Source organism: Emydura macquarii, unplaced genomic scaffold, assembly GCF_026122565.2.
Source record: "Emydura macquarii macquarii isolate MOO-44397 ecotype Brisbane River unplaced genomic scaffold, CSIRO-AGI_Emac_v2 contig_2661, whole genome shotgun sequence".
NCBI classification, from domain to species: Eukaryota; Metazoa; Chordata; order Testudines; family Chelidae; genus Emydura; species Emydura macquarii.
The window spans coordinates 62156-123103 of record NW_027132798.1 but is presented as its reverse complement, the minus strand read 5'-3'; the positions used below and the strand labels follow the sequence as shown (position 1 = coordinate 123103).

Genomic DNA, 60948 nt, shown 5'->3' with positions numbered 1-60948 from the left:
AGCCAGAGGTCCCGGGACCAGGGACGTTCGGTGCAGCTTCGGGGCGCGGATGACACCTTTGCTCTGCTTGATGGGACGAGCGAACCCTGCGTGGAGGGCTGGCCACGGCCCACGTGCTGGTCCCCATGGAGGCCTCCTGCCAGGCCTGGCCTTGGCCACTAAATCACCATTTCCTCACGTGGGCCTGACCCGGTCACACCGGCTGGGGCCTGACGCCTGCCTGCCCGCCCAGCGCAGCGGCAGCCCGGCTCCCTGCAGAGACGCTCCGGGGAAGGGGCCGTTGGGCCAGTCCCAGCCTGCCACACACCATCACGCAGGTGATTGCTCAGCGCAGGAATTCCCGTGCGCCCTGCACCTCGGCCCGGCAGAACCGCGGCGTTTCTGTCCCGATGGCTGCACATCTGGCCTTCGAAGCAGGAGCCGCATGTCACCGAAACTGGAGCAACAGCTGGGCCCGCCCCACCATGTCCCGCCTCCTGACTCTGCTCCGCAGGGTCCAGCCCCCCCACTCTGCCCAAACTCCCCCTGCGGGACCCCCATGGATGGGTCCCGGGCAGTCCCCCCAGAGCCGGGCACCCGCCTGCAGCCAGGCGCGATTCCCAGCGCGGAGCCGGGGTTATTAGCTCCCAGCTCACACGGGGCAGGACTTTGCCAGCAGCGTAACTAGGAGTTACAGCAGCGACCCCGCAGAGCCCCGTTCTCAGGGGAACTCCCGCCGGGCCCCACCGGGACTGGCCCCTTCCCCCAGCCACCCCCAGCCCCGTCCCCCAGCCCCTCCCCGTCCTTCCTCTCCTTCTGACGAAGTGGGTTGCAGCCCAGGGAAGCTTACGCCAGCAGAAATGTGTTCGTCTTTAAGGTGCTACAGGACTCGGTTTTTTCCCGGGCCAGGTGTCCTCTCCTCCTGGTCACAACTGGTCCTGGCCAGGTCTGCGGACGTGTGGCTGGGGGGGCCCGTCCGCCCTCCAGTGGCCACTGCGATGATCACACCCCCGGGTCCCATCGCCACCACATACGAGTAACATATGGGGAAACTGAGGCACACCCAGCACTCAGAGAAAAGCCCGAGAATCTCTCCACTTCCTCACAGCCCGTCTGGGCGGGAACATGCCCCGCGTCTCCTTCACCAGCCCCCGTCACCCCCAACGCGTCCCTGGTGCCCTCGGGCCTCAGCCTGTGGGACCGTTGCCGCGCCTTGGCCTGGCTGGGCCGGGGTGAGCTGAGCGGCTGGGGACAGGCCAGGCCAGCCACCTGCTCGCTCGCCGGGGCATTGCTGGGCGCGATCCCTGGGGCTCAGGGGCCCCGCAAACTGCTGCTGCAGGAAGCGCCTGTGACTTCTGGGGCCGTTCGTTCCATCCCCCCCGGGGAACCGGAGCCACCGGGACAGGTCACGCGACGGTACCTGCTCCGTTCACTCCCGTGGGAGCAGCCGGCCCTGGCCCCTGTCGGCAGAGAGGACACGGGGCTGGATGGAGCCTGGCTCTGGCCCAGTCCGGCCGTTCGTATGAGCCACAGGGCAACACCCACTTCGGGCTCCGGCCCCCCCCGCCTCTCTCCAGGAGCCCCCACAGCGCATCCGAGGGGGGCCGAGCCCTGCCGAGATCCCTGCCCCCAGGGGACACGCCGCAGCCGCGGGAATCCAGCCCAGTTGGTCGTAGGGCAGCCAGGCCCGGGCCAGGGGCACACCCGACTCGCCAGCGAGCTGGCATCACCCTGGCTCTGTCCCTCTGTCTCCGCCATGGTTCCTAAGCCCCAAATGTCTCCTGCAGGCAGCGCCCCTAGACCAGCCCGTCGCCTGCTGCCTGCGTCCCGCTGCGGCCGTGCTGGGCCGCCGGCCTCCAGCCCCGGCCTGGTCCTGACGTCTCTGCTGGTCTGTGCTGATGCCTCCCTCCTGTATTCACTGCAATGGCATGAATGGGCAAAGGGGCAGCGCGCCCGTCTCTGTGCAGCGCTGTCCAGTGTTAACCGCTGCCAGGGAGCCCAGCCGTCCCGTCCCGTCCCGTCCCGGGCGCAGGCGCCCCACGCCCAGCGGGAGCCTGGCAGTGAGACGGGACCAGCCGCCTGCCCGTGCGGAACGGGACGGCTTTGTGCGACCAGCCTCCCTCGGTCCCTGGCGCTGGGCGGCCGCGTCTCGGGAGGGAAAGCCCTGGTGCGGCGGGCGCCGTCCCGCTGGGCTGGGCGTCCCTCAGGGCTAGGGCAGCCGGGGTGAGGCTCCGAGGAATCAGTGGGTGAAGCTCGCTGCGGGCGATGATTTTCTCCCTGCAGGGCAGAGGTGGGCGGGCAGCCCAGCCCCGCGTTGCTTTGGCCACAGCTCAGGCCTAGTTGCCATCACACCAGTTCCGGCCCATTGAGTGCCAGTCCCGTGCGTCGCTCGGTCACCAGGCAGGATCTTCAGCCCTCCCCGCCCTGGAGTGCCACGGCGGCCTTCTATGGGCTGGCCGAGGCTGCCTGCCTGTTTCACGTGTGCGCGTCTCAGGGCACCGTGAGCCGCTATCGCTCCACGGGACGCTTTTCCCAGCGGGGCGCCCGGCTCTCACAACAAACCCGCCTTTTCTGACCCGATTCCGCCGCCGTGCGGCCCTGATTGGTCACATCTCCGTGACAAAGCCCCAGACCACATCGCATGTGAAGCCTGCAGAAGGCAGGGAAAGAAAAAGGTGCTGGGTTATACTGGGGAGCTCACAAATCCCCTTGGGTCCAACACTGCACCAGCTCAAGGGAAACCGTCCAAGGTTAACGAAGGCTCAGGGCTGAAGGTGGCGTCGCCTGCCGTGACAAGAACGCGTCGGGCTGGGCCGTTCTGCGCGTGGATGTTTAAGAACAAAGCAGCTCTTATCACTTCTTTGGCTGCATGCCCAGGATGGGTAAAGATGGAAAAACTCCCTCCTGCGTTTTGCCGTGTACACAGGTAAAGCTGGGCGTTCACACAAGCCAGGCGCGTTGGCACAGCCCTGGCGGGGGTGCGGGGCGGGTCCTGCTGTGAGCAGGGGCTGGGCTAGACGCTGCCGGTCCCTCCAGCCCTTGTGCTCCACTTCGCTGAGATCAGGCAGCCGTGCTCACGCCACGTGCTTGGCGAAGAATCAGCAGCGCCGCTGGCAGGCTGGCCGGGGGCTCCCGCTCTGGGAACCGCGCTTGTGTCAGGTGCCAGGGGCGACAGCCAAGCGCAGGTCGAATGCTCTGCAGCCCCGGCCCACCTGTTTTACCACCAGCAGTGGGAGCACGGCACGGCACGGCCGGCCGGGCACCTTGGCTGTCCCGGGGATTGAACCTGCCAGGCTAGCTCTGTGCTGTCTGACATGCCCATGTCCGGAGCCACAGGCCCGGCTCTGGAACAGCTTCTGGGAGGCCCCCTCAGCGTGCCAGCCCCCCCGGGGTCCCGCTCGCTCCCTGGTGATCGGCCCTGTCCGGCAACGGCCGTGATTTCTTCCACTTGGACCAAAGTGCTCCCCGGTGCTCGGGCCAGTCCTGCATGCCTGTCTCTGCGGGGCGCGGAAACACAGCCTTGTGTTCGGCTGCACCTGTTCAAACCACCCTTTGGGGTATGACACAGCAGAGTTTTGTATCTGTACATACGTGTGACATTGCAGGAAACATGCTGTGACCCGTCCGTGCCCAGGGCAGCCACCTGAGAATGCCGAGGTCAGGGCAGGCTGTAAAAGGGGAGCAGATTCTCCCAGCACTGGTGGGTGGCACTGAAGTCAGACTTCCCAACCAGCCACAAACTGCACTTCTGAATCCCCACAGAAGCCAGTCCACAAATGCACACAGCCCCTTTACTGCATCTCAGCTCCTGTCTCCCAAATCAGCACCAGGTCCAGCAAAGAGACCAGTTATTTTAACTCTCTGCTCTTTGCTAAAAAGGTTCCCTCTGACCCCAAGGGGTCAGCCACAGCACCAGACCAATGTAAGTTTGGATCTTACCTAAAATACCACACTGCCAGCCAATCCTTTAGTAACTAAAACTAAAGGTTTATTATAAAAGGAAAGAAATAAACCATCAGAGAAATGTTAAAGGGTCAAAGCAAATCAGATACATGCAAATGACTGAAAGTCCATACACATCAGGTTTCTGGAAGAAATGTGGAGTTGCAGCTTGTACAGTTCCTCTGGTTCACAGTGAATAGATCCAGAGGCAGGTGTGTGTCAGTAACTGGACAGGAACAAAGACAAAATGGTTCCCCAGGTCTCTGCCCTACATACCCCTTGGCCCTGGCCATGCTGTTTGTGGAGTTTTACAGGAACAAAATGGAGTCCAGAGTCACAAGGGCGAGTTTTGGTGACTCATCAGGTGATGCTGGCTTCTTCCCTTGGGCCCTCTTGCATCCCTGAGCGTCTCAATGGGCCATCAAGCAGGCTGTTCTGCCGCCCTCTGTCTGGGGTGTGTCCCAGCCAGCACAATCTGACACACAGCTATCTCAGATACATCCATCACGTCCATTACACCCATCACACATGGACATAAACCTCATCGTCTGACTCAGCACGTTACACCTTTCTAACAGTACCTGACATGGCCTATCCCACATGGGTTGTTAGGGTTCGGACACGCTGACGTCACACAATATAACAAATGTGCCCCCCCCGCCCCAGTCCAGCCAGCGGGACCCATGCTACCACAACAGGAATGTTCAGGATGTCGTGAGCACTCCACAAACACCTGCCATGGCGACTTTGCACCCGACAACACACAGCTACACTGTCAGGGGATCACGAATGCTGCACAAATCACACGGTGCATGTGGGGTGCAGCGTGTCACACAGCAGCCCCCACGCAGCAGCCACCAGCCCCTCCTCAGCCCTTTGGTCTCCAGCTGCTCACAGCTGGCTGGCTCCCTGCCCAGGCGGGCCACGGTCGTTAGTTGCCAGGCGCCAAATGCCAAGGTAATTAGTGTGGCCCTTGTCTTCAGGACTCTCCATGGCAGGGGGGGCCCAGGCCCCAGATAACCGGGTGCCAGTCAAAGCCGTACCTCTGAGTCTCTGCACAGCGTGAACAACCCTTTCCCTCCACCAGAGCCAGTGCGGGTCACATCTCCTGCCTGGGGCTGGGCGGGGACCATCCCTCGGCCCCACTCACACCCTGGGCTCCGGTTACAGCCGGGCAGCCCACCTGAGAGTGCCCAGGGCAGGCCAGGCCGATTCTCCCAGCACCGGTGCATAACACGACAGTTCGATCCCCGCCCCGCCCTGCCCTGGCACAACTTGCTTCTGATTCCCCCGCCGGTTATCAAGAAGCTCAGAAAAGGAAATACACAGCCCCCGTTATCGCATTTCCGTCCCTGGCTCCCAGTCCAGCTGTTCTCCTGATCCCCCAAGCACCAGCCACGGTGCCAGACCAAGACTGGGTTGGATCCGACCCCAAATCCAGGCTGCCAGCCAACCCTTCCATATCGGAAGCTGACGGTTTGTCGTGAAAGGAAGGAGACGGCCAAGAAGCGAGACGTGGAATGATCAAAGCAGCAGAGACGTGCCAAGGCCTGTGAAGTGCACAGCTCGGGTTCCTGGCAGCACCGGTGAGTTTGCTGGCTGGCGACGTCCCTCGGGAGCACCTGAGGGGCTGCCACCGCTTTGTTCACAGCCTCGGGCTGAGCCGCTGAGCCGGGCTGGGAACCAGGACTGGAGACACACGCAGCTGCCTTTTATAGCCTTTGCCATGTGGCCTGTGCAGCCTTTGTCTCAAACACGCGCCCACAGCACATGGGCATGGAGCACATGGAGTCCCCTGGCCACAGCCCTCGGTGCAGCCCTGGCAGCTCTCCCCGGGCACTGTACAGCTGATTGCCTGTGACGGGCCCCAGGCGGGCTGGGCAGTGCAGTGTGGTGCGGTGCCAACCTGTCTGCGGGGCACCCAGAAACAGCTCTAGTCTGAGATACAGACCTACCACACACACTCACCTACCACACACACTCACCTATCACGAGTAGTGATCAATGGCTCCATGTCTAGCTGGCAGCCGGTCACAAGTGGAGTGCCCCAGGGGTCGGTCCTGGGGACGGTTTTGTTCAACATCTTCATCAATGATCTGGAGGATGGGGTAGATTGCACCCTCAGCAAGTTTGCGGATGACACTAAGCTGGGGGAGTGGTAGATACCCTGGAAGGTAGGGACAGGATACACAGTGACCTAAACAAACTGGAGAATTGGGCCAAAAGAAATCTGATGAGGTTCAACAAGGACAAGTGCAGAGTCCTGCACTTAGGAAGAAAGAATCCCATGCACAGCTATAGACTGGGGACCGACGAGCTGGGCAGCAGCTCTGCAGAAAAGGACCTGGGGGTAACAGTGGATAAAAAGCTGGATATGAGTCAGCAGTGTGCCCTGGTTGTCAAGAAGGCTAATGGCATATTGGGCTGCATTAGTAGGAGCATTGCCAGCAGGTCACGGGAAGTGATTATTCCCCTCTATTCGGCATTGGTGAGGCCGCATTTAGAATATTGTGTCCAGTTTTGGGCCCCCCACTACAAAAAGGATGTGGACAAGTTGGAGAGAGTCCAGCGGAGGGCAACCAAAATGATGAGGGGGCTGGAGCACAGGACTTATGAGGAGAGGCTGAGTGAACTGGGCTTGTTTAGTCTGCAAAAGAGAAGAGTGAGGGGGGATTTGATAGCGGCCTTTAACTACCTGAAAGGGGGTTCCAGGGAGGATGGGGCTAGGCTGTTCTCAGTGGTGGCAGATGACAGAACATGGAGCAACGGTCTCAAGTTGCAGGGCGGGAGGTCTAGGTTGGACATTAGGAAAAACTTGTTCACTAGGAGGGCGGTGAAGCACTGGAATGGGTTACCTAGGGAGGTGGGGGAATCTCCATCCTTAGAGGTTTTTAAGCTGAGGCTTGACAAAGCCCTGGCTGGGATGATATAGCTGAGGTTAGTCCTGCTCTGAGCAGGGTGTTGGGCTAGATACCTCCTGAGGTCCCTTTCAACTCTATGATTCTATGATCACACACACACACTCACCTATCACACTCACTCACACACACTTACCTATCACACACACACACACACACACTCACCTATCACACACACACATCACACACACACACTCACCTATCACAGACACATCACACACACTCACCTGTCAGACACACACTTATCACATTCACCTGTCACACTCACACACTCACCTATCACACACACTCACCTATCACACACATATATCACACTCCCATATCACCCACACACTCACCTATCACACGCACACACTCACATATCACACTCACCTATCACACACACACTCACCTATCACACTCACTACTTACAGTACAACGATGACACGTACCTAGAAAGAAGCGTATCATATTTGGCACATTATAACTTTCCCCCTGACACCGGCATGGCAGAGCTTCTAAGTGTAACCCTTCAGCCAGGCAGAGCCGGCAGCAGCCAGGGCCGGTGCTATATCGAGGGGTCCCTGTCAATGACACAACACCAAAGCGGCTCCAGCCCCCAGCCAGTCACTCGGAAATCACACACCATCCCCTGGGCGCCCCAAAGACAACACTTCCCCTCTCGCCAGCACAGAGTCTGAGTGCAGAAAGTAACCCTTTAATAACAGGAGGGCAGTAACACAGCCTGGCTTGGAACCCGGGCAAACAGAATTCATGACCTTGGTGAGCCAAGCCCACCCCAGAGCACAGGGCGTGTCCTGCGCCTGGCCCGCCTGGCTGCCCCTGCCCTGACCGGCGCAGCTGCAGTGTCCACCGCTCGGTCGGGCTCAGCCAGTCCCGCGCTGCAGGCTCCTGCCACGTCTGGGCCTTGCCCAGTCCCCACTCCCAGCGTCTCTCAGCACCACCCGCACCCGGCTCCCGCCGCTGGTCGTCAGTGGAGGTTTGTCAGTCCCTCTAGTGACGGGAAACCTGCTGACAGAGGCGCAGGGTCCCTGCTCACTGCGAGAGGAGCCGTTAACGCTGTGTGAGCAGCGGGAGGAGGCAGTCCCTGCATGTCTAGGGCAGTGCACGCTCAACACATCTCAGCCTCCCTGCTGCCCGTGCAGTGCCAGAACATCCGTCCGTCCGTCCGTCCGTCCGCCCGCCCGCCCGCCCCCTTGCTGGCTCTGTTTGGGTGCGAGTGAATTTTTCATGAGAACAGGCTGAGCCCAGACCTGCGGCCATCTGTTCCCACCGCCGAAGGGCACATTTCATTCCCTGCCGCTAACGCCGGCGGGACTTGTAACACAATCCCAGACACACTGACCACCTGGCGTGCTTCTGCACCATGCCGAGCCCTTACTTGTCCTCATGCAGACACGAAGCCGGTGCCACCCCCGACCGTGCTCACACACACCCATCGCCGGGTTGGCATGTTGGCATTCATAATACACTCACTCCTGTTTCATACCACGTCACACAGGTGTCTCCAGCTCAGCTCTTCCGCTGTGTTACCAGCCGGGGGAGGGGTGGGGGGGCCCACCTCGCTGCCAGCCCCCCCGGCACCTGCATTCTCAGCTCCCTCCCCGACCCCGCCCATCGGCCCCGCAGTCTCGGGCCGGAGCCGTGGGGGCACTCCAGCTAGTTACCGCGGCACCACAGAGGGGGAAACTGAGGCACACACAACATTCACCCAGAATGCTCCATCACACACAGAACGGACGACACTAAGCTGGGGGGAGTGGTAGATACCCTGCAAGGTAGGGATAGGATACAGAGTGACCTAAACAAACTGGAGGATTGGGCCAAAAGAAATCTAATGAGGTTCAACAAGGACAAGTGCAGAGTCCTCCACTTAGGAAGGAAGAATCCCATGCACAGCTATAGACTGGGGACCGACGAGCTGGGCAGCAGCTCTGCAGAAAAGGACCTGGGGGTAACGGTGGATAAAAAGCTGGATATGAGTCAGCAGTGTGCCCTGGTTGTCAAGAAGGCTAATGGAATATTGGGCTGCATTAGGAGGGGCATTGCCAGCAGGTCACGGGAAGTGATTATTCCCCTCTATTCGGCATTGGTGAGGCCGCATTTAGAATACTGTGTCCAGTTTTGGGCCCCCCACTACAAAAAAGATGTGGACAATTTGGAGAGAGTGCAGCGGAGGGCAACCAAAATGTAGGGGGCTGGAGCACAGGACTTATGAGGAGAGGCTGAGGGAACTGGGCTTGTTTAGTCTGCAAAAGAGAAGAGTGAGGGGGGATTTGATAGCGGCTTTTAACTACCTGAAAGGGGGTTCTAGGGAGGATGGGGCTAGGCTGTTCTCGGTGGTGGCAGATGACAGAACAAGGAGCAACGGTCTCAAGTTGCAGGGGGAGGTCTAGGTTGGACATTAGGAAAAAGTTTTTTACTAGGAGGGTGGTGAAGCACTGGAATGGGTTACCTAGGGAGGTGGTGGAATCTCCATCCTTACAGGTTTTTAAGCTGAGGCTTGACAAAGCCCTGGTTGGGATGATATAGCTGAGGTTAGTCCTGCTTTGAGCAGGGGGTTGGACTAGATGACCTCCTGAGGTCCCTTCCAACTCTAATATTCTATGATTCTATGATTCTATGAAAACGACAAGCACCGGCACCAAAACCAAACAGCAAAACACGGCAGCAGCACCCCGGAAAGAGGCATTTCCAGCCGCCGAGCGCGTGCGGCTGGCCCGGCCGGGGCCGGGCGTTAGTTCTCGGTTAGGGGCTGGCAGCCCTGAACTCACGCGCTGTGTGAACAGGAGGCTCCTCGGGACGTAGTTTCAGTGAGGGGGCAGGCCTGTGGGGAGGGCACCGGGCCGGCCCTTCACAACCGGCGGGGGGTGCAGGAGGCTGAGGGGCAGTTCCCCCGCGCCTCACGCTCCCCCACTGCAGGTACAGACTCCCCTCCCCAGGGCAGCTGGGGGGCAGCACCGGGACGTGGGGGGCGTGAGGCCTGGTGGAGGGGCGTAAATATAGGCTTGGTCCCCCGGGCGCCGCAGACCCTCCGTACGCCACTGGCGTCGCCACCGGCCCCGACGACCCGCGTGGGCCTGGCTGGCCGCGGTCTAGGGGGCTCGAGGAAAACGCCGTTCTCAGAAAGTCCGGACGTGCCGCGGAGGTCTGCGAAGGGCCAGGCCGGTCCATCGGGCTGGCAACAAATCAACATTGTACTTCACATCTTCTAGTTTCCCGTGTCGCTAACAACAAAAACAGCCCCCAGCCCGGCCTCCCGGACCCGGCGCCCCAGCGGCTGCCCGGCTCACCTGCCCCGAACTCCGACCCACGTCCGTTTACCGCTTTGGGTTGGCCTAGGAATAGCTTCTCCTGAAACCTATGGCCGTACCAGCAACGTGTAAGCGGGGGAATGGGCCCGCTATTGTGGGGAGCGTTCCTGGTTCACACACGGCCCCGGGGGAGTTGGCTGGCAACAGGATCTGAGTCCTCGCCCCCACACCCTTTACCCACAGGCTGGCCTGACCTCGAGGGCTCCCCACCCACTCTCCTGTGTGGTGGGGTCCCCGTAACCCCGACAAGGCTGGGCCAGGATCCCTGGGGCCGTACCCCCAATCTTGCCGTGGTCCCGTAGGGCAGGGGCGAGGGTGCCCCACGGCGGGCACTAACCCTGCACCGGGCGCGTCCCTGCCCCACTGATCAGTGCATGCAGTGCACAGCCACACAGCGTGTGACACACACACCAACCGCACAGCAGATACACACACACCAACCGCCCCTGGCCCTGCTCGGCCCCACACACGGCGCTGTGGGGTGTGAGATACACACACAGGGACGCCACGACACGGGGTGGGGCAAGCAGGGAGAGCCCCGCCAGCAGCCGCACACCCCCAGAGTCCCCTTCGCTCTGCCCCGCTGCTCACCGCGCCCGGCTCCAGACCAGCTCGCTCTGCTCCGGGCAGCTGTGCTTTGCTTTGCTCTCGGGGGTGCCCCTCTGCTCTGCTGCCGTGGGTCGGGTCGGGTCAGCTCGGCTCTGTCCAGTTTTTCTGTGCTGCTCTTCCAGCTGCTGGCTGCTTTGTCCTTAGCTCGGGTCAGTTCTGCCCCAGCCAGGCAGCTCCAGCTCACAGGGGGGCTGGGCTCCCCGCGGCTCCCTCGATGGCCTGTCGGCCCCGTCAGTCAGGCTGACCTGAGCTGGCCTCTCTCCACCGGCCCTGGGACTGTGTCTGCTCCGGAGATGGCCAGTCAAAAAGCCCCACTCAGTTTCAGTGAGGGGCTCACGGACCCTTACAAAGGCAAGCCCAGCGCTTAGACACGCACCAGAGCCGCGGGCAGACGACGGCTTTGTGACAGCTAAGCCCTGTCAAGCAGTGCATCCCTCTGCCTTTAAAAAGAAAGCCAGCAGCCGGCTGCTTTGCCGCGTAGCTCCAACACGTCCACACGTTTAACACGCGTGGAACTAACGTGTGTTTAAAAACCAACTGGGAAGCGACTGCGTGTTGGCCAAGGGGACTCTGCGCACGTGTGATCCCTTCGGGCCCCTTGTGAGGTGCCAGAAATCTGCTGTTCATTTCGGTGGGATAAAGGAGGAAGTGGTGAGGAAGTGGAGATGTTCTTGGGCTTTTCTCTGAGTGCTGGGTGTGTGCCTCAGTTTCCCCATATATTACTTGTGTGTGTCACTGATGGGACCCGGGGGTGTGGTCATTGCAGAGGCCACTAGATGGTGGATGGGCCCCCCCCAGCCACGTGTCTGCAGACCTGGCCAGGACCCCCTGCCCTGGGTCAGTGGCTGGGACAGGGGGTGGCCAAGAGGAGTGGCCACCTGGCCCAGGAAGGAGAGGAAGGACTGGCAGGGGCTGGGGGACGGGGCTGGGGGTGGCTGGGGGAAGGGGCCAGTCCCGGTGGGGCCCGGCGGGAGTTCCCCCGAGAACGGGGCTCTGCGGGGTCGCTGCTGTAACTCCTAGTTACGCTGCTGGCGAAGTCCTGCCGCGCTGTGAGCTGGGAGCTAATAACCCCGGCTCCGCGGGCTGGGAATCGCGCCTGGCTGCAGGTGCCGGCTCCAGGGGGACTGCCCGGGACCCATCCATGGGGGTCCCACAGGGGGAGCTCGGGCAGAGCGGGGGGCTGGACCCTGCGGGGCAGAGTCAGGAGGTGGCGGCACGGGTGTGGGGAGACCCGGGGGGGCAGACGCCGAGCGCTAGATCCTGCCTGGCTGCGCCCCGAGGGGTTCAAGGGCCCGGTCCTGGGGGACACGGTCACATGAGCCAAAGGTGCTAACCTGACCCAGTCAGTGCCCGCCATTAATCAGCGTCAAACAAGGGTCCGGATTTGGCGTAACGCTGAGCAAACAGACCTGTACAAACCCTTTTAACATAACAGCATAGGACCAGCCAGAGCGGGTCAGATCAAGGGTCCGTCTAGCCCAGTGTCCTGTCTGCCGATGGTGGCCAGTGCCGGGCCCTTCAGAGGGAACAAACAGAACAGGTAATCATCACGTGACCCATCCTGTCAGCCGCTCCCAGCCGCTGGCAAACAGCAATCCCTGCCTATCCTGGCTAATAGTCATTGATGGACCTGTCCTGCTGAACTGATCTGGTTCTGTTTTGAACCCCCTTATTGTCTTGGCCGTTACAACATCCTCTGGCAAGGAGTTCCTCAGGTTGACTGTGTGAAGAAATACTGTACTTCCTTTTGTTCCTTTTAAACCTGCTGCCTATTCATTTCATTGGGTGACCCCTAGTTCTTGTGTTATGAGAAGGAGTAAATAACACTGTCTTATTTACTTTCTCTACACCAGTCATGGTTTTATAGATCTCTGTCATATCCCCCTTAGTCGTCTCTTTTCCAAGCTGAAATGTCCCAGTGTTATTAATCTCTCCTCATAGGGAAGCTTTTCCAGACCCCTGATCATTTTTGTTACCCTTTTCTGTACCTTTTCCAATTCCAATATATCTTTTTTGAGATGGGGCGACCAGATCTGCATGCAGTATTCAAGTGGGCGTGCCATGGATTTATAAAGCTGCATTACGATATTTTCTGTCTTATGATGTATCCCTTTCCTAATGATTCCCAACAGTCTGTGAGCTTTTTTGACTGTCGCTGCACCTTGAGTGGATGTTTTCAGAGAACTATCCACACTGACTCCAAGATCTTTCTTGAGTGGTAACAGCTAACTCAGACCCCATCAGTTTATACGTGTAGCTGGGATTCTGTTTTCCAATGTGCATTACTTTGCATTTAGCAACATTGAAATGCATCTGCCATTTTGTTACCCAGTCACCCAGTTTTGTGAGATTCCCCCCAGTACATCTTCGCAGTCTGCTTTGGCCTTAACTATCTGGAGTAGTTTTGTATCATCTGCAAACATACCCCCCTTCCCCAGATCACTGATGAATTTATGAACCTCTGGTGAAAGGCGCCGCAAAGAAAGAAAACCACGGACAGCGTCTGAACTGCAAACGCTACCAAAGCTTTTATTGAACACAGCTCCTGCCCCTTCCCCGCTAGCTGGCGGTTTGGGAGGGACCCGCTGGGCGCGTCTGGTCGGTGGGGCACAGAGGCCAGCGCGGCCCTGAGAGAAACGCAGCGTCTGGCTCGGGGCCGAGTCTCCCTTGCTGCCTCCCTGCTGGGGGCACGGCCCAGCCCTGAGGTGCCCAGCCCCGCTGAGACCTGGCGAACTCGGCCCAGCCCCACTGAGACCTGGCGAACTCGGCACAGCCCCGCTGAGACCTGGCGAACTCGGCCCAGCCCGGGGCTGCTCAGGGCGTTGCTGTCAGCTGCCTCCTGTCCCCGGCTCCCAGCAGCACAGCAGGGTTGCCAGGTGTGGCTGGCTCAGCCTGGCTCCTGTTAGCAGGAGAGAGAAGGGGAAGGGAGGTGGGGGGCAGGGAAGCAATGCCTGACGTCTCCAGCCGGCCGGGGGGGGGGGGACGATGTCACATGGCTCCCCCCGGCCCAGGACGTCTTGGACCAGGGTGGGGACGGCCGGGGCCCCAGGGGACACGGCGGCGGGAGCCAGGGGGTGCAGCCCGTTGTTCTCCCCATGGCTCCTGACGGGCCCCAATGGCTGGCAGGCGGAGCCGCCCAGCCCCCGTCGGCTGGTCACCGGCTCGGCCGAGCTCCAGCGCCCCACGCCTGCCCCATCAGCTCTGGTCTCGGGCAGGGTCTTCCCGGCCCCGCAGAGCCAACCGCCCGGCTTCCCAGCCTCAGCCAGGCTGGCGGGGGCCAGCTGTCCATCCGTCTGTCCCGCTGCCTGTGTCTGTCCATCCGTCCGTTCACCGGCTCCCGGCTGCAGTTCTCCCCAGGACATTTGTTGTTCTCGGCGGTTGGGATGCTCACGGGCTCCCCTCACCGACCCAGCTGGGGTACGTCAGCATGTCTGGCTCTCATGACGGGCCTCTGGCCCCCCCGCCAGCCCGCCTCTGGCCCCCCAGCCAGCCCCCAGCCCTCCTCTGGCCCCCCAGTCACCCACTGTCCCTCCTCCGGTCCCCCAGCCAGCCCCCCGAACCCTCTGGCCAGCCTGTGACCCTGCCCCCCACCCCCGCCCCGGTCAGCCATGAACCCCTTAGCCCCCAGAACTGGCAGTACGAAGTCCGTGGGAGCCGGAGTCCTGCAGATGGGTCAGAACCGGATCCCCGAACCGGCCTCTTTCCCTGGGGTGGGGAGGCGTGGGAGGGAGCTGTGGGGCTGGGCTCAGCCCTAGGGGCGGGTGTCCCGGGGGGTCTGGTCCAGCTGGTGGGGGTGATCCCCGGCGGCTGCTGACTGCGACCCATTAGCCCTTCGCTGGCTCTCCGCCCCCCCAGGCCTGTTCTGCTCTGGGAGCTGCTCTGCTGGGCTGGGGGGCCAGGGCCAGGGGTCGGCAGGGGCAGCCCCGGCCCCACCCTGGCCCTCGTTGCTCAGGGGCCGGCCCAGCCCCGCGTCTGCCACTCCAGCCGCTCGATGCGCAGCGCCAGCTTGAAGGCGCTGGACTCCAGCTCGGCCAGCAGGCGGGCGACCTGGGTCTGCAGAGCGTCCAGGGCGTCCGCCGCGGCCCCCACGCGCCGCGCCAGCTCCTGCTGCTGCACCGCCTCTGCCGCCTCGGCGCTCTCGTCCAGCTTGTTCATCCGCAGCAGGATCTCGCGGCCCTTGGCCTCCAGCATGGCCTGGGCGCTGGGGAACTCGGCCAGCACCTGCTGCAGGTCCTCCTTGGACAGGCAGAACAGGTCCGAGTAGCCGATGCTTTTGATGTTGGCCGTGCGCCGGTTCCCGGACTTGTTACCTGGGGAGACGGGACGTGCTGGGACCGTGGGAGGGGGGCAGCCCGGCGAGACCCCGACACCCCACCTCGGTCTGGCCTGGTCAGCCCAGGGAGCCCCCATCAACCTGCCCGGCCCGGCCCGGCCCGGCCCGGAGAGCTGTGACCGGGGGGACTTGTCAGTAATATTTGTATGAACCCTGGGTGTGCCTCAGTTTCCCTCTCTGCTTTGCATGGCGACCCAGCGAGGGGGGGTAGGTCTGTTTGCGGGGCAGGGGGCAGCGCAGGATGGGGCGTGGGGTCCCCTCGCTGTTGGGCGCAGGGGCCGTGGCTGGATCCCGCTGAGACCCCCCCCATGTCACGGGGAGCCAGCTCTGCACGGGGGGTTGTGTCTGTGTCCCTGGCGCTGGGCAGACGCACGCCCCCGACGGTCCTGGCGCCGGCGTGGCAGGTTTGGGCCGGCTCCGCGGGCTCCCTGGCGCTGGGCTCGGACTCCAGGCGGGCCCGGAGCCCTTGGCAGGCGGTCGGTGCGATGGCAGCCCGGGCGTGCGGGAAGGGGGGGCTGCGGGAAGCAGCCCCTGTGACCGGGCCTCGTGTGATGCTAGCGACAGTGGGTGTGAAGTGGGGCTGGGGAAGAGGCGTTTACACGGTGCCGGTCTCTGTTCGGCGCGTCTCGGCCAAGGTTTGATTTCCAGCCCTAGGCTGAGCGCTGGCCAAACACTGAGCTGCGAGGCTGCCCCGGTGCCAGCGGGAGGCTGGCGAGCGAGAGGGGGCAGATGTCGCCGCGGGCTGGACTCGGCCGACTTAGATCCGGGCAGCGAAAACGCCGGCTGAGTCGAGAAACACCCTGAGCTTCGGGACCCGGGAGCGTCTGTGGGGACTGGTCCCCTGTGCCCATGCTGGGGAGTCAGTGCGAGGTCAGGCGGGGCAGAGCCGGGGCAGTGGGGCTGGGCCAATGGGGGCCGCGGGTCAGAGGCAGAGCCGGGGAGCGCAGAGCTGGGATAACAGGGGCCGTGGGTCAGTTCGGGGCAGCGGGGCTGGGCCGGTGGGGCCCGCGGGTGGGAGGTAGACCCAGGGAAATGGGGCTGAGCACCGGGGGGCCGCGGGCGGGGCGGGGCAGGGCAGGGCCGTTACCCCTGATGTTGATGATGCTGATCTCCCCGAAGTAGAGCCCCTCGCCCAGCACGGCGTACTGGGTCCGGCCGTCGTCGCCCACCACGGCCAGCTGGCCCTCGCGGATGAAGTACATCTCGCGCCCCACGTCGCCCTTCCGGCAGACGTACTCGCCCGGGCTGTAGACCTGGGGCCGCAGCTTGAGCACCAGCTCCTCCAGCAGGCTCTGCTCGCAGCTCTGGAAGAGCTGCACCTTGCGCAGGGTGGGTAGGTGCACGCTGACGGCCACCTCGGCCCGCAGCCGCTCGGGCAGGTGCTGCAGGATCTGCAGCTCGTTGGTCATCTTGCGGTTCATGCGCAGGTGCTGGTGCCAGCGGGTCACCTGGCGCTCCAGCCGCCGGCCCGCCCGCTGCAGCCGCAGGTAGGCCTTGACCCGGTCGCCGTCGGGGTAGAAGGCGGCCTCGGCCGTGCTGAGGGTGCGGATGACGGAGCTCATGCCGCCCATGATGGTGGCGAAGCCCATGACGGCCAGCAGCAGGCCGGCGGCCATGAAGAGGAACTCCTCCTGCCGCCGCGGGGCCGGCGTGTCGCCCACGGTGGTGAGGATGAGGGTGGAGAAGTAGAAGCTGTAGAGGTACTGGCGGCGCGGGTGGGCGAAGCCGGGCTGGCTGTGGTTGGGGTACACCCAGTCGTCGGCCCCGTAGCCGATGGCCCCCGAGAGCGCGAAGTAGCCGCAGCTGCTCCAGTGGATGGTGACGAAGACGTAGAGCATCAGCTTGGCGATGCGGAAGGCGTGGGGGTAGCTGGTGCGCGTCTCCCGCCGGTCGAAGGCCTCCAGCAGGCGCGGCGTGCGCAGCAGGCGGTTGGCCCGCACGGCCGGCACGTGGGGGCCCAGCCGCAGGTACAGCAGGTCGGTGGGCAGCACCGAGGCCAGGTCCCAGAGCAGGCGCGCCGAGCGCCGGCAGCACCGCGAGATGCGGGCCCGGTCCCGGATCAGGATGCCCTGCTCCAGGAACCCTGCCGGCGGGGAGGCAAGCGGGCGGGGCTGAGCAGCGGGGCCAGCGCTGGCTGGGGCCCCCCTGAGGCCAGAACTCCTGAGGGAGGAAAGGGGGCGCCCTGGGGCTGGGGCTCCTGGGGTCAGTATTCACCACTGGGGCCCCCCCACCGCTGGGCTGCACGCTGGGGAGCTGCTCCTGGGACACCCCAGCCCCCAGGAGCTGCCAGCCCCACCCAGCAGCAGGATGGGGGGAGGGGGGTGTCCTGTCTCTGCTGGGGCTGCCTGCCGTGGGACGTGATCCATACACCGGGCGCTGCCCGCGGGGCGCTGGGAGCTGGGCCGTGGTGCCCAGGAGAGCGGCCTGCCCTGGGGCCGAGCTGTGTGGGGGGAGCTGCTGGGCTGCCAGCCCCCGGCTGCCCCAACTGCCCCGCCGGTGGAGCTGGGTCGCCCCAGAGCCTGGCTCCTCTCTGCAGACTGGTCTCTGCCCCGACACTTCCCTTGCTGGTGGGGCCAGGGGGAGGGGGAAGCAGGGGATGGTTGGGGGGCCGGTCGGCGGGCGGGAAGCAGGAGCTGGCGGGGGGCCTGGCGGTGAGCAGGTCAGCGGGCAGGGGGTGCCGGGGGCGTGGTGGGGGGCGGCCCGGGGCGGCGGGGGGCGGTTTGGTGGGGGGGGGTGGTGGGGGGCCCCGGGGCGGGTCGGCGGGCGGGGGGCCGGCGGGGGGCGTGCTGGGGGGCAGGGGTGCCCGGGGGGGTCGGCGGGCAGGGGTGCCGGGGCCGGCACTCACCGGTGTGGAAGCGCACCACGATGTCCAGGAGGTAGAGCAGGTCACTCAGGTAATCCAGGGCCAGCCAGACGGGCAGGTTCTGCTGCTGCACGTCGGGGAAGCAGGACCTGAGGGGGCCGGGCCCAGCGCGTCACCTGCTGCCCGGGCTGCCCCGCACGGTTCCCCCCTCCAGGCCGCGGCCCCCAGCCGGGCCGGTCCCCGCCAGAGCCGGTTCCAGGGACGTCCTGCGACCGCGCTGGGCACAGGTGTCTCCTTCGCTTCCTGGCCTGCCCGGCCCCGCCCTGCCCGGGGGGCTGCATCCGGGGCAGGCCCCAGAGAGGATGGCCGGCCGGGGACTAGGGCTCAGCAGAGCGGGCGTCGGCGCCCACTGGATCCCCGATGCCTTGAGCCCGGGGGCCTGGCCCGTCCCACCAGCCCACCGCAGCCCTGCCCTGCTCTAGGGGTCAAAGGGGGGGAGGCTCAGACCCACGGTGCCGGGGCCAGAGACGGATAAAGGCCCCTGACCCGGGAGTGGCAGGGAACTGGCCCCCCCAAGCTGCTCGTGCACCCCTTAGTCAGCCAAACCCCTGAACTCAGCCGAGCCGGTGCCGCTCACCCCGCGTTTCCCAGCCACGGCTGCGGACAGGCCTTGGCGCCCGGCCTGGAGATGCAGCCACCTCTGGGCTGGAGCGCAGCAGCGGTTAGCTGTGCACGGCGGCTTGGGCCAGGCTGGGAAGCAGAGCCAGGACTCCTGGGTCCAGCCGCATCCCTCTGGGCGGGTCCTTGTCTGCCTCGTCCACAGCGGGTGACGCTGAGCCCCCTCCCCGGGGCACCCGGGGCTGGAGAGGGACAGCGGGGCTGGGGGGCCCGTCAGAGCCTGATCCCCTGGGTCCCAGGGCTGCCCCCCTGGCCCGTCCCCCCCGTCTCCCCCGCCACACCCACCTGAGGATGAGGATGATCCAGTTGTACATGATGGGAACCACCATGACGTTGAGCCAGTAGTAGAACTGATCCCCCGCGGGGTCCAGGACCCAGGTCCTTGGGGTGCTGCCGGGGGGAGGGCAGTGAGCGCGCGGGCGTTAGCTGGGGGGTGACCCACAGAGAGGGGCTGGGGGGCAGGGCAGCTGAGTCTGGGGCTGGGCTCCGTACCGTGCCCGGTGGGTCCACCTGCCTGCAGGCAGGCGGTCAATGCAGAGGCGGAGGCAGGGATGGCTCTCTGTGGACATGCCCTCCCAGCCCCGGGCACGGACCCCCCCTGGCCTGCCCCCCGGCGCTGCCCCGGCTCCGATCCAGGCCTGGCTGCCTCGGTCTCCCGTGCCCGCCCCACCCCGCCCCCCGCGATGCAGGGCCGGCAGCCAGGCGCCCATAAACAGGCCGGCAAAGGCCCCGGCCCCACGCACGGCCATGGGGCTGGGTTCCCGCTGCCCCGAGGGCCAATTCCCTGCGACTCGGCCTGACTCCCCGGCCCTGCACCCTTCGGCATCACCCCCCAGGACCAGCCCCGGGGCCCGCTGAGGCCTGGGACGCCAGGGAGCCCTGCCCCCACTCACCCCTCCGTGGGCCCGGTGCCTGTGCTGGGCTGCCCGGTGCTGATGAGCCCCTGCTTGCCCTCCTGGGGCCGGGCTCGGGGCTGGATCAGGCGCCTCATCCTGGCTGCCCCCGGGCACGGGGCTGGGCCGGCCTGTCCCTGCGCTGGGCCCGTCCAAGCAGCGGCTCCTCCGGCTTCGGGAGCTCGGGATGGATCTTAGCAACCGCGCGGGGTCCCGCGGGGCAGCCGCACACCTGAGCCCGGAGCCTGTGAAACTAAAGGCTGCAATGAGCGCTGGTGCCAGCTGTAATGGCTGCCCGGGGGAGGGCACGCTCCGGGAAGCGGCTGGCAGGGGCGGGCCGCTCTAGGAGCCACGCCAGGGCCCCCAGCGAGGGGAGAGTGCCAGGCTGGCGGGGTTACCTCCCCCCGGCCCTGCTGCCGGCTGGATCCCCCAGGCAGGGGCTCACTGGGACCACGCGGGCATTTGCTGCCAGGCTTTGATGGTGCTGATGCGTGCCTCAGTTTCCCCACTGTACTTTGCTGCCCGGTGGGTGCGAAGGGGTTAAACAGCTGCTTGTGGGGCAGGGCTGTCACCTGACTGCCTGGGGAGCCGGGCCTGTCTGAGACCCGCGCAGAGCAGATCGCATCGGGAGGATCTCTGCCACTGCCGCGTGTCCCCAGGAATCTCCGCAAAGGGGCCGTGACTGTGGTGGGGGGCTCAGAGCTTGTGGGAGACACATGGCGCAGCCGCTCTCCCGTGGGACTGACGGAGCGAGGAGGGGAGCCCGGCCTAGGAAAGCTTCCAGGGCCCATGGCTGGGGGGCGCTGGCTGGCCCAGGGGATGATGCTTTAACCGAAGCGCTGCTTTGCAGAAGCTGCAGCCAGCACGGCAGAGCCCGGCTGGGCGGGTGGGTCCCCGCAGAGGGGGCCTGTCTCAGCTGGATGCGCTGGGCAGAGCTCAGGGTGTGACCAGGAGGGCTGGGGCCCAGAGGCTCCATCTCACAGGCAGTGAGGCTGTGAGGGCTGCCCCGGAGGGAGAATGGGACCTCTGGGGGTCTGGTGCATTGAAAAGTTCCTCCCATAAACTGTTTAAAAGCTGGGGTGTAGCACAGATCCTGCAGATCCAAGACTATCCCTAACCCCACCCAGATAGAAAGGAGGTAGGAGAGGCCCGGTGGGAAAAGAGGATCCAAGGTGTGGGCTGAGCAGGCTGGGGGAGGAGCCCTGGAAGGAGGTTTGTGAGTGCCTTGGGCCGGCATATCCCTCACCACGCTACCAGCGCCAGCTGGGGGCCTCGGGCCCTGGGCAGGGGAGCTGGCCCCGAGGAGCTGGGGGAACGGCTGAAGCCAGGCAGGGGAACTGGGCCGGTAGTGATAACTGGGCCTACAAACATACCCGAGTTGTGAGCTCAGCTGTGAGACTGGAGGGAAGGTTCAGAGAGCGTCACAACAAACAATAACAAGAAACAATGCTGGGCAACGGTCCAACAGCCAGCCGGACGGAGAGAGAGCCAGACTGACAGCCAGCCGGACGGAGAGACAGCCGGACGGAGAGACAGTCAGACTGACAGCCAGCCGGACGGAGAGACAGCCAGCCAGCCAGATGGAGAGACAGCTGGACAGATAGCTGGGTGGAGAAACAGGCAGACTGACAACCAGCCAGATGGCGAGACAGACAGCCAGACAGCCGGATGGCGAGACAGCCGGACAGAGAGACAGCTGGATGGCAAGACAGACAGCCATATGGAGAGACAGCCAGCCAGCCAGCCAGATGGGGACAGCTGGCTGACGAGACAGCCAGCCTGGCGAGGCCCGGGGCAAGGCTCGGGTGCGGGTGGCGCTGCGGGGCTGGGTGAAGACCCTGCCGGGTGATCAGAATTGGGGCGCTGGAACTTGGCCGCGCTGGTGCCCAGCCAATGCGGGGCCGGGTGGCTCTGCTGCTGCGGCCCTCGAAGAAGACTGGAGCGAGCTGCCCCACCGGGGCTCTGCTCTGCCCCGTGTCTCCTGGCTCCCCAGGCTGCCTGTGGACGGCCTGGCCGGGCGGGGCCAGGGAGACAGACCCAGCTGCCATCGCCACCTCCACCAGCTGCTGCGGGATCCAACCACCACCTGGGATGGGAGCCTGTGTCCTCCCCCCGGCCCCCATGTGTCCATTTCCTCCCTCTCTGCCCCCCCTTTTCCCTCCTGGCTAACAGGATCCTGGCTGAACCGGCCACACCTGGCTACCCTGCCGCGCTGCTGGGAGCCGGGGACAGGAGGCAGCTGACAGCAACGCTCTAAGCATCCCCGGGCTGGGCCGAGTTCGCCAGGTCTCAGCGGGGCTAGGCCGAGTTCTCCAGGTCTCAGCGGGGCTGGGCCGAGTTCGCCAGGTCTCAGCGGGGCTGGGCTGAGTTCGCCAGGTCTCAGCACGGAGGAGCAGGGCGACGGCCCCAGCTTCGCAACAATCTCGGTGTGAGCCACCCCCAAGCTGGGCAAACAGATCCGATGCAGACGCCTGGTTCGGTTGTGTCAGTGAGAGAGAGGCAGAGACTTTCCCTTTGCTGTTACGATAATGGCGCTGTGCTGTTTAGTGGGGCGTAGGTGGAGTCCACCTCGAAGTGAGCTCGTTCCTGAAACTTGCACTATTGAACCTGAAATATCTTGGTGAATTCTGTGTGTGTGTGTGTGTGTGTGTGTGTGTGTGTGTGTGTGTGTGTGTGTGTGTGTGTGTGTGTGTGTGTGTGTGTGTGTGTGTGTGTGTGTGTGTGTGTGTGTGTGTGTGTGTGTGTGTGTGTGTGTGTGTGTGTGTGTGCGCGCGCGCGCGCAGGGCGTAGAAAGACACCAACTTAAACTGCTCTGACAACAGACAGGGGAGTGAAGACACCGACTGCCCCATCCTGAGACTAGTCCTGCCTGCACTTAGCTGGTGATCAACAGCTGTCCTGACCCTGGGGGCAGCCTGACACAGCCCGCCAGAGCCTGACAGGACAGCAGCGAGTGTAACAGGTGGGTAAAAACCTGGAAACTTTGGGTCTCATTCTGCAATTGTCATCTGGAGCATCGGATTCACGACTGACAGAGGCCCGGCTCCCTCCTCGTGCCCAGCCCCGTTGGCCACTAGGCTGGATCGAGCAACACACAAAGGGCTGGTCATTACATCACAGCAGCTGGCAGAACTTCCTGGGTGTGGCTGTGTGTGGCTGTGACGGCTTTGACGTGTGCAATAAACGCGGTGTGTAGCCTGGTCCCCCTGGCTAAGATCCTGCAAGTCTTTGCTTTTGCAGGTATCACATCTGGGAGACCCCCTCAGTGCGCCAGCCCCCCGAGGGGCCCCGGGTGAGCCATATGGCTTCCCTGCCCCCTCAGACCGGAGCTCGGGGCCTGCACCCCCCGCAACCCGGCCAGCGAAGCCTACAGCGACAGAGCACGTCGGCAGGAATCCCAGCCAGCGCAGGCACCGCTGGTTTATCTGTCAGCGGGCATGCGGCAGGCAGCCTGTGGCTGGCCAAGCCAGGGTCCATCCTGGTCCGCACAGAGCCCCAAGCCCCATCCCTTCACCCCTGTCCACACTCAACCCCCGCACGAGGGCTTTCCCTCCAGGGATGTGGCCGCAGGCTGGGTGGGGGGAGGGGTGGGGAACGTGTGGGGGATGTCTGAGCCCTGGGCAAGGGGAGACAGGGTGTCTGGTCCTGAGGTGGGGGGTGACTTCAGATCCTGCAAGAGGAAGGCTGGGCTGTAGGGTCCCGGGGGCGGGGGGCTGGGCTGCGGGGTCCTGGCAGATGTGGGGCTGGGCTGTGGGGGAGTCTGGAAGCAGGGCCTGCCGTGGAGCTGGTTTGCAGACAAGCGAGGGAGCAGGTGGGAGCAGCCGGCCAGGCCCAGCAAGGGGCGGCAGGTCAGTGGTCGCTCCTGTTTGAAGCACCTGGGCTAGACCCTGCTCCTGCCTCCCCCTATTCCCAGCCCAGCTCCTGCCCCTCGCTCTGCCCCCCTTCCAACCCTGCTCCCCCTCCTTCCTTCCCAGCCCTGCTCCAGGTTACCTGGCTCCCATCCTGGACTCTGATTCCTGGCTACCTGGCTGAGTCAGCAGTGTGCCCTGGTTGCCAAGAAGGCTAACGGCATATTGGGCTGCATTAGTAGGAGCATTGCCAGCAGATCACGGGAAGTGATTATTCCCATCTATTCGGCATTGGTGAGGCTGCATTTAGAATATTGTGTCCAGTTTTGGGCCCCCCACTACAAAAAGGAGGGCAACAAAAATGATGAGGGGGCTGGAGCACAAGACTTATGAGGAGAGGCTGAGGGAACTGGGCTTGTTTAGTCTGCAAAAGAGAAGAGTGAGGGGGGATTTGATAGCAGCCTTTAACTACCTGAAAGGGGGTTCCAGGGAGGATGGGGCTAGGCTGTTCTCGGTGGTGGCAGATGACAGAACAAGGAGCAATGGTCTCAAGTTGCAGTGGGGGAGGTCTAGGTTGGACATTAGGAAAAAGTTTGTCCCTAGGAGGGTGGTGAAGCACTGGAATGGGTTACCTAGGGAGGTGGGGGAATCGCCATCCTTAGAGGTGTTTAAGGTCCGGCTTGACCAAGCCCTGGCTGGGATGATTTAGTTGGGGCTGGTCCTGCTCTGAGCAGGGGTTGGACTAGATACCTCCTGGGTCCCTTCCAACCCTCGTCTTCTCAGATTGTATCAACTCCTGCTATAACCACTAGGCCTGACCACCCTGCCCTGGCCATGGGAGCTGGCACCTGTGCTTCGTGGGGAGGGGGCTGTCACGTAGCCACAGGCCCTGCCGCCCCCCAGCTCTTACATGGGCCCCTCACTCAGCGGGCCAGACCCCCCAGGTCCCGCTCTCCCTCCGGGGCAGACACGCGGCCTCCCCGACGGAGCCTCTGGGCTCCAGCCTCCCGGCCTGTGCTGTGCCCGGTGCTGCAGCCAGGCCGGGCCGGGGGAGACCCACGCACCCAGCCGCCGGGCCGGCCCCCGCAGGTTTGTCAGTCGCCTGCAGCCAGCAGAGCAGCAAGGAGCACCCAGCACCCCCGTGGGCCACGCTGCCCTGCCCGGCTCGCCGGGCCCTGTGCCCCTCGTGCGGCTGGGACACGGGGGTGCGGTGGGGACAGCGGGGGATGGGGGGCAGGCTGGGGGGGATGAGGGCAGGCTGGGGGATACGGGGGGCTGGGGGATGCATGGGGCTGGGGCTGGGGGGCGCCGGGGGGCAGGATGCAGACATGGGGGGCTGGGGTGCAGTGGGGGTCATGGGGGGCTGGGGGATGCATGGGGGGCGGGGGGGGCTGCGGCTGGCAGACAGGGCAGGGGGCAGGCTGGGGGGCAGGGGGGGCTGTGGCGGGGGGACAGGGGGAGGCACGGGGGGGGGGGACGCGAGGACGGGCGGGGCGGGGTGGGATCAGGCCGCCCCCACGTGGAGAGAAGTGCTGCCCCGCCCTGGCCAATGGGAGCGGAGGGGGGCGTGGCCCGGTGCTCGCCGCGGCCAATGAGCGGCTGCCTCCAGGTGACTGCGGCAGGCGGGCCCCGCCCCGCGGCGGGGAGTGGGCGGGGCCCGGCCGGGCGGGGCCCCCGCAGGCGGCGGCGGCAAGATGGCGGCGGCTGGAGCGGGGGATGGGCCGGGCCGGGCCGGTGAGCGCGGGCGGGCGGGGCGCGTCCCCGGGGGGCACGGGAGGGGGAGGGGCGCTGCCGGAGCCGCCCCCGGTACCGGCCCGGTTCGGTACCGCCGGGCACGGGGCTAGCGCGGCGCGGCGCGGGCGGGGCCGCGAGGGGGCGGGCGGGGCCCGGTTCGGTCCGGTCCGGTCCGGTCCGGCCCGGTTCGGGGCGGTCCGTGGGTCCGTGCAGCCCTGTCCCCGCCGCGGCGCCCGGCCACGATCCCGGGTGTCCCGCCCGGCCCGGAGGTGCCCGGTGCCCAGGCCGGGCGGGGTGTCCCGGGTCCGGTCCGGTCCGTCCCGGCCCGTCCCGGCGGTGCCTGTGCTCGGGGCTCGCCTCTGCCCGCGGCCGTGGGGCGCCTGCCCCGGCTCGGGCCTCCCCGCGCGGGGCCGAGGGGCTGCGCTGCTGGCAGGACAGCGCCGAGCACCGCGCGCCGGCCGGCCGGCCCGGCGCTGACCCCGAGCGGGGCGGGGCGGGGGGTCCCGTCTCTCTGCGGGGCGGCGATGGCTGGGCCCTGCGGGGTCACTCTCCTTCCCACAGCGAGGGGCCAGGCCGGGAGGCGGATTGGCAGCCCCGGGCACACGCCAGCCTGGCCCGGCCCCGCCACCCGCCCGCGGGGCTCGGCCGCTCTCCGGGGCAGGGGGCCGTGGCTGGGCCCCGGGAGCTGCGGCCTGTTCGGTCCTAGTGGCCAGGGTCCGGCCGGCCCACGGAGCGTTGTGCGGGTCCAGCCCGCGGGCCGCGCTGGTACCGGTCAGCCGCTGTCTGCTGTGGGGCTGACCCCTGGCCTGGCCGTGCTGGAGCCCCACACGGTCTCACTGCCCTGCAGCTGCGCGACCTTGGGGTCCGGGTCCGGAGGTTGGCTCCCGGAGTTGGGGGTGACCCGCTGTGCTGGGCGGTTGGACCTCGGGCAGTCTGCTCTGCCCGCCGTGGGCCTGGCGCCACATTCGCTCGGCCCCGAGGGCTGCCCCCGGTTCTGCCAGGGCCCAGTGGATCTGGGAGTCACCCCGTGTTTGCGGGAACGGCTGGGCTTCCCGGCACGGCCCCCGGCGCCCCCCGCCTCTCTCCTCTGCCCGGGTTGAAGGTTTGCCAGAGGTCAGCTCTGCCGGAGGTCAGCTCTGCCGGCCGGGGCGCTGGCGCTGGGAGCCCCGGTGCCCTGCGGTTCCTGCTGCATTCAGCGGCTGAGCCGTTCCGGGCAGGCTGGCGTCAAACCTCCCAGGCCGTCTCCGCGCCCCGGCCCTGCAGCGCTGGGAATGGGTCAGAGTCGCCCGGCGTGAGGCCAAGGCTGCGCTCGCCCTGCTCTGGGAGCGCTCTGCGCTCCTTCCCCCCACTGAAGAGCTGAGCGCCCCAGCCCCCTTGGCTGGAGGTCCTGGCCTCTCCCCGGCGCTGGACTCGCTCGGGGCGGGGGCGCTAAGCAGTGCCGTCGGGGTGCTCGCCAAGAGGCGGCGGGAGCGCTTCCGAACCCCTCTGTCTCTCGGGTGCTGCGGGCCGGGCGTGGCCGGAAGGGCTTTGGCTGTGCGTGGCGGGCGGGCGCGGCCGGTGGCCGAGAGCAGCCTGGTCCGGGACAGCCCCGCGGGGCGGTTCTGTGCGCTGGGCGCTCGCAGGGGGGCCGTGGCTGTGGGGAGTCAAACCTGCCGGCGGAGTGGGCAGTGCTGGGGGGCTGGGGGCATTGCCTGGCAGCGGGAGAGGGCGTGCTGGCCGCAGGCTGGGTGCTCGGCTCGGATCGGTGGGTTGCCGTGACAAACCTTCCGGCAGCTGGGGCGGCAGGTGGGGCTTGCCCCCATTTTACAAGCTGTTCTCTTAGGGGGGGCGCTGCACTCGGAACCAAGGAGCCAACCCGTGCCTCAGTTTCCCTGCCGGTGTTGTGCCCAGGCCTGCAGCGCGGTTCAGGGGCAGAGCCGGAACGGGAGGCCGGCACTTCCCGGGAGCTGTGCCTGCTCTGTGCGGGCGCGCTGGGGTCGCTCTAGCTTGCTAGTGCGACGGCAGCGGCGGGGGAGCGGGGGGCTCGTGGGCTGGGGCTGTGCCGCGCGCTCCATCCCGTCACTTGCTCCCGCGTTCCTGGCAGGGCCAGTCGCCGGCCGGGACCGAGGTGGCTTCACTTGGGGGGGGAAGGTACATTTACTGGGGCCCGGAGGCTGCGACCCCCATTGCCATGAGAGAGAATGTTTTCCTGGCCGTGAGGCTGTGTCTGGGAAGGGGGGCCGGGGGTGTGGGAGGGCCCTGCCGTGGGGCCCAGTCTGGGGTGAGCGGCGTGAGCAGAGGCTGGGTGTCGCTGGGCTGTGCGGGTGGGCGTGTGCCCGGCGGCTGGGCTCTGCGGCGTCTCTGCCAGGCCTCGCTCGGGGTGTGAGCAGCGTGCGTCCCTGCCCTGGCTGGTGCTCGGAGCTGGGCAGCAGCGGGATCCCGGCTGGGGCTGGGGAAGCGGCAAGATGGGGGCGTGTGGGGCAGCCCCTGGCAGCGGGGCGGCGGTGGTGCTGAACCCTGCCCCACCCCTCCCTCCCCTGGAGGAGGAAGTGGATCGCTGCGCGCTGCCTCAGTTTCTCCATCTGCCGTGGGGGATCCCCCCCGTCGAGCTGGCAGGCGCTGTGGGCGTGCGAAGCGTCGCTCTCCGGGCTGGGCACGCTGCGTTGCCATAGCTCCCTGCCCGCGCGCCGCGCTTGCTGCTGCCTGCTCCCTGCCCGCGCGCTGTCAGCCTGCTCTGCCGGGGGAACTGGCGCGCTGGCATCTGCCCACTGCTGACTGGGCGCCGGGAGGGGCTCTGCCGCTTGCAGGGGGTGGGTGCCCCCGCCCAGCCTGCTCTGAGGAAGGGGCGCTGGGTGGTAGCTGCGTCCGGGCCGGGACGCCAGGTGCGGGCGGTGCCAGCGGGCCGGCCCTGGGGACTGTCGCTGGTGGCGGAGAGGCACAAACCGGTGTCTAGCTCCTGGGGACGCATTCTGTGGGGACGCTGCCTGGGGCTGCAGCTGCCAGGAACTGGGGCAGTGACACGCCAGCGCCTGCCCGGGCTCCCCAACGGCCTCTGCGGGTAGCCCAGCACGTGGGGCCAGCTGTGCCCGGCGGGCTCGTCCAGCGCTGTCTGCATGGCCCTGTCTCGCGCGCCCGCCCTGCCGTGGCTGCCCCGAGGAGCCCGGTGTGTGTTGCAGCTGGCTCTGGGGCGTCTCCTGGATTTCAGCCCAGTCCCACTGGGGTCAGGTGCCTGCCTTGGCTCTGCTCTGCCCTGCCGAGGAGAGCGTCTGGGTGGGGCTGGCTGGCCCAGAGGTGTGGGGCACTGGCCCTGCCTGGCTCTGGGACGATGGCATGTTCAGCCGTGCCCGCTCTGGGGCAGTGGGCGAGGGCCTGCACTCCCCGGGCGGGGTGGGCCGGGCGTACCCACTGCAGGGGGCGGGAGGCCCTGCCTGGCCCAGCCCAGGGCTGGCTCGGCGCCGAGCTGGAGGCGGGGCGGCCTGGGGCAGCTTGTGGCGGGCCTGGCTGGGGATGCGGGTGTGCGTGTCGGGTCCTGCCCCGGGATCCCAGCGTCAGAGCTGCATGGCGAGCTGGGCCTGGCCCCCCGGCCCTCTCCGCGCCTCCGTGGGGGAGACAGGCAGGCAGCCTGGGGCCCCCTGCAGAGCTGGCACACGGGTCCCTCCAGCCTGGCGGGCGCTGCTTTAACCGCCCTCAGGGCCGCCTGCGCCGCTGACGCCTGAACCCGCCGGGCGCCCGGGCCTGCTCCCCGCCGCGGGACGCGTCTCCCCAGGGCCTGGCTGAGCGGGGCTGACTGGGACGCGGGAGGGTGCAGGCGAAGAGGTGAGGTGAGGGCGCGTGGCCTGCCCTGGAGGAAGAGTGGGACCCCTGGGGGGCTGGCGCACGGCGGGGTCCCCTCAGACCGTTCCCAAGCTGGGGTGTAGCCCGGCCCTGCGGAGCCTGCTGCTGTCCCTGGCCGAGGGGGCATAACCGGCCATTGCACGGCGCTGGGGGCAGCGGGAGGGGCGCTCGTGTCTGGCGGCTGTTGGCGGGCTGGCCGTGGGTCTGAGCCGCCCCGGCCCGCACGGGGCACCCGGCCGGAGGAGGCAGTGCACTGCGCTGCTGTGCTGGGGCGGGCAGGGAATGGAGCCGGAGCCCGGGCCCCGCAGCCAGGACAGGTGCGAGCTGGGCTCACGGGGCCTGCGCCCGTCACGCGCACCAGCCGGCCCCCACGGTGCCAGCGCCGGAGCGACAGCAGCAGGTGGGGGGAGGGGCCTTTATAAATATCCTGCTGGCTCCCCCCTCGCTGCCCCGCTGATGGCACGGCTCCCCCCGCCCCGCCCCGCCAGCTCTGCTCCAGCTCTGCTCCCTTCGGCCCCACCTCGCTCCTGGCAGCGGCTGGGGTGAGCGGGTGGGGGCCCAGCCCAGCATGGCCGTGTCCTCGTTGTGCGGGAGCAGGGCTGCGCCCCGGCTTTGGATCATTCTCTAGGGGACCCGTCAGTGGGCCAGACCCCCCCCCGGCTCCCGCTCGCCCTCCAGGGCCGGCCATGGGGCCTCCACACCTCCTGGGCTGAGCCTCTGGGCTCCCGCTTTCCCTCCCCCTCACGTCCAGCAGAGACGGGTCCCCTCTGCAGGGACCCACCTGCCCAGCCAGCGCCGGCAATGCAGCCCAGACCCGACACTGGCAGCCTTAGGGGAGCCCAGGGAAGTCACGGCCCCGTGGAGCGCAGGCCGGGCAGCCCAGAGCAATTCCCCAGCGGGGTGGCCGTGCCCCGTGACAGGCTCTGCCGCGCTGCCTTCCTCCACTGTTCCCCACAGCTGGCCCCGGCTCGCGGCCCCCAGGCCCGGCGGGATTCTCCCGGCACAGCTGCTGCTGGCTGTGCGGTCCGTGTCCTGCCTTCCCTGGGTGCTGTGCCCAGCCCGGCGCTCGGGGGGAGTTTTCATGGGCCCATGGACACCCGGCAGCCCCCGTTGCACCATGGGGCAGCCCTCGGGGCTGTGGCGGGAGGTCCCTGGTCTCCAGGTAGTGCCTGGCTCCCGGGGCAGGGGCGTGCAATGAGCTGCCCCCCTGCCGGCCGCTGCCCCTCATTCCCCTTCCGCAGCGGCCTCACCTTGGGGCGACCCTGCCCTGGAGAGCCTGCTCCTGCGTCCCGGCCCCTCCCTGCCTGGGGACACGGCAGCTGGCGGTGCACGCGGGGTGGTGTGTGCCAGCCGCAGCCTGCCCGCAGGGGACCGCCAAGGGCAAAGGGGCCAACGCTGCCCGGGGCAGCCTGCAGCGAGAGGAGCCGGGAGCCCTGCCTGGGTTCGTGCCAGCCAGCGCCAGGGACAGCTGGTCTCGGTCAGCGGCTCCAGGGCCAGAGAGCCCCCGGACCTAGGTGCGGAGTCCCACTGGTTAGCGTCTCTCCAGCGCCTCCGTCCCTCTGTCCGTCAGTGCCAGAGCCGCTGCTCTCGGGGCTTGGAGCGGGAGGCTCTGCTGGTGGCTCAGAGCAGGGCCCTCCCGGGTGCCGTGGAAAGGGAGAGGCTGCGCCGGGGCCGGAGGAGGGCGGCAGGGCAGCCGGGGCTGTTGCCAGGGGCAGCCTGGAGAAGGCCCCGAGGGGCAGGCTGGGGCGATGGAGGCTCCCTGCCACGCTGACCAGCACGTCCCTCGTGCTGCCGTCTGGGCCCGTGACGGGTCTCTCGGCCTGGACCTAGAGCGGAAGTGCCGTGTGGCTTGGTCCTGTTTGTACAGCACCGAGCGCGGGGGCCTGGCCCGGGAGTGGGGCACGTAATGAGCAGTGACACAGCTTCCCCCAGCCCCCCCCCGACCTTTCCAGAGTCACTGCTCCCCAGGGGCCGGGCCCGGGCTTCCCAGCTGGGTCTGGCTGGACTGAGCCCCCCGGTGCTGAGGGGTGCCCGCCTTCCCCAGCGCCCAGCTCACCTGGGGACCCCTCCCCCTGCTGAGTTCCCAGCCCATGGCCGGCGCTGCGGCTAGCTCTGGGCTGGGACCTGCCCTGCGGGGCCCGCAGAGAACAGCCATCAGCCAGCGCTCGGCCCGGGGTGGGAACGCTCCTGGCCAGCACAGCCAAAGCCCCTTGGAGACGTGCTGCAGTCCCGGTGGGTGCCGTTAAGGCTCGCTAACGCACCCCAACCTGGCCCAGGGGTCGGGCGTCTTTCCCGAGGGTGCCTGGCCGCCTGCCGCGGCAGTGGGTTCTGCAGGGCTGCGCCGGTCGTGGCTATCAGCACTGCTGGGTTCCACCCCAGAGGCAGCCGCATTGCAGCGGGGGCGCTGGCTGTGATTCCCCCATTCTGGCGGGGCAGAGAGGGCCCAGCTCTACGGGTTGCCTCCCAGCTCTGCTCCCCCGGCTCTGCCGCCCGGGCCGGCAGCTTGTCCCGACTCCGCTGGGCCCCAGCATCTTGCTCTTCCTGGGGCCGCGGGCTGTGAATGCGGCTGGGCTGGGCTCGGGGGACAGCGGGGCGCTGGTGCGGCTCCGGGCCCTGCCTCTCTTCCCGTCTGTGCTGTGCAGGGCTGGCAGGAGGGGCCAGTGGCGTGTGGGTGCGGCCGCCTCGCTGTGTCAGGAGCAGAGTCCGGGCCGGCGCCTCCGAGGAGAGGTGGGGCCTGGCTCCAGGGCGCCTCCGCCCTGGGCCCTTCCTCGCCGTGCTGCGGCCGGGGCCGCCTTTTCCTGCTTGTGGCCGGCCCAGCCGCCGGTTCCTGGTTCTGCGGCGGCCAGGGCAGCGTGAGATCCTGGCCCCAGCCTGCCGGGGCAGCAGAGGTGCTGCAGGGACGCGGGGCCAGAGCAGGCCCCTCTGGGCTCCATTCCCCACTCGTCTGGGGCGGGCGGGTGGGCTGACTAGCTGCTGGAGGCCCAGAGCTCAGCACTGCTGGTGGCCGGGGGCGTCCCCCTCGGGCTCTGGGCACCTTCAGTGGGGGCGGGCAGGCTGCCTCCCCCCATGCACCCGTCGGTCCCTCGCGCGTGTCCTGTCCCCATGCAGGGGGCTGCGCCGTGGGGGGTTCGAAATGGGGGCTGGAGAGTGCAGCAGCCGAGGTGCTGGGCCTGGCCCCGCCGACCCCCGTCCCCAGGTGGGCCCCCTGCACACAGGCTCTGCCCTCCCTGAGCCGCTCCTGCCTGGCCCAGGCCGTGCCCGCCCTTCCCGGCGCTCCTGGCGCTGTGGCCCTGCGGGGGGATCTGCCCGTCTCCCTCCCAGCCAGGGCGGGTGAAGGCACTGCCCCCCGGCGACTGGCCCCTGCTCCCCGCCCGTCTGGTGGGGCCGGCCGCCGGGAACCCATCGCGGTATCTCATGGCCTCGTCTCTCCGCAGTGTGGTGCCGCCCGGGACGCAGCATGGAGTGTCGGGCCTGCGGCCTGGCCGCCCGTCCTCGCCCGTCCAAGCAGCAGTGGGCTCCGCGCCAAGGGGCTGCCCGGGACCTGTAGCCCCCCCCGGCCTTCCGGGACCCGGGCCCTTCCGGATGGAGAGGATGAGCTGGTTCAGCAAGCTGCACCCCCGGGCGGCGGGGCAGCGGGCCAGCCGCAGCGCCAGCTTGCAGAGCCCGGTGACGGCCGACCCCGAGACCTGCCTCATGGTCTTCAAGAACCACTGGTGTCAGGTGAAGCCCTGCCAGGGGCTCTGGTCCGCCCAGGCCCCTCTTCGAGCCGTGGGGCAGAGGGGGCTGGGCGCGGCCATGGGCAGACCAGCCTGGGGCTGGGGGGGCGGGCGGAGAACCTCGGGGTGTCGTGGGGGGCAGGACGAGCGAGTCTCGCTGGCGTGGGCAAGGTGTGGGCAGACGGGCTGTGTCAAGTCCTGCCTCGGTTTCCCTCTGGGGGTCGCTGTGAATGGAGCCGCGCGGGGGTAGCTACGCCCCCCGTGGGACATGGCAGAGCAGCCAGGGAATCGGGGCCTTCGGAGAACTGGGCTCTCGCCCGGGATGGTGCCAGCGGCCCTGCCACAGCGAGGGGAGGGGGGTTCCCGGAGCACCGGGCACCGCCTGGCCTCTCGGGGCTAGTCCGGGCTGGGGCAGGGGCGAGCCCCGACTGCTTCCAGCCCCCATCTCCTGGCCCCGCCTCCGGCCCTCTGCTCTCGAGCTGGGGAAGCGCTGCTCTGCCTCCCTACGGGGGACGGCCCTGTCCCTGTCCCTGTGGGATGCTGCCAGCTGTGTTTGCTGTTGTCTCCGGATCTCCGTGGCGGTGCGCCCGAGGCCAGGCAGGCCCGCTCAGCCTGCTCTTCGCCAGCCCGCAGAGCAGACAGGCCTGGGCAGCTGCAGCACTCGCCGGCCTCGTGAAAAGATCCCCGTGTAGGCGGAGGCGGCCCGGCTGTCTCTGCCCTCGCTCAGCGTCGCCCCTGTCCCCAGGTGCTGAGGATCCTGGAGAAAAGAGGCTCCAAGGCGGCCCAGGGCAGCGCGGACGACCTCAGCGCCGTGCGCAACAACACCTACCAGATGCTGACGCTGCTGGCGGAGGAGCGGCCCCGCGCCGAGGCGGCCATGGGGCCCATCCTGGAGTTCGTGCTGGCGGAGAACCTGCTGGAGCGGCTCCTGCGCTGGCACCTGCAGGGGGACTTCGGGGAGGAGCGGCGGGGGGAGCAGCTGAAGCTGTATGAGATGCTGATCAGCCAGGGCCGCCAGCCGCTGCTGCGGCACCGGCCCGTGCGGGACCCGCTGGTGCGCCTGCTGAGCCTGTGCGCCGAGCCGGCCTCGCCCGCGCTGGAGAGCAGCCTGGTGCTGCTGCTCAACCAGCTCTGCGTCTCCGTGGCCAAGGAGCCGGCCCTGCTGGAGCTCTTCTTCCACAGCCCCACGGCCCAGGGGCCCGCCAGCCTGCTCGTCTTCTCCCTCCTCGTCCCCTTCATCCACCACGAGGGGCTGACGGGCCAGCAGGCCCGCGACGCGCTGCTGCTGCTCATGGCCGTCTCGGCCAGCAACCGCACCGTGGCGGAGTACATCGCCGACAGCTCCTACTTCTGCCCGGTGAGGGGAGCCCCGCCGCCCGGCCTGGGGGTGACCCGCCGGCGCTTGGAGCAGGGCCCGGGGCCCGGCTGGGTGCGGGAGGGACAGAGCAGCCTGCTGCCCGGCTCCCTGGCTGGGCGCAGGCTGGCAGCGGGCGCCGCAGGGCGGGGGAACGTGCCCCCGCCGCAGCCCTGGCCAACCCTCGTCTGCCGCCCCACCTCCAGGGGCTTCCTGCCGTAGCTACGGGGCACAGCGCGCCTCGCCCCAGAGGTGGCTGCAGCGCCGTGGCGTGGCTGGCTGGCTGGCGCTGCGGCTCCTGGGCGCTCTGGCGATGAGAGGCTGGGACGGCGCTGGCCCGGCCCCCCCCTGCATCCCGGGGGTCAGCGCCAGCCCGGCTGGGCAGCCCTTGGGCGGCAGGGAGAGAGGCTGCCCGGAGCGTTCAGTGGCCCTGCATGGCGCCGGCTGTCCTGGGCCTGGGGCCGTGTTGGGCCGGCCCTGCCCTGCCCTGCCCTGGTGCGGGTGTGGGCCCCACTGGCCACCCCGGGGCGGGGCAGCGCTGTGCCGTGCCGTGCCATGGCCGCCAGGCCCCACGGCTGTGCGGGCAGCCACTGACGTCCGAGCCCCGGGCGGCCAGGAGAGGGGCCGAGCTGCCCCCCGGGTCCTGGCACGTGGGAGCCGGGCTGGAGCTGCCTGCCTGGAAGGGGGGAGGCGGATGGGCAGCCTCTGAGCAGAGCTGTGCCCTCGGCCCTGCCTGGAGCCCGGCCCGTCCGACTACTCAGCCCCGCGGCTCCGGAGGAGGAGGGGCAGCGTGGGAGCCCGGAGGCAGAGCTGGAGGCTGGGTTTGTGTGGGGGGAGAAGCTGGCCCGTCCTGTGGGGAGGGATGGTGCCTGGCTGGCCCTGCCCCTGCCCCAGGGGGAGCACGGGGAGGAGGTGTCTCAGGGTCACATTGCCGGAGCACAAGAGCCAGGACGCCTGGGCTGACGCAGCACCTCGGGCAAGCCCTGCCCCTCTGCGGAGCCTGCCCCCCCCGTGACTCAGTTTCCCCACCACAGGGGCTGTGGCAGTGAGGCCTTGTCTGCATGGGGCGCGTGGGCTCGCAGGCCCCTGGCTGGGGCCATGGGGAGCTGGCATGGAGCAGGGCCGGGCGCCCCGTGCTGCCCTGGGCTCTGTGTCCTGAGCCTTCCCCGCCCCCGGTGCCCAGGACCGGCAGTGACCGCACGGAGCAGGTGTTGCCCCTGCCCGGGGTGTCTGCGTCTCCACCCCCCGCTTCCTCCTGCCCCCCCAGCTCTGCCCCGAGCTGCCTCCTAGCGCCAGCCCCAGCGGTCAGCAGAGGTTGGTGCCCGCCCGGTGCCAGACCCTGCTCTGCCCATCCCGGGGCTCTGTGGGGCAGGCGGTGTACGTGCGAACGTCCAGCACCTGGCACCGGCCCCCGCCTGCTGCTGGGCTGTCCCTAACCACCGGCCTTTCGCCCGCAGGTCCTGGCCACGGGCCTCAGCGCCCTGTACTCCTCGCTGCCCCGCAAGATCGAGGTGCACGGGGACGACTGGCACTGCCTGCGGCGCGAGGACTGGATCGGCGTGGCCCCGCTCGTCCTCTTCATGAACTCGCTGGAGTTCTGCAACGCCGTCATCCAGGTGGGCAGCCCCGCGCAGCCCCTCCGGCCCGCCCGGGGCTAGCCGGCACCGTGCCCCCGAGTGGGGGCGTTCAGCACCTCAGCCCCAAGCGCCCGGGCCCCCCTGGTCCTGCCCGCTGCTCCGAGATCCCCCTGGCCTGCCCCGGGCGTTGGGGCAGCTGAAGGCAGAGGTGGGGGTGGAGCAGGGGGCTGGAGCAGGGCTGTATCCCCAGCTCCAGGAGGGGTGGGGTGGGGCTGGGAGCCGGGACTCCAGGGTTCGCCCGGCGCGGGGGGAAGCTGGGCCCAGACCCCCCAGTGGCTCTGGCTGTCCCGGGGAGGGGCCCCGCTCTGATGGGCTCTGTGCCCCGCAGGTTGCCCACCCGCTGGTGCAGAAGCAGCTGGTGGATTACATCCACAACGGCTTCCTGGTGCCCGTCATGGGCCCCGCCCTGCACAAGGTAGGCCTGGGGGGCGGGGGCTGCTGGCACATGGGGTGCCCCCCGTTCTCGGCTGAGCCACGGGGGCTTCAGGCAAGAGGAAGGGCAGCGTGGGCCTGTGCCCACCACCCCCCCGGACAGTTGGGGGGTCCCGAGCTCAGGGGGGAGGAGCCTGCCAGGACCACGACCCCAGCTGGGGCTCCCGTGTGCGGCTGGGTGTGTCTGGGTGGGCCCCTGGCTGGCTGGGGTGGGGTGTAGGGGTGTCTTGGCCCGGCCAAGCCCTGCGGCGTGGGGTGTCCTGGCGGTGGGCTGGGCCGAGGGCGGGCTGCGGCGGGGGGTGTCCCAGGGTGGGGGGTGTTCCGGGGCGGGGGGTGTCCCGACAGCATGGCTGAGCGCCCGTCCCGTCCCGCCCGCAGACGGCGGTGGAGGAGCTGATCGCCAGCACGGCGTACCTGGAGCTGTTCCTGCGCAGCGTCAGCGAGCCGGCCCTGCTCCGCACCTTCCTGCGCTTTGTCCTGCTGCACCGGCACGACCACGGCGCCCTGCTCGACACGCTGGTCGCCCGCGTCGCCAGCAGCTCCCGGGTACGGCCCCGGCCCCCCAGCCCCCGACCCCTGGGGATGGAGCCATGCCTGCCGGCTCCACGCGCCTGGCCCCCAGCACACGCGGCTCCCACGGGCTGTGCTGAGGGGGGGCTGGCCATGGTGCTGCCCTTCCCTAGTGCTGCTGAATGCCGCCCCCCGTGGGGCCCGGTCACCCCAGCCAGCCCCCTGCCGCCCCAGCCCCCACAGGCCCACTGTGCCGGAGCCCCCCGGGCCGGGCTCTGGAACCCCTCGGGTGCAGCCAGGCAGGATCTAGCGCACGGAGTCTGCCCCACCCGGGTCTCCACCACCTCCTGACTCTGGCCCCGCAGGGTCCAGCCCCCCGGCTCCGCCCGAACTCCCCCTGGCCAGGATCCTGGGGAGCCCTACACGCCCCCAAAGGGGCCGGGCACCCGCCTGGCGCCAGGAGCGGTTCCCGGCCAGCGCAGGAGCCGGGGGTTCATTAGCTCTCGGGGTCACGCGCAGACAGACGCTGGCAGCGGATGAAGCGAAGGTTGCAGCAGCGACACCCGGGGAGCCCCGAGCCCCCTTCTCAGGCCCTGCTCGCATGTGAGCCCCACTGGGGACTGGCCCCAGCCACCCCCAATGCCCCCCGCCCCTCCCCCATCCTTTGTCTCCTTCCCGGGCAAGGGGGCCACCCCCCCACGCAGCCTATCACATCCTGTCCCAGCCGCTCACCCAGGGCAGGGGTCCTGGCCAGGTCTGTGGACGCCTGGCTGTGGGGGGCCCATCCGCCCTCCAGTGGCCTCTGCAATGATCACACCCCCAGGTCCCATCACCGACACACACGAGTAACATGTGGGGAAACTGAGGCGCACACCCAGCACTCAGAGAAAAGCCCAAGAATGTCCCCACTTCGTTACACCCACTCACCCCGGCCAGCACCGTGCGGGACCCGGTCACCCCGGCCAGCCCCCTTCCTCCTCCCCCCCCCAGGGCCCAGTCACCCCTAGCCTAGCCCGACTGACCCCCCCCCTCCCTCCCCAGCTCTGCATGGTGTCTCTGAGCCTCTTCCGCACGCTGCTGGGCCTGCACTGCGAAGACGTCCTGCTGCAGCTGGTGCTCAGGTGAGCGGGCCTGGGAACCGGGCGCCTGGCGCTGCCCCAGAGCAGGTCTTGGCCCAGCCTCATCCCAGCCAGGCCTAGCCCCACGTGGGCAGGCCGCTTCCTCCCAAAGCGCACGGGGTCCCGGGACCCGTCTCCCTCGCTAGCCGGCCTGGCTCTCAGCCCCGGCAGCCTGGCCCCAGGGCGGGTTTCCGCGGCCTTCCCGAGTGGCCGGTGCCGCCCCCAGCCGGGGCCCATAGGGGTCACGTCGGGCTGCGCAGGCGACTGCAGCTGGGCCGTGGCAGCGCCCAGGGGCCGGCGCGTGGTTGGGTCTTTTGTGGGAGCGCTGCCCACCGGCCTGGCTGCCACGTCCCGGGCAGCTGGGCCTGGCGCTGGGGGCCAGCGGGCGGCATGTGCTAGAGACGTGCTGCTGGTGGGGCGTGTCTGCACCGCAGCCCTGCTGTGGGGCAGCCCCCAGGTCCCTCTGCCTGCCCCGTGGCAGAGTGCGGGAGTGCGAGTCTGCACGTGGGGCTGGTCCCCCCAGCTCCTGCAGGCGCCCCGAGCCCTTCCACCCCTCGGCTGGGCTCTGCTCTGGCCGCCCACGCAGCAGGACCGGTCACTGCTCGCCGGCGGGGCCTGGCCAGGGACGGCCCGGGGAAGGCCCCTGCGCGAGCTGCCCGCGGCTCACCAGGCTGCCCCGTGGCCCAGGTACCTGATCCCCTGCAGCCACGTCATGCTGAGCCAGAAGCGGGCGGTGAAGGACCTGGACATCTACGGCAAGACGGCCGACAAGTTCCTGTCGCTGATCCCGCGCTGCTGCCGCGCCGAGAGCCTGCCCTCGCCCGGCCGGGAGGAGGAGCACGCCGCCTGGTCCAAAGGTGGGGCCCGCCCGCGCCCAGCCCCGCTCCCCGGCCTGGCCCCGTCTGCCCGGCGGGGCGCCAGCACCCTGGGTGCCCCGTACACGGAGCCGGCCCTGCAGCTGGTGCCCAGCCTGCCCCTCCCTGAGACATTGGGGTCCCACTGCCACCCGTGGGACGGGCGGGCTGCTCCAGGTGCTGCGGCTCCGGCCGCTCTCCGCTGCCCCCGGGGGTGGCTCGCTCCGGGCTGGCCCTGGGCCGGGAAGACTCTCCTGGGAGCAGGGTGCGCTGGGCCGGGCGGAGCCCCATGTTAATGCAGCGCCTCGGCTCTCCCCCCGCAGGCCACGGGAGCCCCACCGTGGACACCTCCTCCGTGGTCACCGTCCCCAGGCCCTCCACGCCCTCCCGCCTCGCCTTCTTCATGCGCCAGCCGAGCGGCAGCTCGGAGGCGCCGAGCCCTGCGCCCCGCTCGCCCGGCCTGGCCTCCCTGGGGACGCCCGTGGGGAGCCCGTGCCACCGCCCGGCCCGCTGGGAGGAGGTGGCGGAGCTGGACGGGAACTACCTGGAGTACCTGCGGGACGCCCAGCTCAGCGTGGAGCAGTGCGTGTGGGCCTGCCGCGTCTGGTCGGCCCCCTACGACGGGGAGCAGCCCAGTGCCGGCAGCCTGGCACCGCCGCCGGAGGCCGTCCTGCCCCCCGGCGCGGAGCCGCGCCAGCCCGGCCCCCCCGCCTCCCCGCGGACTAAAAAGAGGGGCCTGCCGGAGGAGGGCGGGGGGCCGGCTGGGGCCCCCCGCAGCAGCGAGCTCAGCGCTGGCCCCGCCACCCCCCACGCCAAGGACTCGGCCACCCTGCTCAACGGGGCGGAGCCCGGCCAGCCGGACGGGCCGGAGGGGGACGTGGCTGTCAAGAAGGTGCGCCGGTGCCCCCAGGGCGAGCGGGGGCCCCCCCCTGCCAGCAAGGAGCGCCGGGGGCCCCCGGCCCCGGCCGAGAACGGCTCCTCCAGCCTCCCGGAGGCGGCCCCGGCCTGGGAGCAGCCGCCGTCTGTGGACTCCCTGATCGACGAGCTGCTGGCCCGGGCCCCCGGCGAAGCCAACGGCGCCAGCGTGAGCATCGAAGCCTTCTCGCGGGAGCTGCGGGCGCTGGAGGCCGAGATGGAGACAGCCGGGGGGGAGCCGCCCCCCAGCTCGCCCGACGGGCCCCTCTCCCGGGAGGAGGAGGAGGCCTACCAGAGGTTTGCCTCGCACCCCGAGCGCCAGGCTCCGGCCGGCTCCGGGGCAGCCTCGGGCCGAGCGCAGCCCCGACCGCCGGACCCCCTGTGTCAGCTCGTGGCCAGCCCCCTGCGCGCCCCAGGGCAGCCGCTCAGCCAGCCCTTCACAGGTGAGCCCGGGCGGGGGGGGGGCAGCTCCCGGGCCCAGCCAGCCAGAGCCCGTCTCCCGAGCGCGGCCGGGCCGGGCGCTGCCGAGGGGGTGACCAGGGCAGGGCAGGAGCCAGCTGGCGCCGGCCGTCAAGTCCGGGACACCCAGAGCGGGGGGCCATGTCCCTGCCCGCCTCGGCAGACAGAGGTCTGGGGCCTGGCCCCTCCAGGGGCTGGCCCGGGTCAGGGAATGGGGCACAGGGCCTTTCTCCTCTGGGCGCTGGCTCTGAGCGGGGACTGGCGGGGCACTGGGTCCACCCTGCCCCCTCCTCCCTTCTGAGAGAAGAGGGTGGGGTGACGGGCGCTGGGGGCTGAGGGGGTGCGGTGATGGGGCTGGCGGGACGAGGGGGCGGGGGATGGGGACGCCAGGGGGCCGAGGGGGCAGGGGATGGGGCTGGCGGGGGTGCCGGGGGGCAGCGGAGGGTGACGGCAGGGGGTGCTGAGGAGGTGGGTGAGGGGGTACCGGGGGGGGGGCAGCGGAGGTGCCGGGGGGCTGAGGGGGTGGGTGAAGGGTGCCGGGGGGCAGCGGAGGGTGATGGCGGAGCTGCCGGGTGGGTGAGGGGCGCCGGGCGGGCGAGGGGCGCCGGGCGGGCGAGGGGCGCCGGGGGGCGCCGGAGGTGACGGGCTGCTCCCGCAGGTCCCTTCGTGGCCGTGCTGTTCGGGAAGCTGGAGCACATGCTGCACAACTCGCTCTACACCAACTGCCTGCTGACGGGGCTGCTGGCCCAGCTGGCCTGCCACCCACAGCCGCTGCTGCGCTCCTTCCTGCTCAACACCAACATGGTCTTCCAGCCCAGCGTCAAGTCCCTGCTGCAGGTAGGGCCGGGCGCGCGCCCCCTGCCCTGCCCTGCCCTGCCCTGCCCTGCCCTGCCCTGCTCGCCCCACGGCCCGGCCCGGCCCGCGTCCCCGGCGCGCAGACACAGCAACCCAGGCGGTCTGTGGGCGCGGCCCGGCTGCAGGCTGGGGGTCCGGCGCCGTGGTTCCGGGGCGGGCACTGAGCTGCGCGCTCTTGCAGGTGCTGGGCTCGGTGAAGAACAAGATCGAGAGCTTCGCGGCCACGCAGGACGACTTCCCCGCCCTGCTCTTCAAAGCCCGCAAGTACCTGCTGGCGCGCAGCAAGCTGGACTGGGCGGACGCGCCCGGCGCCACGCCGGCCCTGCGCCGCGCCGAGACGCTTGGTAGGGCCCGGCTCGCTGCCCATGGGCACGGAGTGTGTGTGTGTGTGTGTGTGTGTGTGTGTGTGTGCGCGGGGGGGGGCGTCAGCCACTCCTGGCCTGCCACCGCCACGCCTGGGCAGCCCACCTCATCCCGGGGACACCCCGCAGACAGGCCCAGGGTGCCAGGGACCCACAGGCCCGGTGCCCTCGCCCGGCTCCGGACCAGCCCCGGGAAGCCCCCCCAGTGCGCCAGCCCCCTGGGGTCACTCTCTCGCTGGGGGCAGCCCCTCAGCTCCACCCTGCCCAGGACCGACCCCCAGAGCCCCCCCGTCGCGCTGGGCGCTCCCGGCAGTGAGTGCGCCTGGGGAGACCCCCGAGGGAGCCGCGCCCCCCCTGGACTGGCGCCGCCAGCGGGATTATCGCTGCCCCCGCAGCGGGGAAAGGCCAGGCTAGCGCCGGGGCCGGGACGTCATAGCAAAGCCCAGCTGGGTCGGTCCCGAGCCCAGAGCCCCCGACCCCCTGCAGCGCCTGGCCCGAAGCGCGTAACTGCCCCCGGCCACCCTCCGGCCTTGGGTCTCCTGTCCCAGCGAGCCTGGCCTGGCCTCCTCCTCAGCTCCTTTTTCTCCTGCTGGCCAAATGGGCTGGCATCCGGGGGGCGGAGGGGCGGTGGGGGGGTGCGACTCTGACTGCCCGGCCTCTTGTCTCTGGGTCCCACGGGCCTGGGCCCCTGTCACAGAGCGTGACCCCCCCCATCCCCACCGCCTCGTCCCCATGCAGCACAGGGGAGCGTGGCGCACATCCCGGCTTCACCCCCTGTCCAGAAACATGCCCGCCGGCGTAGCTCCCGTACCCGGCTCACCCTGCGCTCTCTGCCCCCCAGTGAAGAGCCGCAAGCCGTCCATCGGGGAGCTGATCCTGCGTCACACCCACAGCCCCACGCGGGCGCGCCAGGCGGCCCAGCTGGCTTTCCAGCACATGCGGGAAGGGCAGGTGCTGCAGGCGCTGGCGGGCGCGGCCCTGGCCCGCGGCTCGGCCGAGAAGCAGAGCGAGGCGCTGCGGGTGAAGAACGCCGTCTACTGCGCCGTCATCTTCAGCGAGTTCCTCAAGGAGCTGGCGGCCATCGCCCAGGCCCACGCCGTCACCTCGCCCTTCCTGCTGGAGCCCGCCGAGGAGTGAGGGGCCCGGCCGGCCCTGCTGCCAGCCACGTGCCGCCCTGGGCCCGGTGGGACCCAGCCCCTCTTCCCGCGGCCCTGCCCGGCGCGGCCGGCCCTGGGCCCGGAGCGCGACGGAGGCCAGGCCCCGCTGGCCGGGCGCGCGGGGTGCCCGGCTCCTCCTGGCCGCGCCTTTTTAAGCTGCCCGCCGGACACGGACCATTTATTTATTGGGACTGCGGGGTCCGGCTGTGCATAAAGGAGTGTGTCCCTCTGGCTTGGTGTGTGTGTGCGGGGCCTGCCCCACGCTGCCCCCCGCCCTGCTCCTGGGGCTGTCCCCCCACAACCCTCTGCAGCGCCGGCTACCCCCTGCTCTGACTGCCAGGGACCCGGCTCTGGACCCGTCCCTGGGAGCCCCCCCAGTGCGCCAGCCCCCTGGGGGTCCCACTCTCGCTGGGGGCAGCCTCTTGGCTCCCTCCTCCTGTGCCAGCCCCCATGGGGGTCCCACTCTTCCTGCAGGGCTGGCCCCACGGCTTCCCCACCCCCTCAGAGCGATGCTTGGGCTGTGAGTGCCGGCGAGCGGGACCCGTGGAGCCAGGCCCTGCCCATGTCTGCACTGGGGGCACATGGCACAGGCCTCGTCCTGTTCCGTCTGGGCAGCCCGAGCCCCCGGCTCGGCCCCATTGCTCGGGCTGCCCTGCTCCAGCAGAATCTCTGGGGAACGGCCCCCACTCCTCCAGCAGCCAGGCGTGGCTCCCCCTCACCCCAGGCCCTGGTTCCTGAGCGGGGGCGAGGGGCAGGAAGTCCTGATGGCGCTGGGGGGCCGTGGCTGGGCAGTTGGCTCTGCCATTGTCTTGAGCGCCCCTAATGTAGGACCCATGGGCTGGGCAGCTGGGGGCTGTCCCCCCCCATGTCTGGCCCTGCCCCCTCCCGCTAGGTCCCCGTGTGGCAAAGGGGGAAACTGAGGCACACACCAGCTTCCTCAGAATATGACGGACAGGTCCCCTCAGTCAGGCATGGGGCAGGGGTTCCCGGGGCTGGGCAGTGCCCCGCAGGGCGGGTGGTGCTGGGCTGGCTGAGCAGGAGCTGTGACCTCTGCAGGGCGCCAGCGAGCCCAGTGCAGGGAGCGGCCCTGTCCAGTGGCCCCCGGGCTGGAGGGGTGGAAAGGGGCAGAGCTGCGTGACAGGAGCGTGGGAGGCTGGAGCCTGTGGGGCAGCGAGGGGCTCCTGGCGCCCAGGTCTGGTCACCCAGCGCCGGTTACGGGGCGACGGGTCACGGGTGGATGGGGGGCACGCAGTGAGCCCCAGAACGAGGGGGGGACGAGCCGCAGAGGGGCTGGCAGCTCAGCCCACAGGTCGGTGCCGTTCTGGCTGGGGTCAGGCACCCCCTTCATCTCGCCACCCCGGGACGCCTGGCTGGGCCGGGGCATTGCTCTGTCTGCCCCGTGTCCTCTGCCTCAGGCCTTCACCCCAGAGCCCAGCCCCCAGCTACTGGGGGACGACAGAATCCAAGAAGATGCAGCTTGGAAGGGACCCGGCAGGCGTCTAGTCCAACCCCTGCTCAGAGCAGGACCAGCCCCAACTAACCCATCCCAGCCAGGGCTTGGTCAAACCGGGCCTTAAACACCTCTGAGGATGGAGATTCCCCCACCTTCCTAGTAACCCATTCCAGTGCTTCACCACCCTCCTAGGGAAAACTTTTCCTAATGTCCAACCTAGACCTCCCGCCCTGCAACGTGAGACCGTTGCTCCTTGTTCTGTCATCTGCCACCACTGAGAACAGCCTAGCTCCATCCTCCCTGGAACCCCCTTTCAGGTAGTTAAAGGCTGCTGTCAAATCCCCCCTCATTCTTCTCTTCTGCAGACTAAACAAGCCTAGTTCCCTCAGCCTCTCCTCATAAGTCTTGTGCTCCAGCCCCCTCATCATTTTGGTTGCCCACCACTGGACTCTCTCCAACTTCTCCACATCCTTTTTGTAGTGGGGGGCCCAAAACTGGCCATAATACTCTAAATGTGGCCTCAGCAATGCCGAATAGAGGGGAATGATCACTTCCTGTGCTCTGCTGAGCAGCAGGAGGCTGTGTCCTGCAGGGCCCCACCACGCTCTGCTTGGGCAAGGCACGTCCCCTGCAGAGCCCTGGGGCGCCCTCCTCCCCCCACCAGTGGGACCCACTGGGCTCCCCCTGTGCCAAGGGCAGGGGGTACAGCTGGTGTCTCCCTGGGGCAGCAGGCAGAGGCCCTGGGCAGGGCTGCGATGCCCAGAGCACCGGGTGCCTGCTGCTCCCAGCCCGGGCGCGGGGCCGGCGGGGGTTTGACTGGCGCGCGGCTGGGCCGGGCTGTCGGCGCAGGGGGATGAAGGGCCAGGCCCGAGGGAGCAGCCGTCAGCAGCTCCTCGCGGGGTGAAGGTGGTCTGGGGTCCCCCCCCCCAGGACACAGAGGCCCCAGCCGGGCTGAGTGCTGACGCCGTGTTGCAGGGAGGGTTCGGTGCCCGCGGCCCGGCTCAGCCATCGCTGTCCGACTCAGCGCTGAGGCTCTGCAGCAGCGGCAGCGACATGGAGTGCCGGTCGGGGTCCCCGCGGCTCGGGGTGCTCGGCTGCGCCCGGCGCCTGGCGAACGGCCACTTCCCTGGGGGCAGAGAGGGGCTGGCGTTGCAGGGCCCAGGGTGCCACGCTGGGCCCCAGGGGCACTGCACCCCGGCACGGAGCTCCCCCCGATGCACCCTGGATGCCCCCCTCCCCTGGCGCTTCCCCTACACCCCCCCACATTGGCAGATGCCCCCTTAGCCGACAGGATGGGTCAGTGTTTCGGGCCCCCCTGGGGCTCAAGCTGCATCCGGGGGTCCTGCCATCAGGCAGAGACAGGAGGGGGGCTCTGGCTGTGCTGGGGGTGATGCTATGGGGCAGGGCCCACGGTGCCAGGGATGTGGTGGGCACCAGCTGGCTGGGGGAGCAGGCGTGTCCTGCCTTGAACCCAGGGCAGAGTCTGGCCCTGCCCCACGCCGAGCCGGCCGGGAGGGATGGCCCCGGCCGGGGGTGGCCCCGCGCACCCCATGGCTCCCCACCCGACCTGGCCGTTACCTGTCCTGGCGGCCCTGCGGAAGGGGCTCCGGCCCAGGGGCCCACTCTGGCTCTTGGCGGGAGGCGCTGGGGCCGGGGGCTCCCGCGACGCCATCTTGACCCAGACCACCCTGGCGGGCAGCGCGTGGCCCACAGGTTTCTGGGGGCCAAGGAGGCCCCGGGGGCCGAGGGCGAACTTGAGGCAGCAGAAGGCGACGGGGCAGGGCCCCGGCAAGCGCAGGGTGCGGGTGGCCTGCGCCCGGGTGACGGCCAGGGCCAGGCCGGAGCAGTAGAAGACCTCGTGGATGAGGTAGAGGCTGCGCTGGGCGCGGAGCCAGGGCAGGTCGGGCCGCAGGGCCACCTGGCCGGGCCGCAGGGCCAGGAAGGCCACCTTCTTGTGCACGCCGGCCAGCTGCAGGCGGATGTGGCAGGGGGCGCCCGCCACCAGCCGCGTCTCCTCGTAGCGGGAGGCGCCCCGGGCCTTGGCGCTGTACTCCCGCGTGCAGCCCGCCAGCTCGCCCGCCTCCGCCCCGCGCTGCGCCAGCTGCTCCAGCGCGCCCACCGGCACCAGGGGCCGGGCCCGGCCCAGCAGGCTCCGCGCCCGGCCCGGCTTCCTCAGCAGCACGCACAGCAGGTCGTAGGAGGCGGCATCTTCCAGGAAAGGCACGGGCACCACGGAGGGGCCGAAGCGCTCCTCGATGACCTGCCGGGATGGAGCCGGTCGGATGGGCTGGGGCTGGGGCCCACCCTGCCGGACCCCCCCTGCCGGACCCCCCCGCATCTGTCCCCGGGCACTGCAGGCAACCCAGCCCTTCGCAGGCTGGTACACGAACGGCAGCACCCCTTGCCCGGACTGAGACGGGTCTTGAGGGGTGGGGGATGGTTTTCTGGGGTCCCCTCCCCCAGTGTGGTGACATGGCTCCTCTGGGGTGGGGCACGGGGGGCTGGTCATCGAGGGACCTTTTGCCCATGGGTTGGGGTGGGGTGGCTAGTTTTCCGGGACCCCTCGCCTGGGCTGAGATGCAGCCACCTCTGGGGTGGGGCGGCTGGCGATCGGGGGACCCCTCGCCCGCTGTGGAGACACGGCTCCTGTGGGGCGTGCCCCTCTCACTGCAGGGTGCCCTTCCCAGCACCGAGCCGCCCGAGCTGGGGCGCCAGCGAGGCTGGGTGTGGGGCAGGGCAGGTGCCGACCCCCCACCCCAGGCCGTGGCCCATGCACCATCCTGCCCCTGCCCCACCTTGTCTCTGATCAGTGCCCAGTTGGCGTCGGCCTCCCCGATCTCCAGCGCCGGGGGCCCGCTGTCCGCCATGGCCGGGGGCTGGGCTGGCACTGGCCCTGCCGGGAGAGCCCAGCTCTGGGCCCAGCTGGACGCGGGTCATGCCGTGAGGTCACAAAGCCCTGCCGGGTCCATCAGCCCCTGCCCCACCCGGCGCGGCCTGGCTGGGAGCTGGGCCCTGGCCGACCACCCCCACAGGGGACAGACCGAGGAGCTGCCAGCCGGCCACTGCCCAGGACAGCCAGGCTCCCGGCGGGCAGCCGTAGGTGCAGCTGTCTCTGGGGTGTCCCTGCCCCTGGCGGGAGAGGTGGCTGGAGCCCGGGGTGTGTGTGTGTGTGTGGGAGGGGGGAGGGGGGGGTCACACCCAGCTACTCGCCTGGCACTGGTGTTGCTCTGTGGGCTTGTTGTGGGGCCAGCCTGGAGCGTGCCCTGATCCTGGGCGGCGACCTGGTGGCCGTGAGTTCCCCAGGCCAGCTGGGGCAGGAGTGTGGGGGGGGGGCCGCTGCAGGGCAGGCCTGAGCATTGGGCACCCCCCCGCCCCACGGCTCGGCTTCCTGCCCACCCCATTGCTGCCAGCAGGCCAGGCCTCGCGTCCCGGGGGGGTGGGGGTGGGGCTGCTACAAAGTGGGAGCGGGGCAGTCCCTGCCCCACATGGGGGGGCGACAGCAGGTTGTGGGCATGGGGGGAGGTTCGGGGGGCAGGTCACGGGGTGTGGGGTCCAGGGGGGAGATGGGGGCACAGCAGGGGGGTGTCAGCAGCTCATTTAAAATTGCTGGGTTGGGGTTTGGGAGGGGGTGTCCTGCACCTTGCACGTGACGCTGGGCCAGGGCCCCTCAGCCCCTCACCGGCCCCCCCCGGCTAGGCCCCCCCAGAGCGGCCCCATGCAGGGAGGGCAGCGGATAACCAGCCCCCCGCCCCGCCCGGGTTAAGGCACCTGCGCGGGCACTGGGCACCCCCCGGCCGGCCGCACGGGCGGCACTGGGGCGCGGGCGGCACTGGGGGCAGGGGCAGGGCTGCAGCCCGGGCCCGGCCAGCTCCGCCCGCAGCCCAGTCCCCATGCCAGCCCTGGCAGAGGGGCTGGGGCTGCTCAGGGGCTGCCAGGGGGTGGTGGAGGGCCTGGCTGTGCCCCTCAGCGCTGCCCCCCTGCCTGGTCCCCCCCCCCACGGCAAAGGGGGCTGAGGGTGGGGGGAGGGAGCCGCAGCACCCTGGGGTCTGGTAATGGGGTGAGCTGTTCCCCCAGTTACTGTCCCTGACTTGCCCCCCCTCCCGTGAAGGTGCCCCCCATGTCTGGCAGCAAACCGGGAACGTCCGGTCCCAGCCGGGAGCCAGGAGCCAGAGTCTGTCCCCATGGGCTCGCTCTGGCTGTGACGGCACCGGGGGTGTGCGGGGGTGAGGGACAGGCTGGTGCCAGGCAGCCCCCCAGGCCTGGCTCAGGTCCCACCTCCCACAGTGGGGGCACTGCTGTTCCCTGGAATACCCCCCCCCCAAAGCTATGAAACACCCCATCCAGGCAACAGGACCCCTGGGTCCACTCCCCACAGGGGCAGGGGGGTGCCCTGCCCCACAGCCAGGCAGGAAGCCCATGGGGAAGGGCCAGCCCCAGCCCCACCCCGTAGCCATCCCACTCCTGGCCGTGGGGACAATGTCTGTAATATTTGTCCGATGCCTACATGTGCCTCAGTTTCCCTCCGCCCAGGGAGTGTAACCAGCTGGGCACAGCCCCCATACGGCACCAGGGCAGGAGCGGGTGTTGGGGCGTCACAGAGCTGGGTGGAACCGACCCATTACCACAGGACCCAAAAAGACAGGGACCCAGGGACAAAGCGATGGGCCTGGTGGGACGTGGGGCTGGGGTGCGAGGGGCAGGTGGCTGCCATGGGGGCTGGCCATGGCCGCTCTCCCCTGGGGCTGAGGAAAGAGGCAGAGTGGCTGGCTCATGGCACTGGCTGGGCCTGGTGGGCCAGGGCTGACCCCCACCCAGGCTAGCCACTAGCCCGGTGACTAGTCCATGGGGCCCTGTCTGCACAGGAGCCGGTCGCTGCAAATACTGCCGGGTGGTGGTGGTGGGGGGGTGATACGACTGTGCCCAGGGTAGTCAACTGACAATGCCAAGGTCAGGGCAGGCTGCAAAAGGAGAGCAGATTCTCCCCACGCTGGTGGGTGACACTGAAGCCCAGCTTCCCAACCAGCCACGAACTGCCTCTGATTACCCCTCACTGGATATCACGAAGCCAGTCCACAAATGCCCACAGCCCCCCTTCACTGCATTTCAGCTCCAGGCTCCCAAATCAGCACCAGGTCCAGTAAAGAGACCAGTTATTTAAACTCTCTGCTCTTTGCTAAAAGGTTCCCTCTGACCCCAAGGGGTCAGCCACAGCACCAGAGCAATATAAGTTTGGATCTTACCTAGAATACCACGCTGGCAGCCAATCCTTTAGTGTCTAAACTAAAGGTTTATTGTAAAAAGAAAGAAATAAACCATGACAGAAATGTTAAAGGGTTAAAGTAAATCACAGATATACAAATGATTGAAAGTCCATTTACATCAGGTTTCTGGAAGAGATGTGGAGTTGCAGGCTTGTGTAGTTCCCTCTGGTTCACATCCAGTACCTGGATGGGTCTGAGTCCTTTGGTTCAGTTGCAAGATGAATTGGTCCAGAGGCAGGTGTGTGTCTGCAGACTGGACAGGATCATAGACCAAGATGGATCCTATGGTTTGATCTTATAAACCCCCTCCTCTGGCCGTGTGGCCTGCGGACAGTCACAAGACCCAAAATGGAGTCCAGAGTCACATGGGCCAATCCTGGTGACTCTGCAGGTCTGCCTGGGGTCCATAGTCACGTAAGCAGGTTCTGGTGACTCATTAGTGATGCCCCCTCTCAAGCCAGCCCGCATGACACCCCCAACGTGAGACTGGTGTAGAAGGGAGTACTTGGAGCTCCTGGATACACCTCAAGGGCCCCCCAGTCTTGACAGGGCATCAGCCACCAGATTCTCTTTACCCCTGATGTGCACTATGTTCATATTGCACTCTTGTGAGGCCAGGCTCCAGCGGAGCAGCCTGGAGTTGGTCCCTTTGGCTTTGTGTAGCCATACCAATGGAGCGTGGTCACTGAGCACCGTAAACCTCCTATTATACAGATAGGGTTGAAGTTGTTTTATGGCCCAGACAATTGCATAGCATTCCTTTTCTATAGTAGCGTAATGCTGTTCAGCAGGGGTCAGTTTTTTGCTCAGGTATGCGATGGGGTGCCTCTTACCCCCCTCCCCGTCCTGCATGAGCACAGCTCCCAACCCAACGTTAGAAGCATCAGCGCATAGGAAGAACGTTTTCTCAAAGTCAGGGCTGGCTAATACAGGCTCTCTAGACAAGGCTTCTTTTATCCTTTGGAAGCCCTGCTCACAGGCCTCAGTCCACTTTACCGGGTCCGGATTTCCCTTTTTGGTAAGGTCAGTTATGGGAGCCACGATGTCACTGAACCCCTTTATAAACCTGCGATAGTAGTTGGCCAGCCCAATGAAGGATTGGACCTGCTTCTTTGTCTTAGGCTCAGGCCAGCCCTTTATGGCTTCCACCTTCAAAGGGTCAGGGCGTATCATCCCATTGCCCACCCTGTGTCCCAGGTATGACACCTCTGCAGCCCCTAACATGCATTTAGAGACTTTAACTGAACTTGGAACCCCCCAACTGGTCCGATAAATCCTCTATGCGGGGCGTGGGGTATGGATCAGGCTGTGTGATTGCATTCAGCTTTCTATAATCTACTCAGAACCTCACCGTTTTATCCTTCTTGGGCACCATCATGATGGGAGATGCCCAGGGACTGCTTGACTTGGCAATTATCCCCATTTCCAACATGCTTTCTACCTCCTCCTGGATCTGTTTCTGCATCTCCCCTTTGGCCCGATATGCTCTGCTGGGCATTGGGCGTGGCCCTGTGGTTAGAATGGAATGCGCAATCCTGTCAGTTAAACCTGGCCGGTTGGAGAACGCTCGCCTGTGATGCTTTAATAGGGCTAACATTTCCTGCTGCTGTGCAGAACCCAACCCCCCCCCAAACTCAATGCTCTCCAGTGGAGTTTCTCCTTTGCTCTCTGCAACTAGATCGACCAAAGGGACAGATAACGTTCCCTCATCAGCACAACAAATCATATTGACGGCTGCCTCCCTCTCACAATAAGCTTTCAGTCTGTTAGCATGCACCAGCTGCTCGGCCCCTTTCCTGTGAGGCTTCCCAACTCTGTAACCCTCTTTACCACCTCATACGGTCCGTCCCAGATGTCCTGCAAACGCTCTCTAAATTGGGACACATACTCCCCCACTGGTTGCCCTGGCATCTCTATGTTACCTTCCCAGGAATCCCGAATCAGATCCAGGGGTCCCCTGACCTGCCTCCCATAAAGCAGCTCAAAAGGAGCAAACCCTGTAGACTCTTGGGGTACACTTCTGTACGCATACAGCAGGTAAGGTAACAGTACATCCCAGTCGTTCTGGCGTCTGTCCACATACATCTTTAACATAGCCTTCAATGTCCCATTAAACCTTTCTACTAAGCCATTGGTTTCCAGATGGTAGGGGGCTGCTTTTAGAGACCCACTCCACACATCTCCCACAGCTGCTTAAATACAACTGACATGAAAGTGGCTCCACGGTCTGACAAGATTTCCTTGGGAAAACCCACTCTGCTAAAAATAGAAAACAGGGCCGTGGCCACTGTTTCGGCCTCCACATTGGATAAAGCTACAGCCTCAGGATACCTGGTGGCAAAATCCACCAACACCAGAATATATTTCTTCCCATTTCTGGAGGGTTTGGGGAGCGGTCCCACAATATCCACAGACACCCTGGCAAACGCCTCCCCAATAATGGGCAAAGGTTGTAGGGGCACCTTCCTAGGACCCGTCAAACTCTTGCGCCTCTGACACAAATCACAGCTCCTGCAGTAATCTCTCACCGTATCAGACATGCAAGGCCAGTAAAAGTTTTGCTTCAGTCTGTCATAAGTCTTATCTGTACCCAGATGCCCGCAAAGGGACCATCATGAGCCAGCTTTAATAATTCCCTTCTATATTCCTCAGGTACTACAAGCCGCTTGCAGTTCCCATCATGAGGCTGCTTCTTCCCTGCAGGGGGATTCCTATACAGCGAGCCTTCGTGCATGAAAAACCTGCCTGCTCCCTCTTCTGCGGGAGCTAGATTCTGGGCCTCCCTCCTGGCCCCCTCTAAAGAAACATCTTCTTGCTGCGCCCTAACAAACTCCTTCCGAATCTCACTCAAGTTCAGAGCCGTCTCAGGCACATCTGACTCCCTCCCCGCTGGTAGCGCTGGAGAAGACCCCCCCTCTTGGCTATCAGGTGGGGCATCTACATCCAAGTCATATTTTCTCTGTGATCTAGTGACGACATTGACCTTGCGCCTCAGAACTACCATGTCATTTCCTATTAAAACATCTGTCGGGAGCGGATCCCGAACCCCCACCACCATTTCACCCTTAAAATCTTCCCATTCCAGGTGGACCTTCGCCAAAGGCACCTTCGACTTGTACTGAGAAAGAGCCACCAAATTCACACTCCTACCCGGTAAATAATCCTCCTCCTGGATCAATTCCTTTTTAACCAAGGTGATTTCTGAGCCGGAGTCCCTCCATGCAGTGCACTCGATTCCATTGACCCTGGTGCCCTTCACGAATTCATCATTGTCCCTTTCCACCTCTGCCCTCACATAGTTAGTGAGGCAATCCTCACCCCCCCCCCCATTGGGGATTCCAACAGAGGTAGCATTAACCCTTGCAGTGCCCGTCTCCCAGCACAAGGCGGCAGGATCCTCCTGCACCTGGCCAGTCTCTGTACTTAAAGCGACAGCGTTGGAATTAATTGCAGGCGGGGGGTTGCTGGCCTTGGATTATTTCTGCCCCCATAGTTTGGACAATTTGGCCTTATATGGCCTGTCTGTCCACACTGGAAGCATGCGGCAGGTTTTCCCCCAGGGTGGGCGCTTTTGATCTCTGGGTTGGTATAAGATTTCCTGGCCAAGTTGGGGCTAGTCTTATTTCTGGGCCCATCCTCCCTTCTAACCTGCGATGAATAGGGGTTGTTTTTCCCTTGAGGCTTATGCTCCTCCTGGCTCCTGTTTTCCATGAAATCCGCAATCCGGGCAGCCTCCAAAGCGGTATCGGGTGTGATACGACCCGTGCCCAGGGTAGCCAACTGATAATGCCAAGGTCAGGGCAGGCTGCAGTGCAGCTCCAGGCTCCCAAATCAGCACTAGATCCAGCAAAGTGAACAGTTATTAGAACTCTCTGCTCTTTGCTAAACCCCCTCCCCCGGCCATGCAGCCTGTGGACAGTCCCAAGACCCAAAATGGAGTCCAGAGTCACATGGGCCAATCCTGGTGACTCCTCCGGTGTGCCTGGGGTCCATAGTCACATGGGACAGTCCTGATGCTTCATCAGGTAGGCTGCCTGCAATGGAGTCCAGAGTCATGTAAGCAGGTGCTGGTGACTCAGTGGTGATGCTGGCTTCTCCCTCTGGGCCCCTTGCACCTGGGAATGCCTTAATGGACCATTATGCAGGCCATTGTTCTGCAGCCTTCCTATCTGGGGTGTTGCCCAGGCAGAAGAATTTGAAACACAGATATCTCCAATACATCTATAACTTCCATTTCACATATCACACATGAACACAAGTATTATCTTACTTAGCACATTATAACCTTCCTAACAGCACCTGACATGGCATATCCCACATGGATTATTATGATTCTGCCATGCTGATATCACAAACTGCCCCCCCTCTCAAGCCAGCCCGCATGACAGGGGGGCAGAAGGTGCAGCGCGCCATGCAGGACAGGCCCCCCCGCCGGGCCTGGCTGGGCTGGACTCGCGGCAGGGAGCCCTGGGGAGAGACGGGTCGCTGGCCCCTGTGAGCTGTGGGGACACAGCCAGACCCTGTGGATCCCAGACACCAGGCAACCCCTCCCCCCTGTGCCCCAACTGGGGGAGCCCAGGAACCCCCCATGGGGGGGGTCCTACTGCCCAGGCAGCATCAGGCAGCGGGGGAGCTCTGCTCCCTGAGCACTAACTGCTCCCCCACTCATGGCTGGGCAGCCCCTCCTAACTCCCCCTTGTAGCAGGGGTGGGGGTCCAGCCCCCCAGGGGGAATTTTCTGTTCCAGGCCCCCTCTTTCCCCCCAGCCCCCACTGGCCATTCCAGGCACTGCAGGGGGACGTGGGGGCTCCCCCCAAACTGGCCGGGAGCTGGGATCAGCGGGGGCAGTAACAGGATGTCGGGGGGTCCTGGGGGAAGTGACCCGAGGGAGGCGGGGTGGGGGGCAGGTCTGCCAGATCAGGCCCGGGGCAGCAGATCCAGCCCGCGGCAGCAGCCCGACGTCTGATGGAGGACGTGACTGGTCCCCTCTCATCGGCACCATCGAGGCCACGTCTGAGCATCGGGTCCAGCTCCGGGCCCCCACCACAGGGAGGCTGCGGACAGGCTGGGGCGAGTCCAGCGGAGGCTGGAGCACAAGAGGTACTGAGGCGAGGCGGGGGGAACGGGGCTGGGGCAGCCGGCGGAGGAGACACGGGAGGGGTGGGATAGCGGCCGGCAGGGGGTCCCCGCAGGATGAGGCTGGGCTGTTCCGGGTTTTCCCTTAGCTCAGCCCTGCCCTGCCCCTGCACAGGCAGCCCCAGCTCACACAGGGGACGGGACCCTCCCAGCTCCCCCATTGGGCCTGCCTGCCCTGTCAATCAGGTGACTTGGCACATTGGCCTCTCCCCATTGGCCCTCGGGTCTGTCTGTCTCAGGGTCCTGCTCCCTCATCGACCTGCCCCTGGCCTTTGGTGTGGGGAGGTTCCACCTAAGAAGCCCCCCGTCACCAAGGGGTGAACAGTCCCACTACATGTAGGCGGGGTGGGTCCTCCGTGAACAGGGGGCTGGACTAGACACCACCAGGGGGCCCAGGAGCCCCAGTGCCAAGCTCCGCCAGGGGCCACATGCTCCCCACACAGGGCCTGGAACATGGTGCGACTCCTGCCTTGGCGCCTGCTACTGGTTATCTGAGGAAGCAGCCCTCAGCCGGGCAGACGCCCCCTCTCTGCCGTGTCTTGCACTCAGTCCCATCGCCCCTCGACCCACCTTCTCGGGACTCGCCCCCTGTTCCAGTCCCAGTCCAGGCTCAGATGCTGCTGTCCTACCACCAGTCCTATGGCAATCGGGGGTGGGGGAGGAACCCGGGCTAGGGACCCCATGTGGGGCAGCCCTTCCCTGCATCTCCCCCCACTCTTCTGTCAATTTCCCTGCAGCGCCCCCCCCCCGACCTGCTCTGTCCAAGTGACTGAGAGTCCTTCCTCCTGACACTCCTGGGAGACACTGACCGTCCTCACCCTGCACTGTGGCTCCTTATATACTGGCCTCCTGGGCCCCGATTGGCTGCCACGCAGATCCCTCCTATTGGCTGCCTTCCCAAGGGCTCTCTTAACCCTTTCATGGCCAGTGAGGGTCCCTAATGTAGAGCTGTGATAGGGACTCCTCCCACAGTGCTGTCTTTCCCTGGACAGCATGCTCCCCTCCCCCCCAGGCCTCAGAGCAGAGAGGGGGGGTCCCTGCCCCACCCCAGGCTCCCCATGACGCTCCGTCAGAGAGACCGTTCCTCCCAGCTGGCGCACTCACAGGAACCTGGGGTGCTGGAGTCCAGCGGGGCCTGGGAGCAGGAGGGGCCCTGCACTTGCAGGCTTGGGGAGAGCGGGTTGGCTTGGGGGATACCAGGGGTCCGATGGGGGGGGCGAGTCCCACAGGGGCGGGGCTGTGGAACTACTTGGGGGGAAGCCAGGCAGGGCCCTGGGGGGCGGGTGGATCCCCCAGGGCCCCTCACTCTAGGGCAGCCGCCTGAATCTGACCTTGGAGCATTCAGCCCCCGGCTCCACCTGCGCTCCTGTCGGGAGGTTTTATCCGTTTCCCCGCCAGCCGTTGAATAACGGTGGCTGAGATTCAGTTATGTTAATTGTTGTGACCAGTCGCCATTTTGTAAGTGCAGAACAACAACTGGGGCCCCATAGCTGGGTGCCTGTGTTTATTGTCAATGTAAGAATATTACAAAGCAGTCACATACACACCCAAGAAGTTCTGTGAGCTGCTGTGATATAATCCTGACCAACCTGATTGCTTTCTATGAAGAGGTGACTGGCTCTGTGGATGTAGGGAAGGCGGTGGATGTGATATACCTTGACTTTAGCAAAGCCTTTGATACGGTCTCTCACAGTATTTTTATCAGCAAGTTAAAGAAGTATGGGTTGGATGAATGGACTATAAAATGGATAGAGAACTGGCTAGAGCATAGGGCTCAACGAGTAGTGATCAATGGCTCCATGTCTAGCTGGCAGCCGGTCACAAGCCAAGTGCCCCAGGGGTCGGTGCTGGGGCCGGTTTTGTTCAACATCTTCATCAATGATCTGGAGGATGGGGTAGATTGCACCCTCAGCAACTTTGCGGACGACACTAAGCTGGGGGGAGTGGTAGATACCTTGGAAGGTAGGGATAGCATACAGAAGGACCTAAAAAAACTGGAGGATTGGGCCAAAAGAAATCTGAGGAGGTTCAACAAGGACAAGTGCAGAGTCCTCCACTTAGGAAGGAAGAATCCCATGCACAGCTATAGACTGGGGACCAACGAGCTAGGCAGCAGCTCTGCAGAAAAGGACCTCGGGGTTACAGTGGATAAAAAGCTGGATATGAGTCAGCAGTGTGCCCTGGTTGCCAAGAAGGCTAATAGCATATTGGGCTGCATTAGTAGCAGCATTGCCAGCACGACGCGGGAAGTGATTATTCCCCTCTATCCGGCATTGGTGAGGCCGCATTTGGAGTATTGTGTCCAGTTTTGGGCCCCCCACTACAAAAAGGATGTGGAGAAGTTGAAGAGAGTCCAGCGGAGGGCAACAAAAATGATGAGGGGGCTGGAGCACAGGACTTACGAGGAGAGGCTAAGGAAACTGTGCTTGTTTAGTCTGCAGAAGAGAAGAATGGGTGGGGATTTGATAGCAGCCTTTAACTACCTGAAAGGGGGTTCCAGGGAGGATGGGGCTAGGCTGTTCTCAGTGGTGGCAGATGACAGAACAAGGAGCAATGGTCTCAAGTTGCAGGGCGGGAGGTCTAGGTTGGATATTAGGAAAAACGTTTTCATTAGGAGGGTGGTGAAGCACTGGAATGGGTTACCAAGGGAGGTGGTGGAATCTCCATCCTTAGAGATTTTTCTGGCCTGACTTGACAAAGCCCTGGCTGGGATGATTTAGTTGGGGTTGGTCCTGCTTTGAGCAGGGGGTTGGACTAGATGACCTGTTGAGGTCTCTTTCAACCCTCATCTTCTATGATTCTATGAGTTAGGCAAAAAAAGCATTGAGGACTTCACCTTTTCCACATCATCTGTCACTAGGTTGTCTCCCCCATTCAGTAAAGGGCCCACACTTTCCCTGACCTTCTTCTTGTTACTAGAAACCCTTCTTGTTAATGTTCACGTGCCTTGAGCCAGGAACACAGTCCACGAGTCCCTAGCTGCCAGTCCCTTGCTTAGCCTCTCAGACCTGGCTAGTACGCTCCACACAGCAGCACAGAGGCCTGCAGCTCTCTCTCCATTGGATTTCCCCTGATTTCGATGGAGCTGCACCCACGGACATCAGCTAAGGATTTAGCCCAAATCATATTAGCAGAGATAAAGCGTCCATAGAGACCAATGAGCTGGGAGTGCAGAGTTCCAGCTTCACCACGGATTCGCTGGGGCACCTTGGACAAGTCACTTGCTCACTCTGGGACCCAGGCTCTCCATCCATTAAATGTAGATTATTATAGCTTGGTGCCGCTACCAAAAGGCGCTGAGCAGGACCTTACAGTCACATGCTGCACTGACTGGGTTCCTGTTTTTGTTCTGTGGTTGGTAGCTTTTCTTTAAAAACCCTCTCCTGTGTGAGAAGTGTGACCCGTCCTGCCCAGGGCAGCCACCTGAAAATGCCACGGTCAGGACAGGCTGTAAAAGGAGAGCAGATTCTCCCAGCACTGGTGGGTGGCACTGAAGTCAGACTTCCCAACCAGCCACAAACTGCACTTCTGAATCCCCACAGAAGCCAGTACACAAATGCCCACAGCCCCCTTTACTGCATTTCAGCTCCAGGCTCCCAAATCAGCACTAGATCCAGTAAAGAGACCAGTTATTTAAACTCTATGTTCTTTACTAAAAAAAGGTTCCCTCTGACCCCAAGGGGTCAGCCACAGCACCAGTCCAATATAAGTTTGGATCTTACCTAAAATACCACACTGCCAGCCAATCCTTTAGTAACTAAAACTAAAGGTTTATTGTAAAAAGAAAGAAATACACCATAAGAGAAATGTTAAAGGGTCAAAGCAAATCAGATACATACAAATGATTGAAAGTCCATTTACATCAGGTTTCTGGAAGAAATGTGGAGTTGCAGGCTTGTATAGTTCCTCTGGTTCACATCCAGTACCTGGATGGGTCTAAGTCCTTCGATTCAGTTGCAAGATGAATTGATCCAGAGATAGGTGTGTGTCCGCAGCTGGACAGGAACAAAGACAAAATGGATTTGTGGTTTGTTCTTATATACCCTCTGTCCCGGGCCATGCGGCCTGGGGAAAGTCACTAAAATGGAGTCCAGAGTCACATGGGCCAATCCTGGTAACTCTTCAGATCTGCCTTTAGCTTCTTCCTGGGTCCCTGGTCTCTGTGAGTATCTTAATGGGCCATTAAGAGGGCTGTTGACCTGCCGCCTCTCTGTCTGGGGAGTGTCCCAGGCAGCCTAAATTGACATACAGAAATATCAAATACATCCATAACTTTCATTTCACATATACTACGTGAACATAAGTATTATTATCTTACTCAGCACAATATATCCTTCCTAACAGTACCAGACATGACATATCTTCACACGAATTATTATGATTTTGATCTATTGATGTTAACCAATATGACAAATGCCCCCCCACTCAGGCCAGCCTGTGCGACAAGAAGGACTGCAACTCCCTTCATCACGACACACACGCAGCCTCACTGCATCAATCGACTGCAACAGAAACAGAAGCGATGCCATGCAGTGGCTAAAGCAATTGTGCTGGGGGTCAGGATTCCCGGTTTCTGCACTCAGTTCTGCTGCTCACTCACTGTGTGGCCCTGGGTAAATCACTTCACCTCTGTGTGTCTCAGTCCGTCCAGAACACGTGGAGAACGCAGCTCAGCAGGCTAGCTAAAGAGCTTCAGATGCAGTGATCAAAAGTGTCATGCAGGATGTTTGTTAGACTCCGCTTTATTGTCCAGCCTTCAGCCCCTGGGCAGGGGTGGCTTGTGGTTCCCGTGCAGGTCCCATGTACATTTGTAATGAGCTGGGTAGTGCAAAGTGCGCCATTTATCTCCTGCCCTGTGAGCTACAGAAGTCAGCCCGGCCTGCGCACAGCAACCCACCTTCCCTGGTAACGCAGGGACTTATCCTTCAGCCTCTCTCAACTCTTGTCCTGCTAGTTTCAAAGCTGATCCCTTGTCCTACTGCAGAGGCCTGGCTCAGGACAAGGGCTCCCAGCCGGTACCCATTGCAGGGGTTCTGCCTGCTCCCGGCCCCCAGGCTGGAGGAACAAAGGCGACCAGACAGCTGAAGGAAGAATCCACACAATGGTCTTTTCCCTCAGGACTTTGTACCTGAGCTTTAGGTCCAAGCTGGCTGGAGTCTGATGCACAGCCTCACCTGCCTGTCACACTCCCCTGCTCCCCATGTCAGCACCTGGGCTCCCCCAGAGCTGCTTTTATACCCGTTCCTGCTTCCCTCTGCGCTCCCGACTGGCCTGTCGGCTCCCGCGCTGCGTCCCACTGCACTCGCCACACCTGGGCTAAGCAGGGAGCAACCCTGACCGCCTCAAAACCCTGCCTGGTGTCAGTGGGGACAGGTGCAGCCCTCGGCACAGCCAAAGGGACGGCCCTGGGGTGAGCTGGCTGAACGGCACTGAGGTTAGTGGGTCCGGAAATGATTGTGTTTTGGGCCCGTAACTGAAAACCCTTTCTGTAGGCGTAGTGCCCAGCGGCCCCAGTCTGGATCGGGTCTGCATTCCTCCCGCGCCCCACGCCGCTCGGAGCAGCAGCCCGGACCAGAACCACCCGCCCTGCGGCCCCTCCCTCGTCTGAAGGGCAAAGCGCCAGGGGTCTCAGGCCCACGCTGACCTGGGGACTGGCTCGGATGTAGGCGTGCTGGGGTGTCCAGGCCCTACGCTGAGCCGGGGCGGGGAGCAGAGCAATACTGGGCCGGGGCTGCAGCCGGTTCCCGGGGCCGGCACAGGTGGCTCTGCCGTGATCACGCCCAGGGCTGGCTGAGAGACAACAGCCTCCCCCCACCGATGAGATTGCGCGGGCCGGCCACAGCTCCTGGTTCCCGGGCACAGCTGAAGTGGGAGCAAAGCGCGTTGACTTGACCGCTCCCTCTCGCCTGTCCCCGGCAGGTAAACCCGCCGGCGGGAGGAGCGCTGTGTTTGTACAGGGCCTGAGGCAGTGGGGCCCGATCCTGGCCGGAGCGTACGTGAACTGCCACAACACAAGACAGAAACAATCCTGGTAATTACACGGCTGCCAGCCGAGTCCCGGCCCGGACGCTTGGGCTCAGGCAAAGGGATGGGACTGGGCTTCCCCTCACCGACCCAGCCCCAGCCCAGTGCAGAGAGGCCAGCGCAGGCCAGCCTGACTGACAGGTCGGTCAGCCAATGAGGAGCCAGGAGGGCAGGGGTCCCGTCCTCCGTGTGAGCTGCAGCTGCCTGGCCTGGGCCGAGCCGGGCCGAGCTGAGGCAGAGCAGCCGGGCTGGGGCAGAGGAGAGGCCCAGGAGCTGGGCAGAGAGCGGGGCCGGGCTGGGCCGGGCTGGGGCTGGGGCCGTCTGGGCCGGGTGCGTCAGTGAGCGGCTGGGCAGCGACGTGGGGCTGACCCTGGGCAGGGCCTGGCGCAGGGAGACGCCCCCAGCCCAGAGGCCGCGCAGGCCGGACTCAGGGGTCGTGACCCCGACGGGGGGGCTGATGCTGGGAGAAGGGCCCTGCCCCCTAGCGCCTGGGGCGTGTGGCTGCCCCAGAGCCCGTGTCTGACCCACGGCATCCCTGCCCCACAGCCAGGCCTGGGCAGGGCCTGCGACGTGTGACCCAGACTGTGAGCGTCCCTCACACCCCACAGACGCCGTGTGTGGGGCAGGGCAGGGGCAGGGGCAGCGCTGGGTGTTTGCCTTCCCCCTTCCCCTCTTGTCTGTGTGTGTATCTGCTGTGCGGTTGGTGTGTGTGTAACACGCTGTGTGGCTGTGCACTGCATGCACTGATCAGTGGGGCAGGGACGCGCCCGGTGCAGGGTTAGTGCCCGCAGTGGGGCACCCTCGCCCCTGCCCTACGGGACCACAGCAAGATTGGGGGTACA

General features: G+C 66.1%; 3 protein-coding genes across 4 annotated transcripts; 1 reads left to right on the top strand and 2 right to left on the bottom strand.

The window, feature by feature from the left end:
* Window positions 1–14710: 14710 nt before the first annotated feature.
* On the bottom strand, window positions 14711–18920 carry CNGA4 (cyclic nucleotide gated channel subunit alpha 4). The gene is made up of 4 exons (XM_067564646.1): window positions 18862–18920; window positions 17941–18047; window positions 16183–17178; window positions 14711–15072 (listed from the first exon to the last, which is right to left on the bottom strand). The coding sequence occupies exons 1-4, from the start codon at window positions 18903–18905 to the stop codon at window positions 14711–14713; spliced, it is 1509 nt and encodes a 502-aa protein (XP_067420747.1). The 5' UTR covers window positions 18906–18920.
* A 6044-nt stretch (window positions 18921–24964) lies between these two features.
* FHIP1B (FHF complex subunit HOOK interacting protein 1B) lies at window positions 24965–43445 on the top strand. 2 transcript variants are annotated; one of them, XM_067564617.1, is made up of 12 exons: window positions 24965–25051; window positions 32299–32584; window positions 33326–33937; window positions 35392–35550; window positions 35900–35986; window positions 36382–36549; window positions 37555–37634; window positions 38319–38488; window positions 38809–39843; window positions 40518–40696; window positions 40896–41058; window positions 41918–43445. In XM_067564617.1, exons 2-12 carry the CDS (start codon window positions 32447–32449, stop codon window positions 42211–42213), a joined length of 3087 nt encoding a protein of 1028 aa, XP_067420718.1. In that variant the 5' UTR covers window positions 24965–25051; window positions 32299–32446; the 3' UTR covers window positions 42214–43445. The 2 variants fall into 2 exon arrangements, with proteins under 2 accessions (XP_067420718.1, XP_067420719.1); XM_067564618.1 differs by lacking the exon at window positions 35900–35986.
* A 1105-nt stretch (window positions 43446–44550) lies between these two features.
* CUNH11orf42 (chromosome unknown C11orf42 homolog) lies at window positions 44551–46553 on the bottom strand. Its single transcript, XM_067564645.1, has 3 exons — window positions 46482–46553; window positions 45265–45946; window positions 44551–44812 (listed from the first exon to the last, which is right to left on the bottom strand). Exons 1-3 carry the CDS (start codon window positions 46551–46553, stop codon window positions 44688–44690), a joined length of 879 nt encoding a protein of 292 aa, XP_067420746.1. The 3' UTR covers window positions 44551–44687.
* Window positions 46554–60948: the final 14395 nt, after the last annotated feature.

Bases quoted from the DNA above. Each gene is read 5' to 3' on its own strand.
- CUNH11orf42 (XM_067564645.1), bottom strand. From the start codon at position 46,553: ATGGCGGACAGCGGGCCCCCGGCGCTGGAGATCGGGGAGGCCGACGCC. The intron at 45,947-46,481 runs GTGGGGCAGGGG...CCATCCCGGCAG, and splicing joins GGGCACTGATCAGAGACAAG to GTCATCGAGGAGCGCTTCGG. The intron at 44,813-45,264 runs GTAACGGCCAGG...CTCTGCCCCCAG, and splicing joins CCGCAGGGCCGCCAGGACAG to GGAAGTGGCCGTTCGCCAGG.
- FHIP1B (XM_067564617.1), top strand. From the start codon at position 32,447: ATGGAGAGGATGAGCTGGTTCAGCAAGCTGCACCCCCGGGCGGCGGGG. The intron at 33,938-35,391 runs GTGAGGGGAGCC...TTTCGCCCGCAG, and splicing joins ACAGCTCCTACTTCTGCCCG to GTCCTGGCCACGGGCCTCAG. The intron at 38,489-38,808 runs GTGGGGCCCGCC...CTCCCCCCGCAG, and splicing joins GCACGCCGCCTGGTCCAAAG to GCCACGGGAGCCCCACCGTG.
- CNGA4 (XM_067564646.1), bottom strand. From the start codon at position 18,905: ATGGTGGTTCCCATCATGTACAACTGGATCATCCTCATCCTCAG. The intron at 17,179-17,940 runs GTGAGTGCCGGC...CCCCGCCGGCAG, and splicing joins CGTGGTGCGCTTCCACACCG to GGTTCCTGGAGCAGGGCATC. The intron at 15,073-16,182 runs GTAACGGCCCTG...CCGTCTCCCCAG, and splicing joins CAGCATCATCAACATCAGGG to GTAACAAGTCCGGGAACCGG.